The sequence below is a fragment of the Lemur catta genome, chromosome 2 (assembly GCF_020740605.2).
Source record: "Lemur catta isolate mLemCat1 chromosome 2, mLemCat1.pri, whole genome shotgun sequence".
Lineage (NCBI taxonomy): Eukaryota > Metazoa > Chordata > Mammalia > Primates > Lemuridae > Lemur > Lemur catta.
The window spans coordinates 144,417,838-144,478,785 of NC_059129.1; the positions used below are offsets into that span (position 1 = coordinate 144,417,838).

The 60,948-nt window shown below is 44.1% G+C and overlaps 1 protein-coding gene across 3 annotated transcripts; it reads right to left on the reverse strand.

The window, feature by feature from the left end:
- Positions 1–36,822: 36,822 nt before the first annotated feature.
- Positions 36,823–55,512, reverse strand: C2H6orf118 (chromosome 2 C6orf118 homolog). Of its 3 annotated transcripts, none has more exons than XM_045542327.1 (10): positions 55,471–55,512; positions 52,019–52,707; positions 51,053–51,175; positions 50,170–50,229; positions 48,731–48,855; positions 45,334–45,392; positions 41,432–41,613; positions 40,225–40,278; positions 39,653–39,714; positions 36,823–37,037 (listed from the first exon to the last, which is right to left on the reverse strand). In XM_045542327.1, exons 1-10 carry the CDS (start codon positions 55,493–55,495, stop codon positions 36,965–36,967), a joined length of 1,452 nt encoding a protein of 483 aa, XP_045398283.1. In that variant the 5' UTR covers positions 55,496–55,512; the 3' UTR covers positions 36,823–36,964. The 3 variants fall into 3 exon arrangements, with proteins under 3 accessions (XP_045398283.1, XP_045398284.1, XP_045398285.1); XM_045542328.1 differs by lacking the exon at positions 55,471–55,512 and adding an exon at positions 55,263–55,326; XM_045542329.1 differs by lacking the exon at positions 50,170–50,229.
- Between the last annotated feature and the right edge of the window lie 5,436 nt (positions 55,513–60,948).

A 60,948-nucleotide genomic window follows, 5' to 3' on the forward strand; every position in this document is an offset into this window, starting at 1 on the left:
GTTCCTCCCCGTATTTATTTCCAAGGACACCTGCAAAGGGTCAGGGGCGTTTACTACTTTCTTTAACAACTTCCATACAGGTCAGCTGTTTGCAGCTGAGTTTTGCACGCAGCAAACAAGCAGCTTCAGGCAGGTGTTTTCACCTGACCCTTCATTCACCTGCTCACATTCTTTCCATCCATCCCTTCTTTCTTCTAGGCCCAGCCCCCACATTCCTCCTCTTCCATCTTCTTCCTCCTCCTCTTCTTTGTTGTTGTCATCAAATCACTTAATATCCTCGCAAATTATCTGCCCTCAGAAGCCACTAGAAAGGCTTTTAGTAACATGATGAGCTACAGAAGGAATACACGCTGGACTGACTGGTGAAGCGGCTCTACCCCGACCGAGGGTCCATCAACGAGCCATTTTCTGAGTGCGCAGGCACACTGCACATGCGTTTCATCTGAAGAGCTCTCATTTTCTATCAAAATCAAAGCAGAACACTGAACTTTCCTTTCTGGATTAGACTCATCATTGCACAACAGTAAGTGCTCCTCTCTCTCCACTTCCAATGTGCAGGAGTCTCAGGTACGTTTCCCCGGCTCAGAGAGCGTCTGGGACGCCGTACTCCACACGGCATTTGCACCTGGGTGCTAAGAGGCATCTCACGGACGGCGTGACCTCCCCTGAAATGACGCCTCCCTTCCACACCTCTCCCCACCAAACCCCATTATCAGCGATCATGAAGATGCCCCTGCCATGCACCCCACAGGGAACTTGGGCGACTGTCTCAGAATCTCTATGGTCCCCCAGCCCTAAATGCTGTAAACAAGCACAAGTAAACATGGTTATATATCAACATAGCCAGGAAACTTTTGAAAAATAAAATGACAAGTTCTCCCCCTCAGTTTTTAAAATAAGGCTCTCCTAAGGTAGAGTACAGGAGAGAGTATTTTTTGAAGCTCTCCTGAAGTTTCTGATGCAGCTGGTCCCCCGGGCAGACCATGTTTGGAAACCACTGCTATAGGTATCTGAGCTGAGATTTTTAATTGAAAAATGAATACAGAGTTCCTAGTATTTTTCATGTACATACATATTATCTGCCAATAAAGGGATTTTTGCATTTTCTTTGCAATCTGTAAGATTTTATTTCTTTGTCTTGCCTTATTGAGTTTAGCAAGATATCAAGATAGAAAGTCAGTATACAGAAATCTATTCTATTTCTATTAGCAATGAATGGGAAATTAAAGTTTGAAAAAATGATATAATCAATCCCCAAACGTGAAATACTTAGAGATAAACTTAGGAAAGTATTTTAATACCTGTATTCTAAAATCTATATAATGATGCTGAGAGTGATTAAAGAAGAACTAAGTAAAGAAGATACACTCTATATCAGTGAATTGGAAGCCTCAATATTATTAAGAGGACAATTCTCACCAAATTGATCTATAGATTCAGTATAATCAAAATCAAAATCTCAGCCTTTTGCAACAATTTGGATGGAACTGAAGACCATTATCCTAAGTGAAGTATCTCAAGAATAGAAAAACAAACACCACAAGTGCTCACTATTAAATTGGAACTAACCGTTGAGCACACATGCACAGAGGCAAGTAAAGCTCAGTGGAAACTGAGTGGGGGGGGGTGAGAGAAAGGGGTGGGTGACAAACCTACCTAACAGGCACAATGACACTATCTGGGTGATGGCACACTGATGACCCTGACTCAAGCATAACAAAATGAATACATGTAACCAAAAACATTAGTACCCCCATGATATTTTCAAATAAAAAAGAAAGAAAAGAGAGAGAGAGAGAGAAAGACAGAAAGAAAAAAGAAATTGCCTGATATATTCTTCTTTAAACATTCTTTGACCCATGCAATGGTCGAATTGTTTTCTAAGGTTTTGCATTTGCTTCATACTGGTGGTGGCTACAAGAAACTTTTCAATATGTGTCTCAAACAGTAGATATAAAGGAATTGAGTCAGAATTATTATCTGTAATAAAAGCTCCATGTAAGGAGGGCTCTGTTGCTGGCGACTATCATAGCTGCCTGAGTAAGCACATAAGACAGCAAATCCTTTTAGAGACCTCCTAAAATGCTTTTGTAAAATATGATGCATTGTTCTTGTGACCAGGTCAGTTTTCAGTTCAACTAATTATATTTTGTGAACAATATTCTTGATGCCATTTCATTTTTAGAATTTACTCTTGGCATCTTCACCTCGAGGAGAATTCCGCAGAGGGCTGGGCTGCACCGTGGACGCCCCCCCCTCCTCCCCCGACCCGCGCGACGGCAGCGAACACACAGTGAGCAGTTGATGGGGACACAGCAGCACTTTCTTGGTTTTTCTGGTTTGTTTGTTTGTCTTACAAGAGATACACATAGGAAATGTGAATAATAAATTGCAGCCATAAGCATTTGTTTCTATTTTCTAAAGCCAGGCATTTTTGTGTCTTTACTGTGTTTGCGTGCGTTTAATGTTTACTATGATATAAAGTAGATTAGACCACAGCATGGGGAAAATTAATTGTTACAGATTTCAGCACGGCTTCAACTATCCTAAAATCTTAACTCAGACAGACATTTCATTTTTTCTAAACTGGACATTCTGCAGAGATAAATGAAGACAGATGGCATCACCTTGAAGCTGGTTATCCTGATGAAAGATCTCAGGGAGTCGCAGCTGTAAGCAACTGTGACCTTTTGACATCTTGCATGTAGACAGGTTTGGGGAGAGAGGAGAGGCAGCGTGTTAGCCCAGCTGCTTCTCTGATACGAATGCTGGCAGCGTTGCCAGGATTATTTTTTGTCTAAACTCTGCATCCCATTAGTTCTGATAGGAAAGGCTGATCTTGTGACTCTAATGTATTCATGTCTCTGCCTCCAGTGAAAGGCATAATCTGACTGAGCAAGGTAGAACCCAACATCATTCAGTCCAAACTATCTAAAACCCCTATGATGTCACGTCTTGCATTAAGAACCCAGTCAAGTTTGTTATGTCAAGCAATATCTAATCAACAGACAGTAAAAATAATGACAATGGGGCTATCCGAAAAAATAAAAGCCATTTGGGCACCTGTAACTGTCAGGCTATTAATGTAGGAAATGAATGCCCGGGGTTGTTTTCCTGACACTGGGTAAACATTCCAATGGGCAATGATAAATTGGAATGGGAGAAAAAGTCTCTTATCTGTACATAGACTAAAAAGCACTTGACAACTGTTCCTACATTCTCTGTGTGCAGTCAGATAAAGAGTGCATGATTAGTTTCCTTTGGAATCTTGCACTGAGTGTTTTTGCCTCATTCTGAATGAATATTTGCCCAGATAGCCAAACTGCCACAGATAAACACACAGAAATAGACGTATGTGAAAGATGGTAGAGTTGACAAGAGTGAGGTCATTGTAGAAGGATTTAGGGAAAGGATTGGAAGAAACAGGGGGAGCATTGGGATGTTCTCATGAAATTTTTTTAATGATCCAGCCTGGTAAAACATTTAAATATATTAACATTAAGGTGGGAATTACGTAGCACAGTCAATTCCCTTCAATGCTGAAGCAATTTATCCATCACCTGGTAGATGAGGATTCAATGTGAAATGAAACATGGACGTTAAAGTAAGTAACATATGGGATGTTAAAACTAATTATCATTCTAGTCCTTAGAGTGTATATGATTAACAAAACTGTAATTAAAATTATTTATTAAACGAAAACAGAAAATAAAGCACATATTTACAGAGTGATTATATTTTTATCAATGTTACTAATCAAAATATTGTCCTCTCTTTTGCCTAGAAAACAGTAAAAATAATATAATGAATGCAAGCCTCTGTTTCCTCATCTGTGAAATAAGAATAACAGTATCATAGGTCATTGTCGTAAACAGGAGACTAATTAGAGACTAATTATCTTTACGCTGGGCACTCGCATTCCTCACTCCCACCAGCAGTCACAGGCTCCCTCCCTTGTCCTGAGAACCTCCTGGCGCTGCCCCTGGCCAACCCTGACACGCTGGGGCCTTTCAACCTCTCTGAGCACCTGAGCACCGGTTTGCTCAGCGGTCAGGTCTAAGATACTTTTTTAAGGAACTAAGATATTAAACATGTTAAATTAGGCTTTCCCAGTCAGAATTCCTGCTGTAGACAATGGATTTGGAGCATCCCTGTGTTCCAAAGATATGCTTGAGCCCTGACAAACAGGACAGGGACAGACGAGAAACCTCTGGGCGCCCCCAGCCTGTGTTCAGGAGACTGATCAGGAAGAGACAAAAAAAAATAAACTAATGACTAATGTTTTCTTGGAGATTGTTTTTAATAGTACAATGTGTCCTCCACTCCTACCCAGGCAAAAGGTGTAGTTCCCCTAATTCAAGCCAGGTAAAGGGGAGCATAACATTTTCCCGTTTAGAAGACATCAAGACTGAGTACCTGGCCCTTATTGAGAAAAAGTCTAAAAGCAAGAGGTGGACAGAGCTGTGTGTGATGGGTGGGTGAGAAGAGACAGCTACGTGGAGAGTGGCCAGCCTAGTGCCCCCACGGGCCAGCGTGGTCGCTGTGGAAAGCAGCCCACGATCTGTCAGGAAAGAGCCGTCCCAAACCGCAGCTTCCCAGGGAGAGGTGACATCCGCACCAGGAGGTGTGAGGTGTACCCCAAGATGCAGACGGAGAGAAGAAGCATAGCCCGGGGTCCCAGCAAGGGGATGGGTATGGTGACAGCACCACAAGTGCACCCTGCAGGACTGCCATGCCGGAGCTTTGACACCAGGTTGCAACGGCACCAGTGAGCAAGCCCCCGAGGTCCCTGTAAGTCCCCTCTCCACACTTAGGGTGGAGAGCAGGAAGCAAACTCCACCTTTTCCCTCACGGTACACGTCTACGCCTGGTCAGAGCAGAAGACACACCGAAGAGAGAGAAAGTTTCAGTTGAATGAGAAACCGAAGCTTTGACTTAGATCCCAAAGTGTTTTCTGTACATGAAACTCTTTGTCAGTATCTGAAATGGCCGGAAGTTCGCCAGCACTGCTGTTCCCGGGAGAGAAAGGCCACCGGGAGGCCACAATGAGAGAAAGTGGACGGGTCAGATAAGGCCGCTGCACTATCTTACTGCTCAGAGCCCCAGTCATTCAATGAACCTGTTGTGATCATTAATGTTTAACGTTCCCTTAATATATTATCCTCCCCGTATGTTTAAATGTTAAAAGAGAATGCTTGGATGGGCTCTGAAGAAATGTTTTCTTCCCCAGCACAACGGTCCCAAAAGAAGGCTGCTACTCTTGTATTTCCGCCACATGGTGGCCCGGTGCACTCATCTACTCCTTTGTCCATTGAACAAGTATCGGCTAATATTTCACTATGTGAAGATAAGGGGGGACCAGCACAGGTGCTCAAAGCTTGGGCCCCCATCATCATGACTGTCCTGGTCTGAGTCCTGCTCCCCCACTTGCTACCTATGAAAATTCTGCAGAATGCTCAACTTTTGGGTACCCCAATTTTCTCATAGGTTAAATGTAAATAATAATGTTCTCAGAATTAAATGGCAATCCATACAAACATTTTTAAATAGTTTCTTTGTGATCATAAAGTGTCAGAAGCGGCTAAGACTAGGAAGAGTTCAGAGAAGAGTACCTGGGAGGAGGAAGGAATGGTGAGTACAAAGACCCAGGTGCGGGAGCGGGTTTTGTCTGTTAGAGGAGCAGAAAGAAGTCTGGTGTTGCTCTGTATCAAACCTCTACATTCAAATATTTTAAAGCAGCAGCTATTGATCTGGCTCACCATTCTGTAAGTGAAGTTCAGATGGGCTGTACTTCCCGCAACCTCAGGGGCTGCTCGTGTGTCGGTGGTCAGCTGCCGGGTCTGCCGGTGGCTTCCTGACCCTGGACAGCCTCAACTCTGATAGCTCGTCTCTGCTCCATGTGGTCTCTCCTCCCCCAGCAGGTGGCCCTCGTGTGGGCCAGGCAGTGGCCCGGAGCACCAGCAAAAGCACTCCAGGCCTCCTGCTTCCTGGGCTCGGAGCTGACACATCACCCCTGCTGCATCCCTTCAGTTGGAGCCAGCCGCAGGGCGAACCCAGACACATGGGCTAGAGAAACAGACGTCATCTCTCCATGGGAGCAGCTTCGAAGTCACATTGCAGAGTCAAGGCTCCAGGAAGGGCCACATCCGAGGTCATGCTTGACATCAACCCCACAGTTGCTGACACAGGGTGAGTGCAGTGAGAGAGCTGGGCAGTGTAGATTCTGGGTGTGTAGGCCTGACAAGGAGAGGAAATCTTTTCCAAAGTGCAGTAGAAGTCATGTGAGTTAGAATGATTCATGTTTTTGAGACATTACTTAGGGATGATGCTATGTGGGGAGTAGGTTGCAGAGGGCAGGAGCAGAAGCAGAGTGGTCAGCTGGAAGCCACTGCAGTCAGACAGAGGATATTTGATGGTGTCTTGGATGAGCAGCCACTGGCTGGAGAAAATTCAATTAAAGGAAATATTTTATCCATAGAGCTCAGGAAATATTTTATAAATAGAGCTCACAGGACGTGCTGCAAAGTCACCTTAGGAGGCTGGAAATAGAAGAATCCAGTAAGATACCTGGAGCTGTATGTGTTGCAGGAGTGGTGGTGCTGTTTACTAAGATGTGGAAAAGTGGAGAAGGAGCAGGTGTATTAAATCCCACTTCCATTTTGTACATCTTAAGTTTGCGATGTCTATTATTCATTCAAATAGCAATATCAAGTAAGCAATTAGTCTAGAGGTCATCGGGTTTTTGAGCTAGAGTAATCAGCGTGCTAGTGGTATTTAAAACATGAAAGCATATTTGATCACCCATGGAGAGAATGTGGAGAGAATAACATCCAGAATCAAGCTCTGTTAAGACCAAATATTTAAAGGTCACCTAGAAGACAAGCCAGAAATGTGACTCGGGAGCACCCGCTGAAATCCCAGACAGTCACAGAGAAAAGGTAGCCAGATAACATGTTGCTGGGGCCTGGCCTCTGCCTGCTAGATGCCAGTGGCCCTCCCTTCTGCATTCGTGACAACAAAAATGTCTTTAGACATTGCAAAGTCATCCCGAGACGCCAAATTGCTCCCACTTGACAAACACGGCTCTAGATAAAAGCAGCGGTCAACTGCATCAGTCCCGGACAGTCACATGTGCTGTGGTCTGAGGAGTGACCACAGGTTTGGCGAGATGGAGTCCTTGGTGTCCTGACACAGCTGTGGCAGTGGAGAGTTGACAAGTGGGACTGCATCAGATTGGGTGCAGAGTGAACAGCAGGTAAAGACCTGCAGGCGGAAAACACGGGCAACCCTTTACAAATGTCTTGCTACGACTAAGGACAGACAATTAGAGCTTTGGCTGGAAGGACACTTGAGATAAAGACAGGGTAGCATCACGGGAGACATGAGAGCATGTTTGTGTTCTGATGGGAGGATTCAGCTGAGAGGAAGAAGTCAGGAATTTGGGAGATTGTGCATGGATACAGCGATAAACAGAAGGGCAGTAAAGAGTCTGGTTGCTACTTCTTCAAACTAGAGTGACAACCAATCATGTTACATTTCCTAAATGATGGCTTCTAACTAATACCGCAATTTCTAACTCATCCCAAATGTCTCTGTTTTATGTTACATTTTAATCCTCCATCCATGGTACCAGCCTCTGATAACTTGTTCAAGTGTGTCTTGATTGGAAGAGATCACACCCACTCCTGAGCACGAGAGTGGTTTATGCCACTCTACCTAGCTGAATCAGAGCCGAACCATGAAGCTGTTTGGATCCATTTCAGAATTTTTTCTCCACCAGTGAGTGACATTGAACTGATTACAAGCGTGCCCCCACCGTGCCCACATCATTGCATGATTGCAATATCTGAACAAACTCATTTCTCGGCCCCCTCATCACACCCACACAAACAATCGCTGCAGCCGCCGAGTATAGACTATGCTGCACTTTGGTGTCTTGAACACCCGTTTGAGAGCCTCTCTGGATTCAAACCTGGCAATAGTCTGGTTCCCTGACTTCCCTGAACTGATTTTCTTGGGTAGGAAGCTTCCGGCTCTACTTGTGAGGATAAAGAGAAAAGGGAGAGAATTTTCTCCTCAAAAGATGGAGCACTCAGGATTGACGACACAACGTTCCTATCTACCATGCTATCCCATACTTCTCGCACCTGCTGAAGTACATTGCATATCATCTGCTATTTTCAAATATTCTATTTCTTTTCAATCACAGCACAAGGAAATCTCACAGTGAAATATGTACAGATTAGAAAAGTCACTTGCTCAGTCTCATGTGACTTACTTCATCTTGATGAAAGTTGCACATTGCGATAGCTTCTTTCAGAGTCTTCCAAATCTATCAGTCAGTCATCATCATGCTAAGGAGCTCTAGGAACTTGTGAAGATATCACAGGTGGTTTCTGTCCTCAAGGCTCACAATCCAGTTAAGAGAATAAACCCTGTTTTATGAAAAGTTACCTTCTCATAAATAGTATGAGGTAATGCACTACGACTCAGAAAAGAGCAAAAGATGACCTTAGTCTAAAATGATTAACGCAGACATAAATAGGATAGAGTACGGGGTTTCCGGGGCCTTCACGTTGAGCTCCGGGTGAACTGATGGAATGGAGGTGAGCAGACATTCAGAGGACAACAGCAGAGTTTGCAGAGCTCAGCAGGCATTTGAAACGCAGCTCATGGCAGGCTGAGGCCAAAGAGTTAATCAATTCACTCATTTATTCCTTAATCCATTAGTCCAATAAACTTTCTAGTGAATGTGTTTAATCTAGTAGACACCATGTCGAGTGGGTATAAGAAATGCAAGTGTGAACCGCATGGAAATAATTCCTGCCCTCACGGAGCTTGCATTTGAGTGGAGGAGACAGAAGCTAGACAAGTTTGCTAATTAATAAATTACATATTGTGTAAAGTAAGTGCTAGAAAGGGAAGCAGCAGGGTCTATAAGATTGGAGGGTGGGAGGGGCACCCACAGAGGACTGGCAGATGGCACTCCCAGAGAGGGAACAGCCACTGCAAGGTCTCTGGGGAACAGAGAACTCACCCACCATGCTGGGCTCGTAACTGCAGGCTGGGGTGGCTGTGTGTGGATGAGGACGCGGGGACGTAGCAGCACAGAGAAGGCAGCAGCAGGCACAGACCCGCCATCCACAGGAACGGGACCTGCATGACACATCGTGGGAAAGAGCTCAGTTTTCATTCTAAGAGTAATTGGAACACATTGGAGTATTTTAGGCCAGAAAGTGATGTCTTAAATTTATGTTTAAAAGAGATCACTGATGTTGGTATGTGAGGAGTAGAATGGAGGTGCACAAATTATGTGACTATGGCCAAAATTCAGAGCAGAGATGTGGCTCTCTGAGCTGGTTTCCAGACAGAAGGCCATATTTTGGTGATGCTTGACAACATTTCAGGGTTAAGACAAGTGCTTTTCTTTTCTTTCTTTCTTTTTTTTTTTCTTTAAATGAAATCTTTGATTATATTTGCAGGCACAGAGAAAGAGCAAATGGTGGGAGAGAATTCTAAGATAAAAGAGACAAAAGGAAAAATGTAAAGAATAAGCTCTTGAAGGAGACAGATGCCAGATGCCTTTGCAAGGAGGATGCTTTGTACTTGGGGAGGGTTAAGGCAGACAGACATCTGGCTGAGGAAAGGAAGCGTGAGTTTGTGGTAGACCAAGGAACACAGTTTCACACCTTCCTGTTTGGCACTTCTATCTGTTTCTCTCCTGCACTCGCTGGCCCATGCCAAGGGGTGTGGCTCCCGCCTTGCCAGAACTTGCTGAAGGTCAACGCACCAGGGCCTTGGATAACTTGAAAAGGGTGATGTAATCAGATGCCCAGGACTGAAACGAGCGGGTTGTTTAGCAATCGTGCTGGGATAACCTTCCAGAAGCACCAAGGCAGCCAAGAGCCTGAGGGCCCCTCCCCTTCCCCCACGTGGCAAAAAATGTGGAAAGGAGACACTTCCTAGGAAGGACATGCCACACAGTGACATCAGCATGGCCTGGCCGTGAGCAGACTGGGAGAACAGCCGGAACCAGAAAACGATAGGACTGAGACCCCAGTCAGAGGCTCCAAGTCCAGACTCTTCCCACAAGGAGAAAGTGAGAAGAGATTCTGCCTCGGGTGGGAATTGTGGGCATTGGGGGTGAGTGGATTCAGAGACGGGGAAATGAAATGGGGTAAATTTGAGGGCTCAAATGCATAACAGAGAATTTAGCCACTGGAGTTTATGAAATTGACCAATCCTAAATCCCCTCTGGAAAATGGCCATTATTGCCTAAATAGGACTCTGACGCGGGTTGTAGTTGGTCGCTTTGGCAAGACAGAAAATAAGGCAAACAAAATAGGCAGGCACTTTCCAAATCGTGCTCCCAAAGCTGAGCTGTCCACCTTTTCCAACACTTGCAATCTTGTAAGTCCTCTCTCTCATCGGTTCTTCAAGCTCGATTATTTTACATTTCTGTCCCCAACTGTACTATTCCCCAACTGGAACCAGCGCACTTCTCTGGAGAGAAGCCAGATCTCAGGCCTCACTACTGGGCACTGCTGGAGGAAAATGACACATCTGTGCCTCAATTACCCTTCATTGCCCTGAAACTACAGTGATTGGGGGGAGAGGGCTTTTACTAAAGCTTAGCTGGTAACCACTCTCAGTAAGGGGGAAATAAATTGGCTCCGTGGAGATTTTCGAGCAAAAAATCTTTTGGGATAGTTTCGGGCTTGATGTTAAGGAAGTATGAGCTTAGGTCTGCAGCACGCCAATTGGGACGTTTCCTCATATCCTCCAGGTAGGTTCCTCGGGGTCAGAATACCACCTCAGCCTAGTTATACTTTGTCTGAATCTTTTGAAGTCTCTTTTGAGCTTAGTCATTCTTATAATATTGCTATTTCATCTTCATTCAATCTAAAACGGTGGCTGTTCTGAACTGTTACAAGATAGGTACAAATCAGAATGCTACACAGGCAATGTGGTGGTTTTGGCGGTATGTGGCTCTATTAAGTAGAGTCAATTTAGTACTGGATAAAGGAAAAGACTAAATTAGAAACGTGGTTGGCAGAAATAGTCTCCCATCTGGCAGTGTAATTACCTACTACCTTGACCTGAGCAGTCCTTGCTGTTCCAAGCACTAAGATTCCTTTGGAGCAGGGGAGAAGAAAAAATAGATCAAGGTTTAGAAAATACATGACCTAAAATATCTTCTATATCTTTTTGAGAAATTAGTTGTATATATATTTTTTTCCTAATACGGCCCTCTTTTTTATAATTAAATGAAACTTCCAGTCGCCTAATGAATGTGGACAGTTTGTGTCCGGGATAAACAGATGAGGTCCGTGTGCCCATTCCCACCCGTGACATCAGATGCTATTTCAACTAGGACACTGATTCATACCCTCCCTGGCGTCCTCGTGCCTGAGGGTTCTTTTTAAAGGGTCAGTCTTAGTTGCTGCTGACATGCGGCATTTTCAAAGACGCAAAGTGGTCTTTATTACAACCCTTGACTTCACCTTCCATGCCAACAGGAAATTTTATATGGCTCTAATCTCCCCGGTTAGAACCGTGCCAGGAAGCCGCGTTCTGGCGTGGTCTGATGCTGCCACCTACCGGCGAGATGGGCCCCCTTCCCCTCTGCTCCTGTTATTTATTTATTTTCTCTGTTCTAACAGCGTTTCCTCTAAGTCCATAAAGAGTTAGGTTTTCTCTTTCTATTTTAAAACTACGACAAGCTGGAGTTAGAATCAAATTAAATCACCATCTGAATCTCTGCGAGTCAAAATCTGTAACACCTTGTCCCTGAGGGGTGAAATCGCTAAGGCCAGGCACAAGTGTTGTCCTTACCGTCAAATGTGCGAGACTGTGACAATTATCCACAGTGTCCTCAGGGCCTGCCCTGCACGGGCCCCCACGGAGCATGGTAGCCGGGGCCCCTCTCTGGTCTTGGCCTCCAGATTGTCCTAACCGTCACCAGCCCCGAGCGAAGCCTTTCCATTCACCTCCGGGGGCCACCGCGCTCCCAGGCAACCAAATAAATGGATTGCTTTTAAACAGAAAATGACACTGATTGTCACTAAATATAACAAGTGCCTTATGTACATTTCATTGGAACCGCAAGCTCAAATTAGCCTGTCAGAATTTCACTATTCCTGATGCCAGCATGTCAAGTGACACAATTAGCTCAAGAGAATAAAGAAAAGGCTTGTCACAGCCCTCAGAGCATCTCTCTTCTGAGTTCCACCCCTTGCACGGTGCCTGATTTAATTCGAATTCTGTTCATGCGTTAAGGTGTGAGTGTGAGTGTGTGCCCGTGTGAGAGAGACCGTGTGTGTGTGTGTGTGTGAGTGTGAGTGTGTGTGTTTTACCTTTCAAACTTCAGAACGATCGCACAGGGAAGGCTTAGGGTAAAACTGGTATATTTTTGATAAGGCCCCAAATGCTTTTGTTTCTTGTACCTCCGTTCTGCAAACGAGAACTTATCAAAGGCCGAGTCCTGGCCCTTTGTGAGAAAAACAAAGCATGCTGGAAAAAAAAATGTAAGATCCATGTTGAAATTGGAAACTTCAAAGCTGTAGCAATCCTGACCCGGCAGGACTAAATACCCACCAAACCCGAAGGCTGCAGGACTACCCAGAGCAAGTCCTTCCCAGAGGGCAAGAACGCGGAAACGTGTTTGTCCCTACCGCGGAGTCAGAACAAGCGTCCCTTTGGTGCCACGTCCCGCCTCGAGCGAGAGTCAGCGCGGCATCTGATCCTCTGGGGAGCAGCTTAAACACACTCCTCCCACACGAACTCCGGGAACGCAACTAACCCAACAGCGATGGGACTGTTCGGAGAAGGAAATGTACACCCAGCCTGGACTGTTTCCAGTCCCGAGGACCGTGCTGAGAGGGACGAGCACGGAAGGCGCACGTGCTGGGGAACCGCAGAGCGCATGCGTGGGGCAGGGGCGCTGCGGGGGCTGAGGGGCAGAGGACGGGGTGGGCTCTGCGCCTCCTCACGCCCGCCTGTCCTCCCCTGTGGGTCCCTGGCTCCCGGGAGCCTTGAGCTCCCACGCCAGCCCCCGACGCTCTCGGAGGGGCCCCGGCCCAGGGGAGGCTCTGCGTGGGCACAGGCTGTGGGAGGTGGAGAAACCCTACATTCCAAATATGGGATTTGAAAAAAATCAACAAGTATAACCTAATCTGCTTGGTTATTTGTTTTTAATTTTTGAGAGAAAAAATAAATAAATTTGTCTATTTCCCCCAAATTTCCCTTACCTGGCATTAAAAGGAGCCCCTTAGGTTTCTCTTGCTCCATGGCAGCCCGAGGACAGCCAGCCTGGTCAGGGGCCTCCCGCAGGCCTGCCCTGACTCAGGGACAGCAGACTGCCCCCAACCCCACCCGAGATTTCAACCTGACCCTGTGGTGGCTTGTGTCACTGGCCTAGCGCTGGCAGCAGCACCTGCAGGGAAGAGTGACATCGCAGGTGACTCAAGGCCACAGGGAGGCGGAGCCCGGCAGGCAGCACCGGCCTGAGAGAGACCGAGAGGTGCCACCCACAGGCCCACCCCAAGGCTTCCAGAGGACACTTGGACGCCCAGAGCCAGGCAGTCTGGGTGGCCCACCACCCTCAGACGCGCTGCAGGGGATGGATGCCCCAGAGGGGACACTTCTTCCCGCCTCTGTCCCCCTCCCAGCCGGGACAGAGTGCTGTGCTACCATGCTTTAGGCCAGTGTTGCCATTGCATAGCAAATGCTGCTTCCAGGGTTTGGCAGGGTTTGGCCCTGTGAGACTAAAACCTAAGAGTGCATTTAGGGCCTGTGCGGAACCGCAGCGAGAAGAAACGCCAGCATCCGTCCTGCTCAGCCTGCCCTCGGGGCTGTCACCGGACCCCAGCATGGCAGAGAAAGGGCTTCACGCTGCGTGACCGGCATTGCTCAAATGCCTTGAGAACACAAACTCTGAAATTAGGTATAAACAAAATTAGTAGTGCATCTTGGCCTAAAAAAAAAGAACCATGAGAGTCACACGTACAAACAGAAAGAGCAAAGAATTCCCAATTCCTGGCTTGGTTCTGGGAACAAAGCACTATGTGCAGTTACCCAGACACCCACTGGCGACGACACTCGCTGGTCAGGGGACGAGGCGAGACAGACCCACAGTTCTACAGGCAACAGAGCTGGCCAAGCTCACGTCGGAACAGGCTGGGGTCTCACTTCAAGAAACCAAATCACTAGAGGTTAGTTAATGGGGCATTACTATGTAAAATTTCTAAAATAATCATTAGTTTTTATCTGGGGGTAGACAGCCCATATTCTCTAGTATATTTCTTTATATTTTACTTTTCTTTTTTCTTTTTATATTAATTATATTTATTTTTATTTTATTTTATCTTATTTTTTTCTTCTTTATATTTTAATTTTAGTTCTGATTTTCACTTTTTCACGGCTTTGAGGAGACATGCTTGGCACACAGGACACTGCACGTATTTAAGGTGCACTCTGACAATTCTGACAAGCTTATACCCCACAGTCAAGATTGTGGATACATGCGCCATGTACAGAGTTTCTTTCTGCCCCTTTGAAATCTTTCCACTGCCCCCCATTCCCACAAAGTGCTAATCTGCCTCCAGTCATCACAGATAAGTTTGCATTTTCTAGAATTTTATATAAACGAAACAATGCGGTGTATATGCCCTTTTTTGTTCAGCTTCTTTAGTTCAGCACAATGGTTTTGAGACTCCTCCAATCTCTAACATGCATTCCTTTTTACTGTTGAGTGGTATTCCAGCCTATGGACATATCACATTTTGTTTATCCATCCACTCATCTACTAATGGGCATTGGGGTTATTTTCTCAGTTTGAGACTATTGCAAATAAAGCTGCTATGAACATTTACGTGTATGTCTTCTTGTAGATGTGTGCTTCCACTTCCCCTGAGTAAATGCTTAGGAAGAGGATGCTTGGGTCACATGGAAGGTGCACGTTAATGTTTTTGAGGAACTGCCAAACTCCCCTCCACTTACGGTCACCCCAGCACTGCCTGCGTGTTCCAGGTCTCTCCCTCCTCGCCAGCGGCTGGCGTGGCCATTCTCTTTCATATTAGACTTTCTAATAGTGTGTCTTGTTGTGGTTGTAATTTGCATTTCCCTAAAGTCTAGCAGTGTTGAAGATCTTTTCACGTGCTCATTTACTGTGGCTTCATTGGCTTTTCTTATTGATCCATGTCACAATCACCCATTAATAACATCTCTGGCTTTGCCATCACAGTTTGTCATTTATTCACTTATATACCCAAGATGTGATTTTCCTCCAATCCCAATTATTTACTTATGGAGCACACAGCATGTTATTAATAGTAAATAAATTGTAAGACAACCTTTCTGGGTAAAAATTAACCAAAATAAATTTTTGAAGTTTTATATCCAAATCCACTTGAGAGAAAAATTTTCTATACATCAGTTTATAAGAGAAAAACAAGGGCTTTCATTTGAGAAATCTTTCTTTTTATGGAAGCCAATTTAAATTTAATAAATATTATTTTAAGTCACTTGATAGGAGAGTTGAGCAACTCCTATTGCACTTAACTTTAAAACTTATTTTCTTAAGTATAGTGTCTAAAAAGTTTGAGAGTGTTTGATACAGATTTAAAAAATAGGTTTCTGTCAATATTTATGCTTTATCTCACCACAGTTGCCATTTTTACAACATTTAAATGATGCATTTTTACTATTCTTGTTAATGTCGGTGTCTTCTAGGCTAATTTTATTAGAATGTACAAAGAATAAATAAGCAAATACCACTGGGTAAAATTTAAATGTACATATCTCATGTATATTTGTGTGTATGCATGTGGAAGGAAGAGAAGAAAATGTTTTCTTTTTAAAATATCATTATGGGTATGTAAATCCAGTAGATGAGACTTTATGCATTTGGAATTTCCTGCTATATGATTATGCCATAAACATAAATACATTTTCCTGGCCATATATAAGATCAAATAAACATCCCTAACTGTAAAACATCCCAGTTACACCAGGAATCCAACAGGCAACAGCATTCACCCTTCTGCAATGTGCCTTTTGACTACTCACCCATCAGTCAGCTGTCATTTCTCTCATCTAAACACACTAAACACTGAAAGGTAAGTGCGTATTGAGAACTGCTCAGGACGTTCATTTACTGTGGTTGAATACCCGCATTATAGCAATGCAAAATTTTCTGGCAAACTAGAGAAATGAATTGTTCAGAAATGAAAAAAATGGCAGAAGTTTTCACAGCAACACTGAGAGGCTGTGAAAGCCGGGGGTTGAGTGAAAGGAGTCGCAGAACACGAAGAAAAGCAAAGAGGTACAGGAATGGGAGGGAGGTTAATTAGGTGGAAATGCATCTGTGGGAGGGGAGACAGAAGAATAAAAGTGTCCGAGTATATTTTGAAAATCAGGCACACTGAATATTAAGGAGAACCTCCATCCCCCCCCCCCCCCCGCCACTCTTCTGGGTTCCTCCCAGCTGCAGCCCGGCCAGCCTCCCCTCTCCCGCAGGTCTACTGAGAGCCGGTTCCCAGTTCAGGATTTGTCTACACACAGCCTGATCCTTCGGGGGCATCCCCTGAACCAGCCCTACTCTAGAAATCACCAAAGGCATGTGATAGCAATACAGTTCCCCAAATGGAATGAAATGCAATGCACAAAGAATACAACACAACTAAACATTAACCAGATGGAAATGAAATGTGGAAATACTGGAATAAATGCTTCAGGTAATGTCAGTATGCATTATTATGCATACTAAATCACTTTGTAGACAATTATGTCCGGTCTAGTTGAGGAAATAAAATACTTTTTTTGCCACCGGGTTAAATAATTTAAAGATATAATTAATGTTTTGGTAGAACAAATTCAAAATTCCTTTAAAACACTAATATTCTATAAAGACCATCAAGAACATAAATCAATGTCATCTGTAAGCACTTATTCTTAATAGTTGAACCCATTTTCTTTGACATCTTTAACTTGATTGAGTTTTGTCTCTTGGGTTCTACTCAGAAATACTGAACACTTAAGTCTTGATTTCTTGACCTTGTAAGCTACAGATCAAATTTGTATCTCATTCTGGCTAATATTTCTGTTTGCGTCTTCCTGCTTGAGGTCTATCTCCCAGTTGAGATAGAGAGACATAAAAACATATATGCATAGATCACTGTACTATGTGGATTATGCTAACTGAATGTATCTAATACACATTTATAAATGCTCCTACACATGCGCAGATAATTACTCCATTATGACACATCCATGACCAAAATTCAGGCATTAGCTACCAGTTGTTTCCTACAAGAATAAAAAGGAAAAACTACAACTGAGGGGGCTTAAGGGTCACGGCACAGGTCCCCTCTCCAGCTGACACTCCTGGTTCTGCACAACCAGCTGGTTATCCATCAGCTGTGAGTGCGTTCAGGCTTCTCAGGCCATGCAACGCCCTTGCGGATTCACTTTCTTATATCAATGAGAATAGAACTCTATCTGGAAAGCATTTGATCCTTGTGTCATTCGCACGAGCTGCTCTGCGTGCGACCTTGGAGTATCTATACAACAAGATCACTCTTAACTTTTTCACGTAATTTCCCCAGACTCCATCTTTCTTAACTGCAGAAAGTCTGGCAGCACCAATTTCAGCCCCACCTCCCCTCATTGCCCCAGAACCCCGGGAGCTGATTCGGTCCAAAGGGGCTGTGAGCAGGGAGGGTGGCGAGGAGAGGCTCGAACAAAACTGGAGCTTGCTTGTGCTGCTGACGTTGCTTCCAGCTGTTGGAGTTGGGTCTGGCATAAGCCACACACTGGTCAGTCTGGGGTGATCCCACTCCGTCAGCTGGCCCCTCGGGGATGAAAGCCCCACCCCTCCAAACCCCCATTCTAAGCTCTCACCAGCTGAGCCCAGTTTCGCGGTGCTGGTAGGCCTCCTTTGGTTACAGGCACAGCGCTTCTCAGGGCGGAACCTCACTCTGCAAGGACAGGGCAGAAGCAGATGCAGCAACACCACCTCGCACAGCCAGAGCCGGTTTCCCTTTTCTCTCTAGCAACCTTCCTCCAAAGGGAGAACATCTTTTCTTTTAAATCCTCAAAAACCAAAGTGTTTGGCTGCACACCTGTCCGCAGGCAATTGAAACCACTTGCATTACCCTTCCCTTCCAGGAGAAATCTATCCCCATGATTAGCAGGTGATTCCATTCCCCCCTGCCCATCAAGGATGTGGCATCCTCCCACTAAAGATAAGGAAATATAAATTTGAGCTTTGGGAGGGTAGCCCACTACATTAGCATCATCAAAACTTAGTCTTTTAGATACAAATATTATTTTGTCATCTACTGTTTTAGATAATTCACTTCTTATTTGTTGCTCAAAACTTCGTAAAATGTGGCATCGTTGGAAAGTCTGTAAAAACCTCCCCCAGGGAAAACACACTCTGAGGAATTCCTTCTACAAATCCCTGTCCTGCTGCCCTGAGCAGTCTGGCGTTTTTGTTTTTGTTTTTGTTTTTAACCTCTCTGACTTGCGGTGACATAGAAAATACCTTCTTACTTGAATTACAATCTTTCTTACGAGGTGTTTCTTGAAGCTGTGCACGCTCAGACGCCCACTCTCAGCTGCAGCAGCCGGGGTTAAAATTGCCGCTCATTACTGCACTTTTTGCTCGTCCTTTGCTGAGTGGTGTTGTTGTTTCTCTTTAAGCCTTCCTGCCTCTTGCGTATGGCTAGAACTGAATAACCTCCTCCCCGGCAGTAATTGCTGGCGCGGGGACAGCGGTGGCCCTGCCGCTCCCTGCCCTGGAGCCAGCAGGAGGATAAGGCCCCACTGTCATGCCCTGGTCCCTTCCGCTGCCCTCCCTCCCTCCTCCTGGGGGTGGCAGCAGGTGTGAAGGAAAGAACTCCGGGAACAGCAGGCCAGTGATTGCCGCTTTCCAAGGCAGCGTTTGCGTTAGGATGCAGCCCTTGCCTCGGCTGCTGAAGGCCTAGGAACAACAGAAGCCCAGTGTGTAGCGAATGAAATTGTGACTGTGAGCATCTCAGAAATTCTCATCTCAGAAACAAGCCAGAGTGTCTGCTAAGTGCTGCCCTGCGAGGCTAATGTCTGCCTGTCCCTACTTGGATGCTTCCTGAGGAATTCGCTTGGCGTTTGGGGCGAATAAAAATGCAGGTCCCACAGAAGCTCTCTGTGCACAGATCTGGAAATGAACGCGGCGTGGCGGAGCCCTGGGTGAATGGGTGGCTTCTGCTTGGAGTGCAGCACACGGCGCACTGAGCCACCCCGGTGTCAAATGAGCGCTGCTAGGATGACAATATTCTAAGCATCCCTGAGTCCTGGGTGCAGCGGTTTGAAGAGTCGTAGGGCAGGCTGCCCTGCCATCTTGTGGCTAGCACAGAGAAAAACTCCCTTTCCAAAATGGACGCGCAAAACCTGATCTTTATCACAGATGATATTGTCCATATTCCAAATGAATGTCCTACACAGCTAAAATAAGGAGGGGGTGGCAGACGCCTCCCACGTGGCCCAACTTCAGTCACCACCGTGGAGCTCATTGGACATTTATTTGAAACTCTCGATAAAAACTCATGAGACATGTCTAACCAGATTTACTGAGTCACATATTTTGATTATATAGTTCACCAGGTTTTGACAAATGTAAACAAAAATGTTGCCACCACTACAAATAAAAATGTCCATCACCCCCAAAATTTCCCGCGTGCTTTTTGCCATAAACTCCCACTTCCCTGACACCAGCCCTAACTACTGACAGGTTTTGTTTCATATGTGCCTGCTCTAGAATGTTCTGGAAATTGAATCATACAGTATTTTCTCTTTTCTTCCTTACTTTTTTCACTCACCATAATGATTTTGAGATTCATCCATGCTGTATCAGTAACTTATTACTGAGTAATAGTTCATTGTGCAGATATATCACAACTCACCTTTGTCATCTGAGGACATTTGAGTTGTTTTAATCATTCTGAACATTTGTATATGAGTCTTTGTGTGGACATACGCTTTCCATTTCTCTTGGTAAATAACCACAAGTAAATTCACATGGTGATAATGTGCATGTACAATACCTTTATATGAAGCTGCCAAATCTTGCTCTAAAGTGGTTCTTTTATTTTGTGTTCCCACAGCAATGTGTGACTATCTCTGCTGCACCGCGAACATAGCAACGCTTGGTAATGTCAGTCTACCTGGTTTTAGCTGATCACATATGTGTGCTACAATGTCTCACTGCTATTTTGTTTTGCATTTCCCTGGCTACTAATGATGAAATTCTTTGCATATGTGCATTAACCACGTATATATAATATAATATATAAAATTTTTATTAAATATATATTATATAGTGTCACCTCTTACAAAGTGTCTATTCAAACCTTTTGCCAATTATACAATTTGATAAATTTTCTTATTATTGAGTTGTTGGACTTTTTTATATATTCTGGAAAACTCCATTTCTCTCTTATTCAAATAATAAATGAACACGCCATGTAAAAGGCACGATGGTGAGTGGGGAATCTGATTTGGCCTTAGATCCCTGAGGGCGCAATCTTGTGAATGTGGAGAAATCAAAGCTGCATGAATTTGTTAAAGAAAAGAAAGTAGAGCTTGTAGGGACATTTATCTTCACGTGTTAAAAAAAATAACTTCATCTTCCAAGGCTGATGTCTTTCCTTTTCTCATCAATTAAAATACAATCCAACCAACCCCATCCTCCACCTCCTGCAGACAACTTTGATGTTGCCCTTCCTTGAAAGACGCAGTGCGTGTGTTTCTCAGTGTCTTCCCAGTTCTGGGAGTACAGCCCTAGAACACACCAGTTAAGCAGCCACACTTGTGTCCCCTTCCCACTGTCTGGGTCTCAGAGCACATGTGGCAAAGACGGGAGACGACACATCCAGACATTTATAAAATAGATGACTTTGAGGGAAAGTATGAAGTTTTTAAAATGTACAGTACAAGAGGAGATAAATGAAATGTACAATGTATAGTAACTTGTCATAGAAACTACTTTGTTTTTCATTATTCCATAGATCAATAGGAAATAGGGGGTCATTTAAAAGTGGTCTGCAGTGATGTCTAAAATGGTTAGGGTATAATATCTACATGAAAGTTTAGATGACTGACATTTTTAGCTAAGGAACAGACTGGAAATGATTTTTGCCTGTGTGTCCTCTGAGCCAAAACCATCAGTCAATTCAATCAATCTAAATAAATAAAAAAGTCAAACTGGTTAGAGGAAAAAACCCTGGTGAATACTGAAGTTTCCATTTGAACAGGTTAAATATTATAAAAACACAAAGAAATTAATGTTACAAAGGTTAATATGCAGAGTGACATAAGACTCTTTTACCCACTGAATGAAATAAAAAGAGTATGAAAACTTTAGTTTGGAATCTTGTCATTTACTTTAAAATGTAAATACCTTGATGATATGGACTAAACCTTATCCATCCAGGTCTACAGCATCTAGAAGGGTCTTAATAAATATTTGAACAATTCCATAGGAATTGACTTATGTTTTTCTGTCATAGAAAGACCTAAGTTTTTAATAAAACTTTTATTATCATAGAATAAATGGTATAAAGAATCCACTATTATTAAAATCAGTTGCTGAGTGAAATTTGATATTCCTGCTGAATTCTCTAAACTCCTAACCTGACAAAATTAATAGCAATAAATATACCTATTCATTCCTATGTCTATATACTGTATTTCATTTGCACATGAGACTTAAGCCAATTTAAATAAGAAAACATTGATTTTTCAAAAGTAAGCAATTACTGAAGGGAAAGCTTCCATCCAGTATGCCACGTCGTTTACAGACATTTCAATATCACCTACAGATACCCCGTGTCTTTTACACCCTCTGTTCTCCTCCATCCCATGTAGCTGCTTCTATTATCCATTCCCCCAGTTTGTGCCAATCCACTAGGCGGCCACAAATGTTTCACACACAGTACTGAACAGAAAGTGGGACCTGAGATGACTATTTCACCCTTTCACTATAAGGACTTCTTTATGCCTTCCAGTATCTCCAAGTCTTCCAAGTCTTGAGTGAAAAATGGTAAGTGTATGTAGAATACAAAATGGAAAGTACTTTTAGCTACTTTACGTGGATGGATATGAGAATGAAAACAGCGAGCTGGAAGCAGGGGCCAGGCAGCGTGGCTGGGGCGGGGTAAGGGTGACACATTGATTACCAAACAGCAGAAGAGCGAGCCCAGCAGAGCCCTGGTGGCGTCTCCACGCCACGGATTGCAGCAGTGATGATTTGCAGGAGATCAGCCCAACCTGTAGATCCCATGGGACGCCCTAGCCTGACGCTTCCGCAGGTGCAACGTCCTCTCAATTCCAAGGAGCTTTTACACAAACCTGGGGAGTGGGTCTGGAAGCTGGATACTCTTCAAAGATATACCCTGCAAATCCAACCAGTTCTCAACACGTTAGAAATCTATAAGTAAACAGAATTCCAAAGCATTACTAGGTAATATTTAGACTCTTGCATGATTCAAAAAACCTGTCAAGATTTTCCAACACCTCAAGATTATCTTTATATAAATTAATTGCTCCATTGACAAAGTGTATCAGAAGCTATTAGTATAGACTTACAATTGGATCTATGACAGAAAAAAGGAGTCCCACTTCTGCCAGGGATGTAGGAAGTTGGAAAGTGTTCCTCCCATTCTAGCTACAAGATAAAGCGAGATGACTGCAAGAACACAACTTTATTTATTTATTGTTTTGACTCATCCAAGATCTAAGCTCACAGAGCAAGCAAGTAGCCTAAAATCTAAGGGAAAACCTGGCCCTCCGAGCACACGTGCGAAAGAGCGCTCACTGGCTCGCCTGTAGCACAACACGGGCAAATCTGACGCTGGAAACCACACCAGCAGGCAGGAAGAATTCAGCAAAAGCTTGTGAAAGTCCGCAAAGGTCATGTGTGGGCCAGCATGAGAATGAGGAGCCTCTGGAAGCCCCGAGCACCGGAGGAGCTGACGCCACTTGCGGGCTCTTTACGTACTTCCCTCGCGTGCTCGGAGAAAGCGCAGGGCGAGTTCCAGGGAGAGCACGCGGATGGTTCGCTGCTGCCAAAAACGCACAAAGTAGCCCCTGGACTCCTCTCTCCTATGACAATAAAGCTTCAAGCCCCGCCTAGGGGAGGAAACCCAGTCCTCACCAGCTAGGAAAAGTGCAAAAGATAAAGCTCTCCTTCATCCTGAGGAAAGTGGAGGAAAGACCCCTGGATCCAGGACCCTGATGCAACACAGCCGATGTCTCCTACCACTGGGGGAGAAAAGGACTCTCTGGTCCAGACGAGACCCCCCACAAGCACTAAGGAGGACCCCCAAGACCCAGGTACATAGGGCCTGCCTGAGACTGAGGCTAAACTGGGACCAACAGAGGGATGTCCCCTCCCCACCCCACTGCCAGGCTAGCGAAGCACCATGAAACAGGTGAGAGAGGGGCCAGAGCTTGGAGAGAGGCCCCTTGGGATTGTGTCCCCCAGGAAGATGTGTTTAAGTCCCAACCCCAGTGGCTATGAAGCTGGCACTTGGCAAGAGGATCTTTGGAGAGGTGATCAGGTTAGGAAGAGGTCACTCCATTTGGGTGGGCTCTAATCCAATGCTCAGTGTCCTTGTAAGAGAAGGGAAATCTGGACACAGACACGCAGAGCGCGGCACGTCTGTGAGGGCTGAGAGACACAGCAGATGGCGATGTGAGGATGGAGAGACAGAGGTTGGAGTGATGCTGCCACAAGCCAAGGACACCTGGGGCCACAAGAAGCAGGGGGGGCAGGCAAAGGATCCTCCCCAGAGGATTTGGGAGGAAGGTGGCCCCACTAGCACCTTGACTCCCAACATCTAATATCCAGCACTGGGAGAGAACACGTTGCTGTTTTAAGCCACCCAGTTGGTGGGAATTTGTGAGGGCAGCCCATAACCCCCTCCCCAGGCACAGGTGCGCAGGGAAGAGCAAAAGATGATGATGGAGGGGGACACTGAGGAAGGCCCTGTGGCACACCAGCCACCACTGCAGACACAAGGAGGCATCAGAGGAGTTCGAGGCTGGCGATGCAACTAATGTGACCAGAATAGCAACAAAACCCAAATCCAGCTCAGCACGCACCTGCCACTGACACAATCCACCCTGAAACCACGACGTGTGATTTGTGTTACAACATCATCAGCCAAGCGTGTACGTTTTGTTTCCAACTCTGGGCTTCATCGTTTCAGTGAAACGTGTAGAAATGGGAGTGGCTCCCACGTGAGCCTCCTACCAGAACGGCTCTCAGCGGCCACATCCAGAGAGCTGACTAGAAACACAAGGGTCCTTAAACTGCAGCAGACATGCTATTGTAGGTTAGATATTTTGAACAACGTTTCTTGAAAGAGGCAATCCTATCTCCAAAAGGAAAATTGTCTTTCTTGGCAAAATTTAAGAATTTCTAGAGGTATCGTGGGAGGAGGGATATTCCTCTTGATTAGTTTCAGGGCTGATCCGCCCAGATGCAGAAAGTCAACCCTGATGACAAGAAAAGAGGCCATGGCCCAAGAACCCTCCCCATGGGGTGGCAGAGGCAGGGCAGAGGCTCCAGCCCAGTGCCGGTGGCCAGCGGCCAAGCTGTGCTGCGGGGAGCAGCACCCAACCAGCAGCGCTGCAGCCTCCGCCCAGCAGGGACCCCGCTTTGCGCTGGGGATGCTCCTCCTCAGGAAGCTAATATAGAAATTGGAATTCCAGACACATGTTAAAACATTTATTTGCAGTTTAAAATCTCTTCATCCTTTTTTAAGGAATAATAAACAGCACTACACACTGTAAGTAACTTAGGACAATTCCTATATTTTATCAATCTGTTTCCCAAAAGAAAATTTTACCACTATTTTATCATTTCTGCCCAACACCCTGAGTTCAGCATTACTGAAAATACTGGAAAATGCAGAGCAAAGTATTGTCTATAGCAGAGGGAAAACCTGAATTGCCTTCAACGAACCAAGAGGATTTGAAATGAAAAATACAGTGAAGCAAATAATTACCTTGAAATGGATCTTAAATATGCAATTGCTTATAAGAGCAGTTGCATTTCAGAAAAGTCCAAGATAAATTGTTGGAAGAGCAGACAATACGAAATATGCGTAAAACTTAATACAGTCACGTGCTACAGAACAACGTTTCAGTCAATGATGGACCATACATTTGATGGTGGTCCCGTCAGAGTATAACACCGTATTGCAGTGAAACTTCTATGCTTCGATGTGTTTAGACACACAAATACTTACTGTTGTGCTACAGCAGCCTTCAGTACATGCTGTGCAGGTGTGTAGCCCAGGAGCAGTAGGCTGCACCACACAGCCTGAGCGCGTAGTAGGCTGCACCATCTAGGTTTATATACGTGCACTCTGTGATGGTCACAAACGATGAAATCGCCTAACAATGCCTTTCTCTGAACATACCCCTGTCATTAAGCAATACATGACCATATTCAAAGATACTTTTCTTAACTAAAAATTAAGGGTCTGAATTTATGTGTAAACAGTCATGGCCAACATTTGTACTCTTTTTGAGCAAGGGTTGTCTAGATTTGGATCTCAGAGCACCCTTGTAATGGCTCATTTTATGTGTCGACTTAAGTGAGCCATGAGATGGCCGGATTTCTGGTTGAACATTGTTTCTGGCTGTGTCTGGGAGGGAGAGAGTTTGGCCTCTGAGCTGGTGGGCTGCGCACAGCACATCCCCCCTCCCCCCACTAGGGCTGGGCCTCGTCCCATCCATTCAAGGACTGAATAGAGAAAAAGACAGAGAAACGGCTCAGGTGCTCGGGCAGAGAGAAGGTGCAAGAGAAAGGTCTGTTCAGGCCTCTCTTGACTTCCAGCTTCTGGAAGTTCCTTGGCTATGGCAGCACCACCCCCGTCTTCGCAGCTGCTCTCCCTGTGTGTGTCTGTCCCAATCTCCCCCTTTCATGGGGACACCAGTTATATTGGATTAGGGCCGCCCTAATGACCTCACCTTAACTTTATCTTCTACAAAGACCACATTTCCAAAACAAGTCTTCTTCTTAGGTCCTGGAGGTCACGCCTTCAGCATCTTTTGGGGGACACAGTCTAACCCATGACAGTCACTAAAATGCATCAGGCATTACGAAGACACTGAAAGTGAAGGGGCAACTGTTATGGCCTCTTCCTCAAGTAGTTAGTAGCTCTGCTCCTGCCTATCTGGGAGACAGGGACACAAAATAGGAATTTTACACACACACACAGAGACACACACACACACATAAAACATACATCATGTATAGCTAACGTCTGTGTCACAGATGTGCATTATATCTGTGATGATATAGACACAGGGGGGGTTCCATGCGCCCTCTGGGAGGATAAAGGCTGGTTTCCCAGAGGATGTGAACATCTGAACTGATTCTTAAAGATGAAGCCTATTTAATGTAGCAAGAAAGAAGGGAGAAGGGAAGGGTGTTCTGGGCTGAAAAACCTTCGTCTGTAAGGTCAGTGACATAGAAGTTGTGTGGAGGCCTGTACAACCAGGACAGCGGGTGCTGGGACAAAGACAGTGAGATGAGATGGACATTTGAACTAAGAAATTATAATTACCCACCTCAGTGCTGCTGGCAGAGCCCGAGGCAGCCCAGCGCCCGAGTGGAAAGTGGGGGCTGAGAGGCGCCACGCGGAGCAGGCTTTAGGAGAGGTTACCGGTGCAGAGAGAGCAGTGAAGGAAAGCAGGCACTTGGGTGCTTCAGGCTCCAGGCAACAGACACCTGCCTCAACAGGTTCAGGGATCAGAAGGTGTCTTCTCTCCTATTGAGAAGACCAGAGGTAGGTGGCTTCAGGAGAGTGTGGCCAGGGCCTGTCACAGTCTGAGAGCCGTTCTCCTGTGCCCATCTGGGCAGGTCTATGTTGGTCTGTAGATGTCCTTCCTCAGAGCTGCCACCAGGGCAGCCTCCGTCCCTGTCATGCAGGGGACTAGAGGACCCCACTCCCAACTGTGCAGTGAAATCCTTCCCTTTGGTGTGATATGGCCGAGCTAGTTCTTGCTGCCATCCCTAGACCAATAGGTGGCTCCAGGCAATACCTGCACCCAGCTCTCACCGGGGTCCCAGCCAAACATGGGGGGTAGTGGGGATGGCGTGGGCAGTGATGATGTCAACACCGCCAGCTGAGACTATTAGAATGACTAGGGCAACTTCTAAAAAACACCTGGCCTCACCAATCTCTTGATTTCATTGGTCTGAGCTGAGGTCCAGGCATCAATATATTTTTAGAAATTTTCCCCAGATGAGTCCAATGTGCAGATAAAATTGAGAACAACTATAACTTAAACTAATTTGGAATCCACTCTTGAAGCTAGAGGGAAGGTCAGGTCTGCTACGTTATTATGTAAGGCTATGACGGAGGAGAGGTGAGCATTTGTTAAAAAGAATAAATAAATAGAAAATAATCTAACAACACAGATTCTTTCAGGAAGGCAGAAGTGGGCAGTAGATGCTGGGCAGGAGCCAATGCCACAGAAGGGTAAAGTCGGGGGCGGTTGATTCTTCCTTGCTGGACGTTTGTTTGTAAGACAGAAAACTTGAGCTTGCCCAAAAGTTGAGGGAAAAGCTCTAAGAGTGATGGGGGGATTGAAGACAAAGGGTGGAGAGTATGACGAATGGGGGAGGGCATGGGAGAGTCGTGAACGGGGGTCTGCAGAGACTTGGAGCTCGCGCCAAGTTAAATGGGCATTGAAGCCTTGTTAGCACACGTTTGAGTCTGCTGCAAGTAAGATAGACTCTGACGTCAAGAAAGAGCTGCTGCTTAGCAACCGGAAGTTCTGAGGCAGCGTGGGAATTAGGGGGAACCTCTGGGAGCAGATCTGTGAGGATGTGACGATGCAGTGGCAGCAGCAGTCGCCATTTCCTCCCCCGGGTGGGGTACGGGGTGGTCTCCTGTTGACCACCGTCCCCGCTCTGCATACTCCTGCATCCTTAGGGCACGGGAAAGCCGTTCCGGTGCCCCAGCTCTTACTATTCCTGGTAACAAAGATACAAGAACAGCTCTACAACACACTAAGAGCAGAAATCTGGAACCTGCCCTTGGAATTACAGTTTAATTACATTAAACTTTTCAAGAGAAAAATGTGGGATACATGGCATGTCTGTAGACCAAATTATTAATAAATGGTTCTTGAGATCATACCCATTAGCACACCTTTGGATAATACACATTTTGCATGAATTATATGCAAGGGATTTACATACATTTGGATATAAATATAATACTCATTTAAGTATAATAATTAGAAGGCTGAACTGAGGACCAAAGCTAAGCAACTTCTGATGATAAAGTAACAACTTTAGATCAGGTCTCTACAACACAGCAAATGCAGACTGTGAACAATTATATAGCTTACTCTTGAAAAATTTTTTTCTTCCTTAGAATTTCATTTTACATTTATCAATGGACACAAGAGCAAATTAGACTGTGGGGCCAAGTCCAAGTTAAGATAGACTCTTTTCAGGATTCCAAAGATAAAGTCACACTTGAAAATATGTTTAACTTATTTTCACTAACTGCAAGTACAAATTAATTAAGTTTATAAAAATATCTCACAAGAAAAGACAATAATGTTTAATTAAAGTTATGGTTTTTTCACTCATTCTGATATTAGCCAAATATTTTAATTACTATAAATGGGGATATATTAATATTTATATATAGTGTTCAGAACTCCTTGAAATAAATACATAGAAATTGGGTATATTTGACTTAGTGGAAAATTATCCTTTGTGGCAAAACATTAAATGCACAGAAGTCTTTTTAGATTTCATGCAATTTTAAGCATCAACTAAAAATATTTTGGTGCTCATATACTTCTATTTTGCTATTAATGCTTTATCCCTGAACATTTTCTGAACTCCTTCAACTCTTATTTCTTCTGTTCTTATTCTGTTTCCCACAACAGTGGCAGGAGAGAGCCCTACGACACCACCTCAGGGCTTCACTATGTCCCTGTATGCACAAGTCCGACTGCATACTCTGAAAGAATGTGAGTTCCTTTGGGGAAATGCTACATACTACTTCTCCTTATTTGAGATTGAAAACATGCTAAAGGAATGGTCTGAAGTATTAGACAATCTAAGTCTTATTTCTAATTATCCCCTTGACTAGCTGTGGAATCTTGGACAAATCCTTTAATCTAATTGCTTTTCTGTTCTTAATCTGTAAAATTAGAACTTTGATTTAGAATCCACAGATATACAGAATTGGAAGGGAAGTTTAAAGTCATGTGGTCTGATCAAACACATTTTTCTATAATACATATGCACACATATATAATGTAGGTATTATACATGCACACATATATATGCATATTGTGTACACATATATAATACATGTATATGTATAATATATACATACTTAATGTTATGAATAGTTATATTTTCCTTCTTATGAAAGGAGCATAAGTGGTGCTGAACAATTATTTATTACTGAAAAAAGTTGAAATGAGAAAATATTAAACAATAATTTAAGACCAGATAATTTATTTTTGTGAAAGAATGTGTTAAAAGACTACGTGGAAAAAAAAGACTGTCAGGAATAAGTAAATATGCTGAAAGATAAATATTCAAAGATACTGGGTATATAGAATCATGGGACTTTTTTTTTACTTTTTTAACATTGTTATTTACCAAAATCTCTAAGAGAAGCTAGTATTACTTTTATAATATTAAAACACATACTTTCAAAAATAATATAAATATTCTGAAGGTGTTTCTCCACCCAGAAAAGCTCGACCTCCTTATTCCCAGATGGGAGCAGTGTGGCAGCAGGGGAAAATAGTATTAGCTGCTTAATCCATTTTCAAAGATTTTCAAGATGGTTTAATTTTATGTTAAAAGAGTGTAACTACTGAGAAAACGAGGGAGTAAGCCACAGACTGAGAGAAAATATTAGCAAAAGACATATCTGATAAAGGATATCTTTATCTAAAATATATTAAGAAAATATATTAAGAACTCAAACTTCAACAATAAGGAAATGAACGACCCTTTAAAAATGAGCAAAATATCTGAGCAGACGCCTCGCCAAAGACGACTCACAGCTGGGAAATAAGCACATGAAAAGACGCCCAGTGTCACGTGTCCTTAGAGAACTGCAAACTAGAGCAACAGCGAACGGCCAGTGCAGACCTACCAGAACAGCCAAGCCCAGAAGGCTGATGCCAACGCCAGAGAGGATGCGGAGCAGCAGGAACCCTCACGGGTCTCTGGTTGGATGCAGAATGGCGCAGCCCTTTGGAATACAGTTCGGCACTTTCCTACAACACTAAACGTACTCTTACCACATGATCCAGCAATTGCATTCCTTGTATTTACCCAAAGAAGTTGGAACCTTAGGTCCACACAGCCACCTGCACGCAGTGTTTACAGCAGCTTCCTTCATAATTCCCAAAACTTGGAAGCATAAGATGCACTTCAGGAGGTGAGTGGATAAACAACTGTGGCACATTCAGACAGTGGAATGTTATTCGGCAGTAAAAAGAAATGAGCTATCAAGCCTTGAAAAGACAAGGAGGAAACTTAAGTGCATATTATTAAGTGAAAAAGGCAAATCTGAAAAGGTCACATACTGTGTGATTCCAATTCTATGACATTCTGGAAAAGGCCACACAATGAAGACAGTGAAAAGATCAGGGGCTGTGTGGGAGCAGGGGGAGGAAGGGGTGACCGGGCAGAGCACAGAGGACTTTCAGGGCTGTGAAACTCGCTGTATGGTCCTAACGTCGTGGATACGTGGCATTGTGCTTTTGTCCAAACCCACAGAAGGCACAACAGCAAGAGAGAACCTTAGCGCAGACTGTGGGCTGTGGGTGATGGTCATGTGTGGGTGCAGGTGCATCGATTGTGACAAATGCAGCACTCTGGTGGGAGATGGTGACAGCACGTGTGTGAGGGTGGAGGACACCTGGGGACTCTACTGTCCGCTAAATTTTTCTGTGAACCCAAAACTCTTCTAAAAATAATGTCTATTTTTAAGAGTGAAAACTGCATTTATAAATATAGATAAATCATCCTTGCCCTTGAGGATTTTAAATCTTTGGTTTGAATGCAAGGAATGACATGGAGAGAGAGGAGAGGGCTGCAGAATAATCTTGCGGCTCTGCGAGGGCAGTGGAGGGAGGAATGCCTCAGACAAGTAGCGTCAGCCCCTCTGGGAGCCTTTCTTGTCCCAACCCCATAGGACTGGACCTTCCCCATGGTGTGCACTCGACCCTCTGCTCCTGGCTGCTAGAGCCGCGTCACACACTGTCCTGCTCATCTCCAGGCACATGCGACCCTCACTGCTGGATGCATATGCACATACAGGGCCTTTTGGAGGAAGATTCTGGGGTACATAGAACATACAGAACATGGTCTCAGGGTGCAAATAAAGGTCTCTCTCTCTCTCTCTCTCTTTCTCTCTCTCTCTCTCTCTCTCTGAAAGGAGGCTCAGACCACATGCAAATAAAACCTTGTTTGTTTTCTGCAAACTAAGAACGAATGTCGGTAGGAGAGAGAGGCACTGTGTGTGTGAGTGGGGACAGGGAGGTGTCCTACAGCTAAGGACAAGAAAAAAGACCTCTTATTTGGAGCCACTGGCCTAAGCTGACATTCTTTTGCCCATGACCTTCACGGGTGATACGTGTCATTGTGTTTCCAGCAGTGGGTAAGGTCTTGGGTTCACCTAGCTAAGACACCTCTGACACTTGGGCCCTCAGCCACCTACAGCTCAGCCAAAGTGTTCTCATCTGTAAAATGAGGATACGATTTTCCTGAAAGAAGGACTAACCAGATGCTGTTGGGAGGTTCCAAACAGCTCTGAGAATAAGGAAGGTGTTACAGTTTGCCTCTCCCTTCTTAAGAATCTGAGCACTCACTTGCACATTGGCCACAATTACATCACCTCCACCATCACCTCCACCACCTCCACCATCATCACCATCACCACCATCACCACCACCATCATCACCACCACTTCCACCACCACCACCATCACCATCACCATCTCCACCACCATCACCACCACCACCACCACCATCATCACCATCACCACCACCATCACCTCCGCCACCACCACCATCACCACTATCACCACCACCATCACCTCCACCACCACCACCATCACCACCATCACCATCATCACCACCACTACCTCCACCATCACCACCTCTACCACCATGACCATCACCACCTTCACCACCACCACCATCACCACCTCCACCATCACCACCACCATCATCACCATCATCACCATCACCATCACCACCACCACCTCCACCATCACCACCACCATCATCACCATCATCACCATCACCATCATCACCACCACCTTCACCTCCACAGTCACCTCCACCACCATCACCGCCACCTCCCCCATCATTACCTCCTCCACCACCACCAGCACCAGCACCTCCACTATCCCACCAGCGCTAACACCTCTACCACCACTTCCACCACCACCAACTGCCACCATCACCACTGGCCAAGCCAGTGGTGATCTGTTTGTTTTTTCACTCATAATGCTCCCTCTACCTAGAAACGCCATTCCCATCATGGCTACTCATCTAAGATTTATCTTCCAAGACTCAAAGGGTATGCAGCCTTTCACACCCATCTCCCCCAGGGATAGTGTTCATGAATTCCTTAAGTCAGTCTTTGTACTTTGCTTATACCACTTACAAATACTTACCCAAGAGCCTTGTAACAGGTTATTCCATGCATTACTTTATAAAATATAGTTAATTTAAATTATGAAACATTTTGTATAAGCCATTTTCTCATCAATAAAATGAGAATAATAACCATAACCTACCACATAGGGTCATGTGAGAATTAAATGGATTAATACAGGTAAAGTGCATAGATTAGTGTCTAGTACATGATAAGTGCTTGATAGATGTTAGATAGCAGAATAATTATTCTATAGTAATGTATAGAAAATAACAGCTAACATATGTATTTACCATCAATATTAAACCTAAATTATGATCTTGGCATACAGTATTTTCTCCAGATTTTTCTTTTTAAAAGGAAATTAAACATTATAGATAATAAAATGTTAAATCCAGCCCATCCTGACTTCTCCTCTTTTCCCCCTCTCCCCTGTTCCCTACAGCTAACCAACATTGGAAAATTAGTAACTTTTATACCACTGTGTGTTTAATTATATGTATTTTTTAGTTTTTTATTTATATTAATGATACTATAATGTTTGTATTTGCTTAAAACTTTTTTTTTTTACCCAACATTATGGTTTTGAGATGTAGCCAGATTGACTATATATATATATCTCTATTTCTTTTAACTGTGTCATAGTGTTGCACTTACTGATTGGATCACTAGGGCCATTGCTACCCTACCCAGGGACCATTAACTTGTTTCCATTTTTCACTGTCACAGTTATACAGTGACAATCAATACCTACATATTTAGATAGATGGGTAGATAATAGAAAGATATACAAACAGAACAGAGAAGGAGAGTGAGAGATAAAGAGAAAGGTAAATCTTACTGTGCACGTGTACAGAGTTTCTTTAGGGTAAACATTTACAGTGGGTCAGGCTAGACTGAGCTATACCACAGTAACAAACTAACTCAAATATCAATGGCCTGGCATTATAAACCCTGTGTCTTACTCATGTATGTCCCAAGCAGTAGGCTCTGTTCAAGGGCCCAGATTCACAGAGGTCCAATGTCCTTCTAGGCTCACCAGTGGGAATTTAAGGCTTCTACAAGAAAATGCCTTCATGGTCTACAATTCTGATCAACAATATCTTTCTGCTCACTTCTTTCCTTGCACAGAAAACACTCCCATTCTCTCTAAGGGGGACAAAGTCCCACCCAGTCCCTGCATCCAGCTCAAAGTCCAAGTTCTCCGAGGGATACACAATGGTCCCTCCATCTGTTGGAAACCAGGATAACTGCAATAAATTTACAAATGACTTTTCAAACAGAGAGGGTAAGACTAGGATACACACGGGGCAGTCCTTGGGCCACAGCATTTCTAAAACCCTGCAGAGAAGACACTCTAAGGCTCCCTACCAAGAAGCAGGGTGCTGTCCCTTGGTTAAGTCCTGTTTCACACTCTGGACCAAGCTCCGTCCACTTGTCCCTGTGTGGGCCCTCCTCTATCTCCCCCAGGACACACCCAAAGTGGGTTTTGGGGACTGTGCCTTCCTGGGGGACACAATGTTCTCAGCTTCCTTCCTGCTCCTCCTCATGGAACGTCAGGGGACTAAGGATGGTCTTAAGTTTGGAGCAGTCACAGGCTTTCTTACCTGAAGTTCTTGATTTCCTCGGCAGTAGCACTCCCTCAGAGACTCGGTAGACTTCCAATGTATTTGCTTCCAGTCCCACGAGTCCACAGTTTACTTAGCGGAGCTCAGATCTTTTTCTTTGCTCTCTCATTCTCATCCTCCTGTTGCTCACTCTCAAAGATACCTTCCTTGAAGCTATAGGGCTTGGGTGGAAAGGCCACACCTGTAATCTACTCTTTCAGATATTTAAGAAGATTATAGACATTTAAAAATCTCATCTTTTAAATTTGTGGATTCAAAGTAGTCAGTTTTCCCCACATGGAGAGATCCAAATCTCTCTTTATTCCCCTTTAATTCCTTTTGCAAATAAGCTGGCCTTTCCAGAGCTCACCTCTTCCTTGTCATGTCATCACAACCATCTCACATTGGCCCAAACAAGTCGCGTCATCCTGCTGAGATGCAAGGAGGGCTGGGATATCCTGGGGACACACAAACACTCAGCGAGCCACACACACTGCTGCCAAGTTACTCCAAAACGTTCACATCAACTTAAACCTGCTGCCGCTGTGGGTGCAAGTTTGCCTGCCCCATCCTGGCCGGCACTCGGTTTTACCAGACGTCCTGTTTCTCTTCTCAGGGCTGCACAGCAAACTAAACTCCCCAAGGACAGGGACCATGTCTTACTAATTTCTGTACTCCCAACTGGCACACTGTCTGAAGTATACTTAAATGTTGATTTAGAGAATGTTGCTTGAATAGAAGAATGAATGGTGGGATTACTTATCTGTTTTTAGAGGAAAAAATTAACAATCTCAAGAATGCACATATCAAAGTGCCTACAGCAAAACTAAGATCTTGACAAAGCTTTATTGTGACCCACCTGATAACTCTTTGAAAACAGTGATTTTGTGACATTAGCTAGAATGATGGCAAATCCAAAAAAAGGACTTTCCAGCCTCCTCACTCCCAGCACAAATCCATTCAGAACATAATGCCCAAAGCCCTCTTAACGTGGAATAAAACACACCTTTTACCTCCATATCCAGCTCTTCACTTTCACACTGGAGGCTCCCTGAACCTCTTGAGTAAATGGCTCTCCCTTGTTTGACAAGCAAATAAACTCAGCTTTGTTTGTTTGATTTTGGTTCTGGTGGTCTCCATGTCACTGTTTGACAATTCATAAATGTATTTTCCTAGATCTCTCTTGCTCACGAATGTAAAGGACACAGCATGATTTGGTGACACGAGTTTAAGTCAGCCCGACCTGGGTTCAGGTCCCAGCTCTGTCATTTACAAGCTAGTTTAAGCAAATCAATTCACCATTCACATTTCAGCTCTCCCTCCTGGATAATGGAAAATGTGATGTCTACTTGCTAGGATTCTGGTAAACGTAAATCACCAACAGAAAGCCACTGGAACATAAAGGACTCAATAAACACTCATAATGTCCAATTGATGTCTACACATGGTGAAAATTTTAAGCAGCTGCCACTATTTTATTTCTAAAAACAGGTGAATCATGCCCCAGGAAGAGCTGATGGATCTTACAGAGAACTGCCATGAACATGCACCCCTGACAAAGGCCTTCAGATCCATAAAAAGAAAACTGTTCCCTCTCTCCCTCTTTCTGTCTCTTCCACCTCAAACTCTATTATTCCAAATCAAAATTGAATCTCTTTTATCCGTACTCATCACTTACTTTGGATCTTCAAAATAGCCCTAGACACAGCTGTTCAAAGGAATAAAATTTGCATTTATTCTAGATGCTAGAGTAGATTTTAGGCAAAATAGATAATTTTTATATTATTGATAATTTTATTATTAACTAGGCTAATAATTGCAGTATTTACAATGCTAATAAAATCAACATTATTGATTACTAATATATAATTATTAATATTACATTATACCTGTTATTATATTCTTTTTTAACTTTATTTATTTTCATTTTATTTCAGAATATTATAGGGATGCAAATTTTTGGTTACATAAATTGCTTTTGTTACATCTGAGTCAAAGTTATAAGTGTGCCCATCCCCCAGACAGTGTGCATTGTACCCGTTAGGTGTGAATTTATCCATCCCTTCCTCCCCCCACTCCTGCTTGATTTACGATGAATGTTATTTCCATATGTGCACATTTAAAAAAAGAAATCCCAAGTTGAATAGTTGCCGTGAGGATCACAGTCAGCTAGGGCAGGTGCAGTGCACAGCACCATGCTGGCATTGCGACCTCTGCCGAGCACGGCCTCATTTCCAACCAGGGAAGATTATTTAGTTACATGCATACTAACTAGAGCACTACTAGGTTTATTAAATGCATATATATAAATTTATGCTGGTGAATAAACAAATTTGATCTGTATTACTGCAGTGCTGACTCGCTATTCTTATCAAATAATCAAAACATTTTCCACAGCGGAAAGTTATTAACAGAAAGCAGAACATACTTTAACACTAATATTGTTATGAATATCCATACAAAAGTAAAAACTAATCATATATGTACATGTAAATTTATTTCAGTATCTTGAGTAGGATACACATACCATATTAGTTTTGTTAGGAATTAAAACTCACAAAATGGGATGAATATTTATCAATTTATACTTTTGCAAACATTTGCACTAGGTACATGGCAGCTGTGAATTTTCTTCGGTCCTTTATCCAGTCCCTTGAGAGTTATTTACTGTTTCTTCAAATTTTACAAATTGCATAATAAATTTCGAAAGCTCCCTTAAAATAAATAAAAATGATTATAATAGACTAGAAGAAATATATTAAGCATGAAGGAAAATTTCAAAATAAGCATCTATTTTAGGACCCATTTATCTAAAAACAGACAAGATGAGACTTTGCAACCATCACTTTTGTTTTAAAGGATATTTTCAGGGTCTTGGCCCTGAATGTAACAAAGATTCTTTAAACATCAGGATGCTATCCTGCAGCATTTCCAGACCAGGCACAGTGTGGCAGCGGAAGTAGATTGACCATGAACATAACAATGTTTAAACTTTGGGTCCATTCACTCTCGGGGCCAAGACTGTGGAAGGTGCTTTCTCCATTTTCTATCTGTAACTGCACCTTATTTTGAGGACACACAACATGATATAAGGAACCACAAACTCTGGGTCCACCTGTGCGCCCACTCAGCATCTATTGCAATGACCTTTCATGGCTTTCTCAACCACATAAGCTGGAAAGTGTGATGTTCTGTTTTCTGGCCTCCCTACAGCTAAGAGTGGCCCTGGCACATGGTGCTGGCTGACAAGATGCAGGTGGGAGTACCTGGAAAGGACTGTCCTTCCTAAATAAAACTAAAAAGCCTCATGAGGAGAAGTTCTTTTCCACCTGCCCTTCACCTTGTTGTTTCTTACTCCAGGGAACACGGACCTCATGCCTGAAGACAGCCCTGCCGAGAGTTCGCGCAGGGAAGCCACACTCCAAGGGAAGGGGGGCGGGCACAGAAGAGCCCTGGTTCCTTGGTGATATCACTGGGCCCAGGACACCTGCACCTAAAAGTCTTCCTGCTGCGGATCCTAATGAGCCTTTCCATATTTAAACCATCATATGGTTTCCTGTTGCTCCCAAGCCCACCAAATCCTGAGATTGGAACTATAGTACCAACTCTAAGAAAAGTAACTTTGTAAAATATAAACTTACATAACAAATGCTATAAATCAACCACTTACTTTTTAAATTAAAATATTCAGAATAATATATGTATAGGGTTTTTCAAAGACTTAACATCACTAAAATCCATAGAATTTGAGAAAAGAAAGCCATTCCTAGCCACATGCCTCCCCACTTTCCTGATTTCTGCCCATGAGAATAAAGAAATAAACTCATTAGAAAAAACCTCAACTCTGAAGTTTTTTCTAATGAGTTTATTTCTTTATTACTAAGTAGTATGTAAAGATTGAGGTTTAAACCTTGGGCTAAGAATTCTTAAGCACAGAATAGGGTGCAACATGTATTAGGTTATTAAACATGAAATGTCCAATGTTCTTAAATACTGAGTTTGACAGTTGATAGCTCTGATATTTCATTTTGGTGCTTCTTCTTTTATTTTTATTGTGAAGGTACATCTTCAGTCTTTCAAACGTACTTTTGGCTTGTGACTCTTTCATAGATTTTTTAAAGCAATTTTTGTGAAACCATAGATAAGTCAAATATTCATGTTATTTTCAAATAAGAGTTCTGCTGTGGAACCAATGTAGCACAGACAACTTGAAATATCAATGAAGCATTTGGGAAGGATGTGCCTAATGAATGCACAGTACGTCGATGGTTTGGGAAGCTCCGTTGTGGTGATTTTCATCTTAAAAATGAGCCACATAGTGACCTGAGACCAAGGTGGATAATGATGAGCTGAAAGCTGCAGTGGAAGCAAATCCATTCAACCTATGCATGAATTAGCAGCAAGGTTTTATGTTACTATGCCAACAACATTGGACCATTTGAAAGCAAATCGGCAAGCTAAAGAAGCTGGATATATGGGTACTGCATGAATTAAATGAGCATCAGAAGAGAAATCATCTCAAAGCTTGCCTTTCTTTGCTGTCATGACATAAAGGCAAAACATTTCTGTGCCATATTGCTATGTGTGATGACACTGCAAGCATTTGGCCAATGGTTGGACAAAAATGAAGTGCCAAAACACAGTCCAATACCAAATAGTCAAGAAAAGCTAATGATGTCTGTTTGGTGGTCCAGTGCTGGTATTATCCACTACAGCTTCATGAAACCTGGTCAATTGATTACAGTGACTGTCTACTGCAACCAATTGGAGGAAATGATGAGGATGCTTGCAATTAAGCAGCAGAGATTGGTCAATAGTGACAGGCCAATCCTCTTGCAAGACAACACTCCACTACACATCATACAAACAACGCTGCTGAAACTACAGAAGCTGGACTTAGAAACTCTCTGTCATCCACTGTATTCACCAGACCTTGCATCCACTGACTATCACTTCTTTCAGGTTTGGGGCCATTTCTTACAAGGAAAAATATTCAATTCTCAACAAGCTGTGGAAAATGTCTTTGATGATTTCATCGCCACACACTCTCCAGGCTTCTTTACTGCTGGCATAAACAAGTTATCATTAAGATGGCAAAACTGTGTCAATAGTTTGGGTGCATACTTTGAGTAATTGTATTGCTTCTTGTTTGAGATACAATAACTTCAGTTTCAATTCAAAATTGGACATTTCATATTTAATGACCTTAATAACATTAACATTAATGAGTGTGGATACTTCAAAGGTCTATCTAGTCTAGTTTTAAATGAACAGTTTTGAGAATAGCATGATATTACTCTAGTTCTTTTATCATGATATCAGTACTTACTTCTGCCCCTCCTCACTGATCTTACTCTTCCCCATGATCTGCTTCACATGGTTTTCAGTAACCTACAAAGAATGAACAATAATTTGGTCATGTATAATGGCATGATACTGGTCATGTATGATGGCAATAATATTGCCACTTCTAGAATTAAGTGTAAAGATACTAATCCATACTATATATAACAAGGAACTATAAGTATATAATAGAAACAGAGCTATAAACTGTTAAGCAAGAAATTGTTAGGCTATATTTCGAAGGAGCACCCTGAAAGGTATTAGGGGAGCCAGTTCATTATATTTTTTGTTACCAAATAAACCCATTGTATGGAATTGTAATGTGTGGAAGGGTTAGAGAAATGGTCAGCTCTGATGGCACATTCAACCATTAAAACTGAATGCTTAATTTTTTTCACTAATACATTAGCTTACACCTGTCCAGTTTTAAGCTAATATCTGAATAGCCAGATATTCCTAGCATTATACAAAGTTACCATTTACAGAAAGAATGTATATATTCTTATTTGGTTTATGGCACAGGGCAAGCAGGCTCTAGAGGATTCACAAAATACTTACTTTTGTTTTCTTACTTAAAATCCTATTTGCTGTTTCCAATTTTATAGCTTCATTCTGAATGGGAATGGTTTCAAAAGCAAGATATTTGGTTAACAATATTTGTATCACAAGAATGAAAAAACAACCACCACAGGTACTCACCATCAAATTGGTATTAACTGATCAACACTTATGTGCACATATGGTAGTAACATTCATCAGGTGTAGGGCAGGTGGGAGGGGCTCCCAGGGGAGGGGTATATTCACATCTAATGTGTGCACTGCACACTGTCTGGGGGATGGACATGCTTGTAGCTCTGACTTGGGTGGGGCAAAGGCAATATATGTAATGTGAATTTTTGTATCCCTGTAATATGCTGAAATAAAAAAAAAAGAAGAAAAAAAAATGAAATGTCGTATTTCAAATACAAAACCAGAAACCCATTACATAATAGAATAACAAGTACAATTCTATTGTACTTTCCAGTATTTTAATTACGGAGCCAAATATAATAATAAGTAATTAAATATAAATTAGTGATATGGAATCTTCATAGGGAATCTTCTATTCCCTAGATTCAACCTATTCAAAGTGGTTTAAATTATGAAAGAAGAGTTTACATGATTTTGGCATTATATCTTGCTCACAATATTTAAAGTTAGAAATCATTACTTCTACTGTTCAAAAATTCAAGTATAAATTAGTGTTTGTTCCGAAGACATTTACTTAGCATAAAAAGCAAGAAAGAGAAGAGATGAAATACTAAAAAAAATACACAGAAGGAAATATGACTATATTATTTTAAGAGAGAGAGAAATTCATAAAGAAAGTTTGGACCACCACTACTCTTCTATGTACATTATAATTCTGGTTTAAATAAGCACTGCTGAAAAATATATGTAACTATATAAACACAAGAATAAAGAATAATTATATATCACTTATAAACTCTATAACTAGAGTTTAAGTCAGATTAAGTAAGGTTCTACACAAATAAAAATTAGGTTTTGACCATAACAGGGTTCTAAAGAAATTTTTGTCACCTTCATTTTTGTTTTAGATAGATCTCCTAATTTTTGTAATTAGTTGCTATAGTTTGAAATAAAAATATTTGGACCAAGTTTCGTTATATCTTTTACCCTACTACAAAATCAAATTGTTTCATGTATTTGCCAAGATCTTCAAGCAAAAGAACAATGTAAACAATTAAATAAATAAATTGCATACCTCTATGCTTTTAATCATATTCTCAGTGATATGTAAAATTTCCGTATGAACCAAATTTGTTTTAATTTCTTTTTCAAGAGCTTTCATTTCATCCCACTTATTGAGTATTTCACACCTCTTCCTTTCAACCTTCTCAGTAAGAGTGAGGTGCACCTCCTCAGTTACATTTTTCTTAGATGATTCTGGGAATAGTTTTTAAAGCAAAATATTACTATGCTTAGTATCTCCTATTAATAGCATTGCATATTATTAATAATATTATGTAGTAATATCTTATACTATATGTAACCATAAAGGATAATGTAACTCAAACTCCAAGCATGTCAATAAAAATAATCTGTTCCAAGAATGGGGGTATTCATCCTTTAATTCAATCGATAAGTATTTGTTGAACACAATTTGTGCAGACCCAGGGCTAGGTGGGAAGGTTCAATGGTGAATTACACCCAAATCCTTTTCCAGCATTTGCATGTGAGCAGTGTAGACAGACAAGAAACCACAAGAGGCCACGGTGAGGGGGGAGTAGAAGGTGCCCTGGGGCGGCAAGTGAGAGCGTCTAACTCAGCGTGGGGAAGGCTCCAGCAGGACTTTGCCAAAGGGGTGTGACTACACCGGGACCAGAAGGAAGAATGGAAGTTACACAGCTGGAAGGTAGTGGGGAGAGAGTAGAGGACAGACTCGAGACGTATGAAGTGATCCCAGCAAGGAAACGGGGTAGATTTGACAGGCCTCATAAATATGTAAAGAAATCAGTCAAAGCTGTTGGAGGCTTTTAATCTGGGGAGAAGCACGATCAGACAATGCTCGTGCCATCCACAGTGCTGAAAGTGGATCAGAAGGGGTAGGACTGAATCAGAGAGACTGTTTGAAAAGTTGTCATTCAGGCAAGGTGAACCAATCAGGACAGCGCTCCTGGCATAAAGAGAACTACAGAGATCCAAAACTACTAAGGAAATGGAAATAAAATAGTCTTTGGTAATCGGCTGGATCTGGAACGTAGGGGAGAGGAAGATGCCAAAAGCAAGCTCTAGGTTTTAGCTCAGCGGTAGCTAGGAAGGAAGTGGGGGGTTCAAAGCAGAACGGAGGGAAGGAGTTTGGTTTGAATTTGCTCTTGGCCTGCCATTCCCGGCTGCGTTGGGAGTGGCTGCGAGAGCGTGGAAGATGCTGGCCCTGCTTTCTGACTTGCGTCTCCGTGTGCTTGGCAGTGCCGCCCATCGACACAGCCAGGGAGATGCCACTGAGAGAGAGGGGGTGGGTTTAAGCTAGGACATGTGAGTCGAGGTGCTTATGGGACATTCAAGAACCCATGCCAGTAGGCAGCTGGACATACGGACGACGTTCAGCCCAAAAAAGAGATTTTAGCAGGAAAAACAGATTTAGAATAAAAAACATGTGAACTGTGCCAAAAACACGCTGGACTCCCAAGAATGTCAACATTTCAGGAGTACAGAAAGGAGATGGGAACATGAAGAGACTCTGCTAAGGGCCATTTGTTATCAATCAGCACAGTCAGATGCTGACCAGAGAGGTTAAGACTTAGTTTTTTGAGAAAGTACAACTACTTTTTTGATGGAGAAAAAGCAATTTGAAAGACTGTACACTCATCTATAGACAGTAAACAAGATGGACATCACTGCCAACACTCAACTTTTCCAAATTCGGAAGAAGGGAAAACTTTGCAGTTGAGTTTTGAAATGTGGGGAATTAGCTAAGTGGACACATGATCAACTCAAGGAAGGGGCAAACATGGTCATTGTTAAGCTTCTACACAAACTCTGAGAAACGCTACAAAACAGACTCTCCGATCCCCTTGGCCTAAGCGGAGGGCGTCAGCCTAGAGCCATCAGCTGAGGGCAAAGAACCCAAAGGGTGTCCGGCCAGGTGAGCGGCCTCCGCCTCACCTTCCTACCTGAAGAGGAAGACTGAGGTATCGAAATGGGGAAGCTCCACAGAAAATGCGTATGGTTGGAGGAGAGGGCTCCTGAGTGAGAACCTTTAGGAAAAGAATAAAGCAGGAGGAACAACGGGGACCGGGTTTCTTCCACCGCACTGAGAGCTGGGAACCGGCCACTGGGATTGAACAGGAAGAAAGGTCGGTTTGAGTTCTAGAAAGTTGGTAACTGCATCTTGTTTATTATTTTTATTAATCTTTGCCTTTTTTTCCTATTAGTGTCCAGCAATAAATTCCTTAAGTATTTTTTTTTTTTTTTTAATCACGGGCTTGTTTTAAGAGACAGCCAGGAAACTGAAAACCATGGGGCTGGGGTCCCCTCCATGCCGGTGCGACAGGGACCCCACAAGGGATGAGCACCGTGATGCAGGAAGGAGGGACCAGCCCCCCTGAGCCCCGAGCAGGGATGACGGGGAAGCAGAGAGTCAGCCCGGGACGGAGGACGGTGGGGACGTGAAACGCGAGTCCAGCAGCAGGAAACCCTGGCAGAGACGGCCGGCGGGGAGGGCAGCACGTGGGCACGGGAGGGAAAGAGGAAACAGGCAGAAAGGGGAAAGTAACCCTGGCAAGAACCTCTGAGGTCAAGTCTACTGAGAACTTAAAGCGGGTTGAGTATATCCTAAAAGATGCTGAGGAAAAAATGTAACTCCAGTAAGAGCAAGTGTTGAACAAACTCGGAGAGAAAGTGGCCTTTGACTGAACAGTTGGGAAACTGTCAAGATGAGTGCACAAGATACTTGGCTGAACTTATTTTGATTAATGAATCACATCCTAACTTGTGTAAATTTAAAATAATTTTAATATCCATTTAATGCATAAATATTCCTAAAATGCAATTAATTTCTCATGAAATGTGTATTCTTCCTCACAGGTAATAACAGAATGAGGAAGAACAAGCAGCCAGAGTGGCTACCACATGCCAGGCTCTGTGCCCACGACAACCCTCGGAGGAAACCGCTGCCGTCACCCGACCTGAGGCCAGCAGCTGGGACTGACGCTCCGAGCGCAGAAGTGCCAGTGGTAGTGAGGGCGTCTTGCTGACCTCAAAGACCCTCAGGCCCATCCCCAGCACGCCAGCTGTGGCGAAGACCACCTGCAGCCCCAGGAGCACCCACGTGCCACGTGAGGAGGAGCATGCAGTGGGCAGAGGTGGGGAACGTGTTTGCGTGATGGAGAGCATCTCAAATGTGGACAGCCTCAGAGACTCTTTGATGTCCACAAAATCTTGCTTCTTTAAGGCGAGAATACAAATGTAAAGGTTCTGAAAACCAGAATGGACTCTGCCTTCCTCCCCATACCCTGGAAACCGCAGAGGCCACAGCTCCACGTTCTCTACGTAGGTGCATTCCCCACCTGAATGCACCAAGCAAAGGTTCACCATCCCCCTCTGAAATCCGTTTTGAGACATTTTCTCTAGGACAAACTTTTAGTCCTTCAGTGTTTCCTCCTGAGATCTATTTCCCATATTTGTATCATTGGGTCAATTTTCTTAGGACCTATTCCAAATGCCTTGGTCGAAACTTCACACAATTCTCCCTACATAAGGTCCTGAATTAATTCAGTGTTCCACTAAAAAACACAAAGATCTTAAGAGAATAATGAAACAGTGCGCACGTTGTATCTGAATACGGAGAAACTAAACACCCACAAGTACCCAAAACAACACACACTGGGATGGGATGCTTAAGCCTGGGGGGAACTCTGACGAGATCAACTGTGTCCTTGTGTCTTTCATGTATTTTGTTTAAACCACTTTGGATTAAATGAAAATAATTTATTTCTAAAGAAGTTGATGGGAAAAAATAAATGAATAAAATTGAACAACCTCTCTGAAAAACTCTTTGAAGTACCTAATGGCAGAAGGCCATGTAGTGCAGGGGCAGGTTTGAAGACTCTTCACACAAGGGCCACAGCACAACATGAGTGGGAAAAACACCCCACGATCACTTGCCTGACTTGTCCTTAGCAGCCTGCAGCAGCGCGAGCTCCGCCTCCAGCTCATCTCTGAGTCTGCAATTGGATCACAAAAATAGTGAAGTATTAGAACCCTACTTGTAGCTTTTTTCTTTTGTCTATTTTACAGCACAGTCTTTCTTTTAATTCGAAATGACGCCTGATCTTCTTACTTTCTAACACAAAAATGTAATCTGAAGATGCTTATAAAATGACAGCCTAGGTCAGTCAAGTTAGACAAATAAAATAATACTTTCTTACCAAGGTTGCATAAACCATTAGTTAGAGGAGCTAATAATTTAAAATAAATTATTTCCTATAGTGTTTATTGATATTATTTTGTGACTCCAACTGCTAAGAAGAAAAAAGGCAAAAAAAAAAAAAAGAGAGAGAAAGAGAAAAAAAAAACCAGCATTGTACACTCAAAGACAAACAACACATGGAGGACTATGGGAAGGTCTCACCAATGTTGGAGGACACTTTGCGTTTTTCCCTGCACGTTATGACTTCATCCCACAGACACAATTTACAAATGCCAATATGTTTGAACTAAAAATAAAATACAAGAAATTTAAAAAGAAGGAAAAAAAACCTTAGTATTCTCTTCTCGGTTCAACGCAAACTAAATCAATGACCTGATTCCTAATAAAGAAGAGGGAAAACAGGAGTGTAGTAGGTACAAAAAACATCAGCACCACAAACAACTTAATGCCACGTGTCTACAAAGCACCTGATAGTTTAAGATTCATACACGTTATCGTAGCTCATTGTACCACAGATGAAAACAGAACAAGAGTGGTATTATGACCCTCAATTTTGAGAAGCTAGGAGTTCAATGGATTAATAATGATAACAGCTTTTTCAATATGTATATTCAGAAGGTTTAGTTTCCAGAAATTTTCTATGTGTTATAGTTTTAAATATTACTTGTGGTTTTGTTCTATTGTTTTGTTTTTCTTCTTCAGGGACTTTAACTGTATGTGAATTGGAGCTTGTTTAGCTTTCTTCTAACTCAACAACTTTTTCTGACTCTTTCTTTATCTCATTTTCAGTTTTTAAATGTTTTCTTGCTTTTCTCCAATGCCCCCTCATTAAAAGCCATTCTTCCCTAGACATGTCATAGTTTAGTCTTGACCTATAAAATAACTTTTACTTTTTCAAATATTTCTTTCCTCAGTTGTCAAATCTTGTCTGTTCCTTTTTTTGTTATTGTTGTTGATTTCTGCGCTTAGTTTTTAAATTTCTGACTCAAAGGTGTGTTCATATCCTGAAATGCTTTATTGGGAATATGTAATTTAGTTTAGAGAGTTGTTCCCCAGTTTTCTTCTTCTCCAACTTATGTTTGTATTGGCGTGGCCGGGATTTTCACCAGCTAGACTGTTTGGGTTCTCATTTCCTGTTTCCTTTTTGTGGGAGTCTGTACAGATAAAGGCTGAGTGGTTTGGGGTAGTGTGTGAGATTCCTATTTAAGAGGACACTTTTCTGTCAGTGTAGCAACTTGTGGTTTTTTACTGTTGATATATTGTGGTTTTCATGATTGTTTAATTTGTTTTGCTATTACTGGACAGCTCGTTTGGAGGGGAAAAAAAGACTGTATGGGGAAGGGTTGTGTGCACTTTGATTTTCTTCCTTTATAGGTTTCTAAGTGTTCCTTTCTTGCTTCCTTTTGTCTTCTCAAACATTCCAAAGTATGTTGCTCACTTTCATCTAACCCTCTTCCCACCACATCGTGTCCATTCCAGAACCGCTTCCTCCTAACTCCCACTCCCTCTGCGAAGCCCCTCCTGCAGCCGGTGCTCCAGCCAGTCTACCTGCTCACGTGGGGTCTGCTCATGTGGGGTCTGCTCACGTGGCGGTCTTCTCTCATGGCGGTCTTCTCACGTGACGGTCTGCTCACGTGACGGTCTTCTCCTCAGCGGGACTCTCCCCGCTGCGGTTTGAGGGCACTTCTAGCCCTACTGTTCTCTCTTCCGTGAACTTCCCCCAAACTACTCTTACTCTCACAAAGGTTTGCGGCAGGAACATGGAAGATGGTTCATGGTGCTTGATGTTCACTTTTCTATTTTCAGTTATTTTCAACTTTGGATGCTTTTCTAATGAATCCTATAACTTTATGCGGCCTCGGCACATCTACCTTCTGTGTCCACTTCCTGGTGATCACCTCCCACAGGACAGCTGGTCACAGTACCCTGGACTCCCCCCACTGGCCCCACACCCCACATGGACCGTGTGGATGAGCCACAGTGACCCCCTCAGTCACAGGTGACCCCAGTGAGTTTGTGCCTGCTTGTCCGAACCCACCAGGGAGAACTCCCTGTGGGATCCGCCCAGGTGATGCTCTGGATCCAAGTAAAGGCTTGGTCCACAGGTCCTCTCTCTCCCTCCTCCCCCCGCCTCTGCCCCCCGCTGAGTTGGTGAGTGTGTCCTGGACAGCTCCCCCTTCCTGTTGACCCTGCGAGGTGAACGGCCCTCTTCTGTCAGTCTTCTGTCACTCCATGCTCTGTGCCTTACCTGAACAGGACACTTGAACCTGACCTGAGTCAGGGCTCTGCTAGAGAGTGGCTGTCTTGGTTGGAGTAAACTGGATACAGGTCTGACAAGGGCGACAGGGCATCTACTAGTATAGCCGAGTTCCTTTTAAGAGGGACACCTGGTCACAGGTTGGACATTCGGCGTTAGGCCTGCAGGCCAGGATGGCAAAGTACGCCATGAAAGGCAACCTGCAAACGTCCACCGCCAGGTCGCCTGCAGCCGGTCAGGGCTGGGCTGGAGAGAGACACTGTGGGAGACACCTGCAGGCCACACCGGAGCAAAACACAGCAGAGCTTTCTGTCCTCTGGTTACACCGAGGGCAGATTTTGTCTTTCGGTTTTATTTCTTGTTTGCTTCAGTATATTTTGGATGTTTCAGATTGCCTGTATTTATTTATTTTTCTTATTTATTCTAGCATGTATATGTCTAACAGCTAGGCTTTAATTTTTTACAAAATCCTTACAAACAATATATCCTGTTCCACTGTGACTTGACCCTGGAAAACCAGAGAGGTTGCAATATGTTTTCACATTAAAAAACTAATAAGGGTCTTCATAGAAGGCATCTTGAATCTGCAGCCCTCTCACCTCTCAAGAAGTCTTCAGGGGACCACCAGGAAGAAAGGAGATTCCTTCAGAAACCTCCCCACACTCCACCCATAGAAACACCACGTTTAGTAGAATACCCTAGCCACGTGAATGAGGGTCTGCAGAAGCCACCAGGTTCCAGGCATGGCATTGGGACAGGCAGCTCGCCACACCCGACAGTGCGGAAGAGAACGTAACTCTGTGCTCCTCACATCGCTTTAAGATGCCCTTAAGTATAATCCGAACACAGACCAAGTCGGCTCGCCCAGGCCTTACTTGTCATTCCGCTCCAGGGCAGCTCTGATGGCTGTCACCAGCACCCCCAGCTCCTCCCGGGCTCGTTCCACGTCGGCTGTCTTCACGGGCCGCTTCTCCAGCCCCTTGGCTTGAGCCAGAAGAGTCTAGACAGGGCCAGGCACACAAAGCGGGGACAGACACTCAGAGGGGGTGAGAACGTTCCGCTTTGTTATTAATATGTGTTCAAGCTGCCCTGAGTTAAAACATAAATTCTAGTTAACATAGGTAAATTCGGAGGATTCCAGGGAGGGAAGGAATTGGGGGAGGAATGGCTAATCAAGTGAAGTTCTGGTAAAATACGTTTTTCAGTATTTTAAGATTTTATTTTTCTAAGAAATTAAAAACCATGGTGGGAGAGTTTTATTGTTGGCTTGTGTGGGGGAAAAGACATGCTGATAAAGTGCTTCAGGTACATTACTAATAATCTGTCACCAGGGGAGGGACTGCCTGGCGTTCAGAAACAGAAGGAAGGGCCTGGCCTGCTGGCCTGGGAACATTTTCATGCTGGTGTTTGAGTGAGACACGGGTATGTATGTTCCTTTTGGACTCAACCTCAAAGAGTGAGGAACAGGAACAGGGTAGCTCCCCACTGGAGCCGCTGCTAATTCCTGTAAACACAAAAGCTTATCCTTCTGCACCACGAAAAGGCTCAGAACAAAGAAGATAGTGCCCACGTATGATTCTGGATTAGGAAGTTAGAACTGACTTCCCCGCAATGCTGTGATTCTTTCATATACCAAGTAAGAAACTATTTCTAATTTGTAAGATATTATAAAATTGTTAAACTTTATTAAATTTAAAATGCCAAATTCATCTTACCTACACTGTTAGATTCTCCTAGTTTTTGTAAGTGAAAAAAAGTTATTCCTGTAGCATATTTTCTTACTAGAACAATTACATGTTTAACATAACCCTGGAAGGAACGCCTGGAAGGTTGTCCCCAGTGAAATGAAGACACTGTGGGTTTATATGGGTTTATGCTGCAGCTTACTGCCTGCTAGCTGTCACCAGGCACTCGCGGTGCTTCCCCCCAGGTGACAACCGGACAATGGTTTCCAGTAATTACTAACATAGCACTATTTATGTTCTCAAACTATATATATATTACATATATATAGTTTGTAACTATATATATAGTATGTGTGTGTATAGTTACATTACATATATAGAGTTACATTGTATATACACATATAGCTATATATAGATACAGTTACATTAGTGGTTTCGGAATGTAAATTGATCAATAATGTCCTGACCCTAGTGTAAAGCCCATCCCTTATAGAAAGTATTGACTATTCTAAACTATGAAAGCATAAATAAGGCTTCGTGGATTCTGAATGTTTCCCTCTCCTCATGAAATACATATGAAGCCATGAGTAAAAAAGACTCTATTTAAGCTCTCCATGACTGACTGCTACCTTATGCTGTGCTGTGGGACAGGAGTCCAGCAGGATCGCCATATAGAGCTCATATTCATCCTACATAAAACACACACAAAGAAATCCATTGGAAATGCATCAGGAGATTACACTGCAAGTTTTTTTGTGTATATAAATAATAAGAAAATAATAGGAAGGCTAAGAATGGTACAGTTTAGATTTTAAAAATATTCTTACAGTGTATTAAACAGTATACACACTAACATTTATGAAAACTGCACCATCTTTGAAGCATATCTGAGCATTAGCTATTGATCATCTCTGAATACCATCATGAAGTACCTTGCCACACAGACAGCAAATCATCTGCTGCCACGCAGAAGTTCTGTGGATTTGGACCCCACTGACCTGCCAGAGATGAGCTTTCAGGTGATGAGGGCATCTCTGGGCAACAGGCCACCTTATCTCCATCGTTAGGTATTCCTCATCATTAGGGAAATTAGAGAACAGCATGATCTTTAAGCAACCTAATTTCAACTCAGATTCCATATGAAGGTTACTTCCATCATGAAATTACAACAAACCTATAATTCCATAAGGATTCATGTGATACTACATACATATAATTATAAAAGTTTATATATCACGTATGTTCAATTTCTGGAAGGTTATATATAAATAGGAAGCTTTAATGGGAAACTATGGGGCTTAGGAGAGAGCTAACTGGTGTTTATTCCACGTTGCCCTTTTATGATTTACGTGACTGCAGGCAGATGACTTCAGTCTCCGTGAGTGGTGACCCTCGTCTGCAGAAAGGGGACCCTGATACTCGGCAGAATGTCGGGGAGGCTTGAGATCATCCCTGCATGCAGAGCATCGTGCCGAGTTCTCAACTGTTATGCAGAAAAGGTATGTTTCTTACCTTAATTTCTTTCAAGATTTCACCAAATATCAAAGAACTGTTGCAAATATCTTCAAAGATGTCGCCAAAGATCTGCAGTCTGCTCAGCCCCTGAGGGTCACACATGCATTTCTTCTGGAGTTCCTGGAGGAAACACAGAATCAGCCCATTTCAGGATGTCTTCATTCTCCTTTCAGAACAGCGTTGCTCGAGGGAAGGACCCGGGAAGGACAGAGCTGCCATCACCCAGGTGCCTTGTCCCAGCAGAGCAGGTGGCAAACCAAGGAGACTCTGATCCACTCCCGCTAGTTGCTCAGTCTTTCATTACCTAGTCACACAAGATTTGACTTTTTTGTCTTTTCATTCTTTATTCACTCACTTCATCCTATACTCAGGGGTTCACTCTGCCCCCTGATACCCCCAAGGCCCTCTCTCTCTTCTGTCAGTCTCCTTAGCCCCAAACCTCCAGGTCTGGGTGTTTCACTGGTGGACAGCTATTTTCTTCTCTTCCCTACATTCTCCCCCATCTGCGGTAATGTCTCAGCGAAGTGTGCTCTGTTCACAGCCCCTGGCAGCCCACGGTCGCTCTCCCGGTCACACCAGCCACCTGGCCCCCACTACACCTGGTCCCCGGGCAGGCTTCACCTGCATCCCAGAGCTCAGCGGCTGTCTCCACGCTCCTGTTCTCCGAGGTCAGACAGGAAACCCTTTCTCAGACCCTCCTGTTTTTCCTGCAAATATTGTGTTCACTATCTCTGCTGTGTAGCCTCTAATGCTTTCCAATAGGAACTTGCCTCTAAGTTACTTTGCACACGCAGCCTTTTCTCATTTCACCCTGTTACATCAACTGATCGTGTCAAATATCTAGCACCTGGCAGCTTTCTTACAGTCTACCTGGAAACGTGATGCAGAGGTCCAGCCCACGAGGGCCGGGCTCCTTGAGGCGGAGCAGGTGTGTGGACAGCGCCGAGGAACCGCCTTCCTCACCTGTCGCAGCTTCCTCTCGTGGCACGCGGCCGCCGAGCTCCCGGTGAAATCGTTCTTCAGGAGGTCGTGCTTTGCAAGAACTTCTTTTTGGAAATTCAAGAACTTCTTATACCTGTCTGCTTTCGTTATGCCGGCTAAGTAGGAGCTGACACAGCGGTACTCGTCCCTGCCTGGCGGTGACAGGGCACACCGGCGGCTGGAGCCCGCCGCCTTGTACCTCAGCACCTTCAGCTCCGGCACTCTGAGCTCCTCCCTCCTTCGCCGGCCAGGGGAGCCCTCCCCCATTCCCTCTTTCTCTTCTTTCGGAAACCTCCTAGGGGCGAAATCCTCTTCTGAAGCGCAGGAAATCTCTGCCTGAGGGTGCAGGTACCTGAAGAGCCGAGTGTTCTGGGCGTCCGGAACCAGCGCTGTGTTGATGGTGAAGCGAACCAGAGCCTCTTTCATCGCTGCCACCTTGCTCTCGGGGGGCCTTCTCGCCACGGGGGCCTTGCCCTCCTGCGGCCTGTTGGCGTTGGGCCAGTGCTGCAGGACGGTCTCGGGAGGCCTATACAGCTTGTTGGGGTTCAGGTGTCCGGAGGTGTAAAGGTAGACGTCGTCCCTGTGGTCTTTCTGCAGTCTGTTCAGCAGCTTCCGTAGGTTGCACAGAGTCCTCACCCCTGGGGTCTCGCAGTGTCTCCACTTCAGGTAAACTGTTCAGGAAAGACAGCAGTCTGTGAATAGCGCTCTTAGTCCCAGAATACAACAGCTCTGTCCATTTGCTGAGCTGGCATATGCCATGCCCAGAGAGGGGTGAAAGATAAAGAAAAATAGCACCTGGCCTGGCTCTTAGAAGTCAAACCTGTGCCAGGGCTGAGCTGCCGCTGCGGGTGAGGGAGGCCCAGGTGCACAGCGCGGGCAGTGCAGTCAGCAAGCCCGGGACCCCCGGCGCCAGCGGGAGGGACGACGGAGAGTTTTAATGCGACAGAATGTTTCTTACAAGATCAGCGAAGCTTCTGGAAGAAAAGTCTAAAGATTTAATTATTTAATGCTAAATGATGATGCTTAACGATGTCTTCCTTAACATATTCCACGTGTGTGTGTCTGTTCTCCCTTAACACTGAACGGTCTCGGGAGGCCCTGAGCAAACCCCTCAACAACAAAGGGGTCATTCACTCCTTCCTGCCCCCTCCCCCCAGAGAGAAGCCTGTGGCTGTGTTGAGGTGACCCTAACTCCCTCCACACGAGGTCCAGGCCTCTTGCAAGTCCTGGGGGTGGGCTCTGTTCCAGCACATGGCCGGGGACATAAAATATCAGGGATACTTGGCCTTTGAGTCAACTTCCAAGCTGTGTGGGAGCAAACATACTACATAATCTCTCTGAACCCTAGTTTCTCTCTGTGCAAAACCAGAATAATCATCTCCAAATGGTTGATGGGCACCCAAACGGAATGGCTTTTGACAAAGAGGCACATGGCGTGGAATAAACCCCGTAAACTATACCCATTTTCGTGAACAGTCTACAGTACCGGGCACACCTTACTAAATACTGGTGAGAGAACACGAGGCAGCCCAGATGTGCCCTCTCGTGTGCCGTCTTCCGCCACGAGGAAGGAGCTGTCCTCTGGGACTCCGTGCGCTGGGACGGCGGGGGGCAGCCGGCCGTAGCTCTGCCTTCCCAGAGCTGCAGGAAGAGTGAGCGGGGCCCCCGCTGCCCAGCGTGCCGCAGCCTGGCTGAGCACGGGCTGCAGAGCGGCCGCCAGGACCACGGAGCCTGCAGGGCTTCCTGTGTCCCGCGTGTCTCACCCAGGACTCCCCGCGGCCATCCCACCTGTAACTAGCCCCGGCCCCAGGGGCAGACAGGGAAGCCGAGAGACATTATGTGACCCAGTCAGGTCTAGATGGCTGACAAGTGGCTTCTGAAACAGCCTTTCTGCCCTGACCCTGGGACTGTTGCCCTCCCCCCACAGCCCTGAGCACAGGCAGGCCGAGGACCGCCTGGGCCCCACGCCACATGCAAACCCGTTTCTGTGCCCAATCCATGTCTAAAAATAATGGCATCACTGTCTCTGCCTCCCCTAAGAGTGGGGAGGGGAGGGGAGGCTTGACAGGGGGAGTGACCACCGGCCACACCACCCCCCTGACCCCAGGCCAAAGGGACACCGCCTTGCCCCCTGTGATGTGGGGACCGGCCGAGGGTCTTCACTTGTGCGGAGGTGCCACAGCGGTGGTCACTCGGCAGAAGCCACACATCCAGCCCCCGCACAACCCTCTGGTTCCACCTTCAGTGCGGTGTTAGTAAGTTACATGAGATATCCGACCCTCCATCACAGGACAGGCTGTGCGTGAGATGACTGCCCCAACCGCCGGCTAACGGCAGTGTTCTGAGCCATTCGAGGCAGGCTGGGCGAAGCTAGGTCAGGTGTATTCAATGCATTTTGACTTGTGATATTTTCAACTTCTGATGGGTTTATTGTGAGTCAAGAAGCATCTGTGTATTAAAGGAAAAGAAACCCCAAAGCTGGGAGACTTTTAAAAATTATCACTGCTGTCTGCTGCCCAGCTAGTGTGAGGGGCACGTTTAATCCTCACAGCAGCCCAGGAGGTGGGCGCTGTGACTCCCCTCATTTTACAGATGAGGAAACTGAGGCACGAATGGCCTAAGACTATATAACATGCAGTCAGGTGCTGAGCTGCCTCTGGGCCCAGGCTCCCCAGCTGCCCACTCACCTGCACAGAAGCAGTGCCAAGTGCATTCTGACACAGTAAAATAACATTTCTTCTTAAGTATTTTATAATTCAGACTGTTTAGCTCAGTGCAACAAACTTCCCGTCCACCCAGATTTCACCTGAATCAGTGTCCGTGCGCAGCCTGTGCTGGACACAGCAACAGCTTTGGCGCCAGACGACCTGGGCTCCTGTCCCCACAGAGTCCTGTCTGGAAAACCACGCTAACAACCCAGCCCTCAGAGTCACAGAGGCTAAATAAAGTACGAGGTGGCGGAGCACCTCGTAATGGCAGATATGGACACTCCGCGTTGTGTGGTCCTTCGCGAGCGTTGTGGAATGGCAGCGGCCACAGAAAACTTCCTGAAGTTCAGCGTTTTAAAAAGAACACTCTGAACTAGGAGCCAGAAACCTGCCCCTTCACCCCTCCTCCTCCTCCTCCTCCTCCTCCTCCTCCCCCTCTTCCTCCCACAGATTGTTCACACTCACATGTACACACACAGCACACACCCTACACGCTGTGCACACGCGCACGCACACACCTACGGCGTTACTCTGCATGTTAGCGTTAGGTTCTCTGAGGAGGAAGCAGGTCCCCAAATCCAATCCTAACCCCAGGGAGCAGCAGCTGATTTGTAGCCACCAGAAACCAGTCTCACTTTTCAAACTGGTTCAGGGAAGCTGGTTTCTAGGTAATTGAACATCAAGCAAACATGGAAAGCCAACACAAGTCGCTCAACGTCCACTTACATTCAGGCTCCAAGTGCTCAGCCATGGCTGCCTCCCTCCCAGCACAGCGGCCTGGCTGGGCTGTTCCCGTGGAAACCACAAACATTCTACGCCCCTCCTCCTGCACCTCTGCAGCTGAGCAACCAGGTCACCAGCCCTTCCAGGGAATCTCCCTCAAAGAGCCCTCCCTCTTTTATGCCCCAGACCTTCCTGAACAGGAAGGACTAGGTGGGTGCTCACCTGTTTTACTTTTTTTCACTTTTGCCTTTTCAGAAAGTAAGACTTGATACTTTTTAAGTAAAACACTTTTTATGATTTAAAAAACATCAAAATATCTTTGTGCTTTCTAATTCTTTGCCAAAGCCTAGGGGGCAAAATATAACTGCTCTTTATTTAGGCATCTCCTTTAGAGATATCCAGATTGTACAGTGCACAACCCCTCCAACTGTACCTGGAGATCTGGCATATAGTAGGTGCCAGTCACTAAATGATCATTTAGTAGTGTTAGTGTTATTACTCATGTATTTCCTAGTATGGAGTTGAGATCCTGTGAGGTAAAGTAATTTGCCCAAGATTACTTAGCAGGGAGGAGAATTTACAGGTGTGTAAATGCATATTTGTGTACCTCAAAGTTTGTGCTTGTCCTCAGACTATCCCATGTGGCAAGGGGGCAAAGAGCTAAAAACTGCCCCTATCTTTGAAAACTGTGATTCTACTTACATTTCTTTCAGCCAGAAAGAATTAGAGTGTAGTGGATGGGTGACTCAACCTGCTCTTAGACGTAACCTTGAAACCAGCTACTTATGGCTCTAAAATGAGAAAGCTGACAATAACCTCGCAAGTTGTGTGGATGCAGTTAGACCATTAGCGCAGTTAAAGATTTGGGGAGCACAGTATTTTTGTCTGTTTTGTTCCCACAGACGCTGGTCAGATACTTTCAGATGTGAACAGTCTGGATCCATGAAGTCGCCACACACTCACCTGCTCAGGCGGCTCTGGGACCAGGTGTGCTCAGATTTGACCTGTGAAGATGTGACCAAGGGGCTGACTGATTTCTCTCTGCAGCGTTCCTGGTACTCAGGCATCTAGAACCACCGCTAGAAATGTTGATGCGGAAATACCCACAAAGGGTATCTAAGTATGAGCCCCAGAGTGGAGGTGCCCGGGCCTCCCCCTTCAGTTGGTCACAAAGCAGGACGTTATGGCGGCAGCCAGGTTTTTACATAGCCAACTATCGGAGATGAAGGAATGAGTTTTTGTGCTCAGAATTCCTTAGTGATTCAGTAAAATGGCTGTTTCATAGATTCTAAAATATCCCATCATTCCCAAGCTGCACAGACAGGCGACAGGTGACGAGAGGTGTTCCCCACCTTTCTCCCACAGGTGGGCCGGGGGCTTGAGGGAGGAGTGAGTGAGCTCCCGTGCTGCCCTCACGCCTGCTCCTTGGCATGAAACCGAATTTGGTTCATTTTCCATGGAATTTCAGAGCCTCGATTTATATTACAAAGAAAATAATTTGTTTTCAGGACCTAAGTCTCTCCCAATTCATCCCTTATGGCAGAGCACAAATACTGTTAAATAAATTTACATGCTAAAGATCAGAAAGTCAGTCAGGCCTTAAAAGCCCTCCTGTGGCTCTCCTATTGCTAAATATGTCATCAAAGTGTTTGAGGCAGAAACATACTTAATTATTTTTATCAGTGCAATGAATTGATCTGCCAGAAGCACACTGGATCTTCCTGGAGGCCAGACTTCCATGCGGGAATCGCCAAGCGCTGCTCACAATGCAAACTCTGCGTGCAAATGCCGGGTTGCAATTAGCGTGGCTGCTGTTTTGTTCATGCACGCTAGATGGCGCTTGGACACATCCTAAAACCCTGCACTGCCGAAAGCAACCAGAGGATGAGACTTAATCCACCGTCCCAGCTGATTCATGTATCCACCCGTCCTTTCATCCTACCCTTCATTCTAGGGGCGGGGGGAGCATTGTCCGCCACTGTTGCTTTGCTAAGAGTGCAGAAATGCACAATAATTCCCTGCTCTGCAGATGCTCAGCGGAGAGATTTAGGAGTAAAACGCAGTGGGATCCGAGCAGCACGGAGATGAGAGTGCGCCGGCAGAGGAGGAGGGAAGGATTCCCGTCGAGTGGGCTGGGGAGGCTCCCAGGGAGTCCCTGACCGCAGTGGGGAAGAGCCCTGGGGTCGGGAACTGGCCAAAACTAAACGTTTCCAGTCGCTGCTTTTTGACTATTAGAATTTGTTGCACTTTCTTTTTGCTCCTCAATACCAGTCAAGAAAATGTCTAAACCTGGTGTGAAAGGTTCTTTTTATTTTTGCAGGTGGGTGAAACATGCAGGAAGAAGAGAAAAGTGGAGAGTGAAGGAACACGCTTCCGTCTCGTCAAGCTTACTGTCCTCTATGCGAACAACATTAATTGTGTATTATTTTTGAAAATTAAAAAAAAACTGGTTGAATGTCTGAGATTTTCAGGTGTGTAAATGTGTGACTCCCCTGCCACGTGTCATTGGCTGTGACGATGGGGAGGTAACCGCAGCAAGAAACACGTGCGCAGGAAGCGGTGACCTGGCAGGGGGCAGTGGGACCGCGGAGCCACGTCCTGCCCTCCTCCGGCCGCGCCCCCGCCAGACAGCCCTGCCTCCCGCAAGTTAACTGCCTTGTAGATACCTGCTTGTTAAGTGTTGCTTTTGAAGGTTATTTTTGCATTAGGAAATAGATAGGATACAGAAATGGTACTCTTGAAACTCTTGAGTTAAAGTTGAGGGAAAATCAAATGTATACGTAGTTAAGATGAGTACTCAAACTCAGAGCAGCTTTAGAGAGAGCCAATCTGCAGCTAGGATTACCAATTTTACGGATGTATTAGCTCATGAAATGTATTTTTGGCATAGTAAACATTTTATTCAGTTTCACAGTAAATGAATACTGAACAGAAGCCCTGTCTACACCGCATACAGGGCTCGCCGTGTGGAAGGCTCTCCCTTAGCAAGAACTCGGTGTTAGGGAAGAACCCCAGTGTGAGGCTGTCCACACTGGCCTCCTTAGTCTCACGGCTGGCGACACTCACATTTAACAACGCAGCAGGCCTTTATTCCAGTAAGCTTTTTTTTTTTTTTAACTCCCAAATTTAGGTCTACTGTGTTTAAGGCTAGGGAGGATCTGCGGATACAGGTGAACTTTAACTTTTTAGTCTTAAATGTTCATCATTTGTCTGCCCACCTGAGGGCACGCAGAGATAGCCAAAATAAAAACACAATTTCTTTAAGCAGCGTTTTTTAAGATAAAACCATGAGTCTGCTTATCGCTGCGTACAGTCTTCAGCTCGGAGGTTTTCGCCCAGAGAACGCTCTTGACTGCGGCAGAGAAGCCCGGCACTTACGCATGCGCACACACGCCCCGCCGTCTCCTGCCCGGCGCCGCTCCGGGCAGCAGGATGTGCGTGCGCATGCGCCGGCGACGGCGGTGGGGAAAGACTGGCCGGGAGGGAAGCTACCTGGGGGCAGGTGGGCAGCTGCGGTGTCGCCAGCTCCGTAATCCCAAGCATCATCCTACAGACCCACTGCCTCCCCAGTCTTTGAACCTTTAAAATTACACAGTGGAGTTAGCAAATCAACATTTTATGTTGTCTCATCCTTTGTACAGAAAGGGGCTGAAGCGACCCAAACGCACTACTTCACTGTCACCTTGGTGTCTTCTAGGCGCTCAAGGCCCGGAGTGTTTCCAAATGAACTTCCATGAGTGTCTTATCTTGCGCACAAATGAGAGCAAATGATAAACGTGAAAGGTATTTTAAAAACTCTGTATTCAATTATTCACACCAAAGAAGATCCATTAAAATTATGAACATTTCTATATATATTTCATGTATCATACATATATATACTTTATATGTATAATTACATATTGACAAAAGAATTCTTGCTGCTCTAAGAACGTAAGTAAAACAAAGATAGATTTTGCAATATAACACCCATATATGCATATATACTGGCTGTTTGAATTATGAATTTATTTACAACTTGCCTAGGTTATAATAAATGATTACTGTTCTATTATACAAACATAACAGTAAATGTTTCTTTTAAATACAAAGACTGCAAATGAATACATGAAAAAATTACACACATGTACAATATTTATAATTTATAAATGCAAAGTTAAGACCTCTTTAAGTTATTGCACTTGTGCATTTTACAAAGATTTTTATGTCATACATACAAAATCTTTTTTTTTAATTTACTAACTCATCAACTATGATAAAGTTGAATATTGTTAACTTGAAATTCTTTCTCCTTCCAATAGAGAGCCTATCAAACTTTGGATGCAGATTTGTTGACTGTACAAATCAGTTCTTATGAGCATTGTATTTTTGATAGCACATAAACTCTATTACACTCCAGCAGCTTTGGGTCAGCAAGATCATCACCTGCAAACTCTTAGATGCTGTATCTAGACATAGGTATAGAATCACTTTTGTTCATATGTTCATGTAAAGAAAGTCACCTGTCTTCTCAGAAAGAATCAAGATGCTGAATTTGTACAAATTTTGGTAAACACAGTGTTTTGGGCAAGCACGTAATTTCAGATAGGTAAAGGGGCATTGTGTAGAAATACCTCTGTGGATAAATCTATTGTACTTTCAATTTGCACACTAAATGAACACATAGCATATACACCATATAACACATCGGATGGAAAATAATGTTTCCATATGTCATTTATACAGGCTATTTCAGATACAGCACAGGACTGGATATTAAAGTGACTAAAGAAAAAAACAAAGGCTGCAATGCCCACAGTATAATGATATTTAATTGGGCTTGAGTATTAGATAATACACTTTTAAAACTTAACTTACAATAGAAATAAAACCTTTCCACTTAAACTTCTGCCAATACACAGTACTATAAAAACATTGGTTGAAAACTGAACTGTGTAAACCAACTTCCTATTTGGCAAACTCTGGACTCAGCTGTGTCTGCCTTGGTCCTTAGGTGACGTTACTCACCCCCCACGGAGCCATGCCCTGTGTGATTTCAGTTGCAGTTTTCTCACACCTGCAGGAAAGAGCAGGTACACTATATCCGACTTAAAAAGCACTGCTTTCCATTGTTGAGGGAAGAAGAGAAAAATCAAGTGAAGATAGTAATGCTTCTTGGGATTTTAAATGTGTTTCTTGGGAAACATTGACATGTCTTTTTGTTCTATCTTGTTAATTTGGAACGAGCACACCACTGAAACTTTTTTCTTTCTTTTTTGCTATTTTTATCCATCACATAAAATGCATCCAATGCTTCAGATAACCAAAATATCCAGTTTAAAAAAAGATTTAAAAAGTGTGTACTGCATTGGATATCACTTATTTAAACTTAATATAAATGTATAAAGAAGTCAGCAAAAGGTATATCAGGATAACTACTTATGCTCATGTAAAAATGTAACAGCCATGCGCTGACAAGCCTGGGGAAACAATAACTGATAG

Bases quoted from the DNA above. Each gene is read 5' to 3' on its own strand.
- C2H6orf118 (XM_045542327.1), bottom strand. From the start codon at position 55,495: ATGGCTGAGCACTTGGAGCCTGAAT. The intron at 52,708-55,470 runs GTAAGTGGACGT...TTTCCTGAACAG, and splicing joins TGAGCACTTGGAGCCTGAAT to TTTACCTGAAGTGGAGACAC. The intron at 37,038-39,652 runs GTAAGTACTGAT...ATTTATTTTAAG, and splicing joins ATCAGTGAGGAGGGGCAGAA to GGAGCTTTCGAAATTTATTA.